The following is a 60,948-nucleotide window of genomic DNA, read 5'->3' on the forward strand; positions in this document are numbered from 1 at the left end:
AGAGGCTGTACTTCAGCTGAATGGGGTTCATGTTTGTCCTCTCCCTACCTCCCTCTCTGCCTGCATTCAGCTTCTGATGGCGTTGTCTCTTCCTCTCACACCTCTAAGACTTAAAGCCTCTTCTTCTTGGAGGTTTCAGGGTCTGGCAGGACTTACAACATTGCCAAGAAAATTACACTGGGGCACATCACTTTCCCAGTTCTTTCTATAGCTCCAGGTTATGCTGTGACAGGCAATACAGGCTGATCTTGTTGGCTGTGCTAGCCTCTTGAGCAATCATTTTCAGATGTAACGGGTCCCTGATTGAGAAAATACTAAAACTGAGAGGTCTGGAAAAAATGACATACTCTAATGCTTAAAGAGAGTATAAAATCATGCTTACAGCTGGATTATGTTGTTTGGTATCACCAAGACCAAATCAACTCCACAGTTTAAATCATCACATCTTCTCGATGTTAGCCAAATGCTGTTTCTCAGTCAGATATTTTCAAAGCCAGGTTAACCCAAGTGCACAGACACAACATACTGATGCTCATGGGCTGAAGTTAAAAAAAAAAACGTATAGAAGGTTGTTAGAGGTTAAGAGTTTGGAGTACAAAGCCCCGAGGAGGAGAAACTATCTGTCTTCCCCAGCTTGCTTCACCTACTGAGCCCCCAGGATCCCGGCACACGCCTGCACAAGGCCCAGCCCTCAGATAACCCCACATTAAAGAGAAGAAATGAAACAACCAGCACCCCCCAGGTGATTCAGACTGAAGTGCAGAGAAACATCTCTGGTTCCAAGGGAAAATGGAGCAGATAAACCAGGGAGCAGCAGCCGAAGCACCAGCAGCCAGCCACCAAGGTAGCTTTCTGGAACATATCTCTGTGTCTAGGGTCCCAAGAAACCACCTCACTTCCACAATTCTAGCAGCCATGAGAGACCAGAAGACAGCAGAGAGGTTGATGCAGCCTCTGTCCCAGAAATTGGCCTGGGAGAATTGAGTGAAGGAGACAGTGTTGAAAGGCACTGCTAGTACTGAGAAACTGCAATGCAACCAGGCATTTTAGAAAACAGAGGAGACAATAGTGGCCCCAGGAGGTCTCCTAAAAATGCTCAGAAATGAAGCTCAACATGGTATGAAAAATATTTCACTTCCAGGGCAGTTTAAGCGGAGCAGCTCCTTTGGAAGGGAGGAAAGCTGCTCTGGGTGTTCCACATAACAAAACATGGGGCTGAGCTATGCAAGATCCTTACTATCAAAATACTTAATTCAGAACAATAAGAAAAAGCCAAGCAGAGCCAGCGTGTATTTATGTTAAGACCTTTTCCCTCTAATCTAAAAGAAAAAAATCAAAAAAGAAGTCAGGAAGAATCACAAGTTCAGTCCAAAGCCATCCCGGAGCCATGGAACCTGGAGAGTTGCCAGGCAAGCTGGCAGGAAGTCAGGCGGGCTTGTGATGGAAACTTGCCCTGTGTTTCATCGGAAGTTCATTCAAACAGAGATGCTTCTGCGAAACGTTTTGCTTATGACAAATCGGCATTCTCTGACAAAAACCTGTGCTGTTGGAACCCTCCAAGCCAATGTTCCTTATGGCATAATCATTCCTTACGTAATAATAACAAAAAAAACCCCACACCAACCAACCAACAAATCAAAAAAAAAGCCAAACAACGACCCCCCCAAAAACAAGACAAAAAAATCCCTGGCTATGTCATTGCTAATAATAATGGGCTACATTATATAGAGTTTTGTAAGTTACTCCTTAAAGGAGCAAATCTTAGAAATGAGACCTCAGGCATTTCCGTCTGATTTTTCACAAGTGCTGAAGGCTCAGATTTGTTACCCTACAATGTACACGAACATAAAAGTAATAGTGAGATTTTGGGCGAAGACAGAGCAATTTTATTGTATCCATCATCTCTTCATTCTGGATAGCATTTTTCAGATATTACAGGCTGTTAGTTTTGAATCCCTCCTTGTTCCTACTGAATCCATTAGACAGAAAAATATGGATAATTTCTCTGCAGTACTCAGCTTACATAACAAGGGTATAACTCTCTCACTTTGAAATTACTAAGTTAAGCATTTAGAGAAAGAGAAATGTAGAAAACATATACACAACTTGGAATACTTGAACAGTTGAGAGCATTTTACTTTATAAAATGAAAAAAAAAGACAACATGAGGGATATTTCTTCTTTTATGGGTTTGAATAACACTGAAAACCTCTTTTGTTCTAGCATCTCTTCCAAAGGAGTACCCGAAAGGCTGTAGGATAAGTCTGCATACAAACTGGGGACCTAGTCCTGCATACTCCTCATTTATCTGAGCACCAGAGCCAGACATGGGAGGCTCTGATTCAGATAGCTGTGAAATAAATTGCAAAGTACCCATTTAAATTAACCAGAAGCTTATAATGGCTGTATTTGTTTTTCATGTACCTTTGAAAGAAAACAGATATCAGCTGCTATTCAAATTTTCTTTCTTTGCCCCCGAGTTATGTGAACACAGAGCATAAGATTAAGACATTTCCAGCATGTAAAGTCAATCATGTGAGAAGTCCCACTGATTTCAGCCAGTGGCTTCCTATTGAGTCAGCAAAATACTTATGCCTTTGTGTGGTTTTAAGATGACTACTCTCCCTGGCTGTGCCCGCACTGGCAGGTAGGTACATCAGGCAGGATGTCCTGTGGCCCTGGCCCCCAGCATACACCCTGGCTACGTCCGGGCTCTGGTATGGGACAAGACTGGTGTGACCACGAGTTCCCACATGCTGTGCTTTCATTCCTGTGCCCAGAGCCAGTAAGAAGTGCAGTGTACTTTGTGACAGACTGCAGCCGGGCCGATTGAGGGGATGACTGGGGGGGGTATCGATGGTGCTGCATGGCCAAAAGCCCAGCTTCATGCCCAGTGTTACCCACATGCTGAAACTCTTTGGTAACTTGGAGTGGTACTGTATCAGCCTGGCTTGAATGAGACTTTCACAACTTCTCTAATGAACCTCTCAGTCTTTCAATAATGCAGCTATTTATAGACTAGGTCTATACTGAATAGATTGCAGAAGCTGCACAAAAGCTCACAGTGTTTCAGCAATGAAGCTGTAGAGAGACATCACAGCAGACCAAAACTACTTAGTATGGTTACACACAATCAATTATAATCTGCTATGTTTTGCATGATTAGACTCCCTGCTTAACTGAAAAGTTAATGACATCTTATTACATTTACAAAATTTTCTTAGAAGTGAAAGCTGTTTTTGTGAAGTACATGAATTTTCAAGTCTTACTAAAGGTTAAGCCCTGCTCTTGCTCACAACCTCAAATTCTATGTGTAGCATCACTGAAGTTTAACAGAATACCCCCAGTAATCAGTACAGAACTTGGACATAGAAACCATCACTAATCATCTAATCTTTCTTTTTTAAATTACTCTTTTTAGGCTTTAGCAAACATTTTGGGTCTTGTGGTCCCAGCATGTATCATAGGGCAAAAATATTAATTAAAGGATGATTAAAAAAATGTTTGATGAGTGCACTCATGTTCTTTTTAGCATCCAAGTCCATTGCATCTTAAATTTTTCTATTTGAGATGTGCGAGATGCAGGTAGCACAAAGCAGCAGGACCCTTTGCATATGGCTCACCTGAATCTTTCTTAGAAGAAATCAGAGAAAAGATTTTACTGCTTTGACCTTCCCAGACTTCTGTCTCTCTGACACTTGTTCATGAAGTCCCAATAAACAGCAGACTTACACAAATATGCTTTGCTTGTGAATGTTATGAATCTTTTTCTGAATCTTCTGAGAGAATCAACACTTGATACAGGTGTTGGAATAAACACTGTAAGCCTTTGGCTTCCACCACTGTGGCCAGAAGAGAGTTCAGCGACACCCTTTAGCACAGAGACTCCCAGCTCTTGCTACTTTCTCTGGGTCCTAAGGTTTTATCTGTCTCAAAGGAGCAGGGATTTCCTCTGTGAATTAGGAGGAAGAAAAAACTCAAGACAGAGATACTATTTCATTACAGTAAAAAGCACAAATGGATGAAAAAGATAACCAAGGGTTGTCTTCTCTTCTGGCAACTGCTTCCTCTTCAGCAGCCCTGAAGAAAAGCTGTCCCTCTGTTTTAGCCGCGTCTGTAAGGCCACAGGCCACAAAGGGACTTACAAACCTACTACTTGGAGCTGCAGAATTCTGTATTTAGATGGCATTGAGACTCTCAGTATTTCTCCTCAGTCCACTCCTGCTTCTGCAAGTGCACTGAGCGCTCTGATGCTCAGGTCTTTACTACAGGCATGGGAAAATCATATGACCCCAGTCACCAGCAGTCTTGGTACCCCCACTAATGCCAATGCTCCCAGGGGATTCTTGAACAGGGGATTCCTGCACTGGGGTAGATCATTGCTGCATCCTAAAGAGAGGAATTTTACATTCAGCCCTCCTCAGGTGAGTGACTTTTGAAGGACGAAGTTAGGCTAGGCACATGGATCCACACCAAAGTTCCTATTGCAGTGGACCTGTATGAGTAGCCTAGAAATTCCCAGGGATTCTTGAATAAAACTATTAAACTATCAAACAGCAGCTCTTCTGACCCTGACATACCCACATGGGTTTTTTCCACCTGTCTCATTAATTTTCGTTTCTGAATAGAGAGAGAAAATGAAGCGAGGCAAAGCAAAGACCTTAGCCAGATTGTGTAGCTTCATGGCAGAAAATGTGTTAGTGAAAAGACAGTTTTTCTGCTTTAAGTTGTGTTTACAAATACACTGGTGGTACCTTGTCTAGCACTGTTGACTGTCTTAAAAGGAAATAATTTGGAATGGATAACACATTTTGTCTAATATAAGGTTTCTCAGTGCTCATCAGTAAAATTTGACAACACCAATAAACAATCAAAGACCTTAGTATCATATTATTAAGATGTTTAACTATAGGTACAATATTAAGTTATAAATATGCTCTGTAACAGATAATAAGTGCAGCTTGTCACTCGTTGATTAGTTTAGAAACTCTTTTTTTTCTGCAAGATTTCAAATTTTTGGTGAAATTGGTGAGGAGTGTACTCAGCACATTCTGCTAGCTGAGTCAACTGAAATTGCACCTGTTCTTGGATGCAAGTCATAACAAATGCAACCCATATACATTGTAAAGGAAAGGACTTGTATGCACTTTTTCCAATTAACATCTGCCTTTTGGCAAGTCATTAACCTATTTTCTCACAAAGAAACAGCTTCAATTGTATTATCCACCCGAAGCTGCAAAAGTCCCTGAGGGGGTACTCTGACAAAAACACTCTGTTCCTGGATCCAATGCGAACATACATATTCATTAACTGTTTGGGGCAATCAGTATAGAATTTCTGATTCTTATAAGTCTTACAAGGTAAACAGGTTACATAAAGCTATGTCCCAGGAAATAGTCACATCCTAGCTGCGTATTCAATAGAAAAATCAAGAGTGATTATATGCTATGAAATGGCAATGAAAATAATTCAGCAACACTGTAATAAGACTTCTAGAAAGAAAAGAGAACATTGTTTACCCTAAAAATATGACCGCATATTTATTTATTTAAATAAATATAAATAAAGATGGGAAGTGGTATGTTTCAAATTCCTCATGCTACACAGATCTGCTCAGGACATCCAAAAATGGCAGTGAGAACCTATTCTACCACAATTTTTCCTCCCTGAAATTAATTTAATCAAAATTCAAAACTACAGGCTAAGTTTCTCATCATAAAGGTGATAATTAAACAATGAAATATTATATTACACCTGTAAAAGCAAGAAACAACAATCCCCCAAAGACAAGGGAGTTGTTCAGATACATTCACGTCTAGGAACTGGTTTTCCAAAACCCTAAGTTTATAAAAAATATGTCAATAATAGTAAAAAGTAAATACTGAATAGTGAAGATTTGTGGAGAATGTAGTGGTGTGTTTTAAAAAAAAAAAAGTCAATTAAGAAATTAAACAACCTCCAAAAAAATAATAATAAAGAAAATCCAGAATACAGTTTGAGTTGTCAGGTTGGCCCATAAAGCACAATGGATTATTGGCATAACTGATGTCTCTGTCTGATTTTCCCCTGGTATTTGAGAAACTATATTCAGATCAAAAGAAAAAGTGAAATGCCTTAAGGTATAGCATTGCAACATTTTGCCATTTGGTGTTCACCCCCACAGTTATACTTAGGAACCTCTAAATGTGCTCACAGAGGAAATACCTACTGCCATCCAAAATGAAAAACTGAGAAAAATACCTTTATTGCCTCAACATCATAATTTATGCACTAGCCAAGAAAAAATTCCATTAAACTCCAATAAATTTTGATGGGAATTACAAATAAAATTTAAGACACCGTAATAACTGGCGTAATTTCTTTCAATTTGGAAGAGCATTTTTGGTTCAAAATGTCTGCAGAAGTGCATTGCAAAGAGTTGCTGAGTTACTGCATAGTGCTTTGACACTTAAGGAATTTGAAGTTGGGTTCCTTCAGAGACAGTCTCCCAGCAACGACGGCAGGAGAGGTTATTCCTGCTGCCACCTTCTCTCTCTCACCACACAAACCTTGGGGATCATTCACACACGGGTGGTTATTCTTTTTAATAAGTAATTGAGCCATTTCTGCAGTAGCTGGCCTGAATGCTGGAAGCAGTCTTTCTCCAACAGTGTGGCCTATTTACATTTACTATCAGAGGCATAATTTAAGTTTCAGGAAAACTGTACTACATCAGGTACATGGTTCAGCTTGTTTAGAATACACATGGGTTCTCAGTACTTCACTGCAGACATAGATACAATACAGCGTATTGTATCTATACAATATGCATATATAATTTTCATGATTTATAGACCCATGAAATTATTTTTCCCCATGGGGCAAAAGAACAACCAAGGCTAAATAGCAGTCATTTTCTTCTAGTTTTATAATTCAAATTAGTCAAGTCACCAGTTATTTGACAGAGTACAAACCCCAGAGTAAGTGTTTCTGAGAGTTCAACCAGCCTCTTCAGGTGCTTTTAAAGGAAGCTCTTCTATTCTGTAACTTTATTTGAAATTATATGGATCAAGAGAACAAGATAACTAGCCCACATCAGTGTTTCTTTAAAAGAAACGTCATGTTTGCTGTGTTTTAGGAGAGCCATCATAGCTTGAGGAAAATATATCTGTCCTGTTCTCAACCAACCACGACTAGTTATACACAAATCACAAGTGTCTTGCATGTTGAGTTCCAATATCAACAGACTGTCTCACAGAACGACAAGAATATGTCTTAATTTCGAACTGTTATGTTAGTTCACCAGATTCACAAACAGCAGAGAAATAAACTGGATTAAGTAGTGAATGCTCCAGAGAACAGGTACTGAAAAGGAAGAAAGAACAGTGATAGGAGCTAAGGCAGAAAAGAAAATTTCAGCAGAGATTTTATTAAAAAATACAGAAGTAAAACAAATATCCAAATCTGGTTGATAAATAATCCTGAAAAACCTTAAAAAAAACCCTCTACAGATTTAAAACATATATATAGTCCACTAAGAAAGAAAAAGAAACAAGCAAAAAAATTTAATAGCTACATGGTTTTGTGTCTTCTAATGGAGACAAGAACAGGAAAAGACTACAAGAGTATTTGCAAATGCAAAATGCAAAGTACATTTGATCTAAAAGACAGCATTTACATAACTGTGTGTTATATAGTATTATAAACAATTGCATAATCAAAGGTCAGGCTGAAATATATAAGATCATTCTTTCACAAAAAATCTGTGGCTAGAATGCTGCATAAAAATAATTGTACCCAAAATTTTTATAAGAAATTGCTTGTTTGCCATAAACAGTAGTACTTATGACTAAGCTGAAAATATGTAGCACCTGTTGGCAAAATTCAGAGTTTACCAAGAAAGTGAGGTGATGTCCAGCTATCTGAAGGTGGCTACTAAGAAAAAAAAGTTATACAAGAAAAATTGACTGCACATTTCTGTGGTGTGAACTGCAACAGTATTTTCACAGGGAGCTTCTGTACCTAAGCTGAACTCCATTGAAGTTAATGAGGTTCAGACTGGGAAATGAGCTTTATCTGTATACAGTCAGTTGCAGAATTGGATTAAAATATTCCCCCCTTTTAAACTGTCCCATTTTTCAACATACATGTGAAGGTGCAGAAATTGGATGACTACCTAGTTTTGACTATGGATTTACAACAGGTGTTCTGCAATTGCCATTTAAAAAAATAATACATAGACATAAGGAAATTAGATGTTTTCCATTAAAAAATAAACCTAGAATCATCTAAGATTTGCATTTTTATTAAAAATAAAACCCAAATCAACATACACTGAGAAGTCTTTTCTGACTTATATCTGTGTTCATAACGCATTACCTGATGGGGGACACTCATAGCATGCAAAGCTTGAGCATATGTGGACTTGCTTGTAGGGCAAGAATCTATTGTAGTTATGACCTAGATTTTTTAGGATTTTGTGTATGATTCAAATATATTCTTCAGAAGTATGAAGTTGATTTTAATTTTCCAAATATGAAAAATTACTTTTGATGGGAATGAGATAAGCAGAATGCATCAGTTTTGCAGCTGAATTCACACAGATGCTTCAAAGTTTAAGTGACTGAATTTTCATATTTGTGACTAAAAGTTTTCATGCTACCTCTTCTTACAATCATTACTAAAATGTTTAGAAGATATAGAATAACTTGCTATTTTTTGGTAAAATACTTGAGAGCATGTAACGGGATAAAGAAAACTTCTGGCATTTTTTGAGTTAGGTCTTATTTAATTTAGGTGTTTGAGTAATGTTGCCTTAGCACAAAGAATATTATTTTCACAACCCTTGCCCAAGTTTAAAACCTGCATAGTGGACTTCCATAACAACTGCTATTCATCTAAAAATATGTAGTTAGTGGCTTAGTTATATTCAAAGATCTTGTTAGGTTGAAATAAGAGTCCTGTAACAGTCAATGGAAATGATTTTAGAAAATATTACGTTTTGATTGTGCTACACTTCATTAAATATATAAGCAGAATATCTACTTGCCACAACTGTTTAAAATTTTCTTTTTTTAATTTCTTCAGTTTTTATTACATTGATTTGATGTTTTTGCTTATAGCAAAATCCAGTGCAGAAACATATTCACCAATATAGTTAATGTTCAGCTTTTATTTGTCCTGTCTTCCCTGAAGTAATACTTGCTGATCTTCTAAGCATTCTTTCAATTTATCTTCAGCTGAAGTCAGACGGTGTTCCAAGACTGAAACTGTCTGCATGAAGAGGACACAGTAATTTCAACTGGTTTTCTATTACTCACACAGTATTATAAAAGTGTGCAACATAATAACATAAGAAAAGTAATTTTAACTCAGTAGGGGAAAAAAAAATCATAAAATGGCTTTTCCTTAGCTATTCCACTATTTATAACTGTATTTAAAAATTATGGCTTGGTATCCACGGAGATTGTCTAAAGGTTTCTAATTGTTTTCACAAAATATTTTCACAAATTTCTCTGAGAGAGAGAAATACACACGTGTAATATAAATTACTCTGAAATACTATGTAAAAGTTGCATCCATATTTCAGTAGAAAAACAGTCATCACTGATGACCTCAAATGATTTTTTCCAAAAACCTAAAAGAAACTTTTAAGGCATCCCAAAAAAAGGAAGTGAGAAAAAAAATATACTATTAAAAGGTATTCTCTAAGAGACTATCTTCAGCAGAAAAGGTAGTTTTTTGGACGCAGGTTGACAGTTTCTTTTTAATCCAATTTAGTACACAAATAATTTTCAACTGATGACTTGACTCCATACTTCCAAAAACCTATTTTTTCAATTAACATATGTATTGCAAAAGAACACAAAACAAAAAAAAACCCTCTTAGCTGCTCCCTTTTTAGTTGGCTTAATGTTAATATATTACAGACTACAGAGTAGTATCTTAAAACATGGGTTGACTAAATCTGTCATTGCTAAAAAGTATTGAGCATTTGCAAACAAGTGACTCAGAGTCACTGAGACTAGTATTTGTGCAGTTTCACTGACACTAGGAATTATTCCACTGCTTAGATTCCTACCTAAGCCAACACCTTGAGCACTACGTTTGAAAAGGGATTTAATGGTACATTGGTAATTTATTTTGTTCATCCCCTGCTAGTACATGATTGTTCAGGTTGGAATTCGACAATGTCTGCTAAACAACTGGCTTCTGACAAATCTATGCTAGATTTCACTACTGAAAAATAGTGATTCTGTCCCTTCAGAGTTAAAAGTGCAACAATCTTTATGATTATGTATCAGGAAGCTTTCACTTTAGCAAACACAATACATGCGATCAATATTTACTGAAAGGAAAACACCAAAACAGTCAGTTGACTATAAAACTGTTCAAAATAACCTCACAGTCTTTACTGTTCTGATTTATTAACATAGTTCTTGGGGTTTTTTGCCCATTGACAGCATTGTCATTTTCCACTGCAAGTGTTATCTGTTATTGCATACTTACTAGAGTTAACACATCCAGCTGTCCCACAATGTGCTCCAAAGCACTGTCCAGGGAGGAGGAGATGCCTGTTTGCTTGTCCTCATTATGCACAGCTGATCTGCTCTCATTCTCTGATTTCCTTTTTGAACTTCTTGCCAAGACTGAAGCAGGGGGCCGGTGCAGCGCTTCAGTTTTGCCATCACCCTTTAATACAGAAACACCATTTGAAGATTCAGCTGGCTTTATCCTCATTTAAGTAGAATCATCCAATAAGATAGGTAGAAAAGTCTGGCTTTTAATTTAAAAAAAACAAACACCTATTTACACATATACGCACACACACAAGGGCCTTCAGATTTGCTTTTTGTACGAGGCCCAATTCATAACACTTCAATTTGCTCTGACCTAAGAGAGAATTCTGTGATGGATGAGGCAATAAGGGTAATTTCAGCAGTCTTTAGGTACATATTTCAGGTACATATGATTGAGGAACTACATGCTGTACCACTAGAGTTTGAATTAAAGCTCAAATTAATATAATTGCTGAGGGGTGCCTTCTTCAAAAAAGATAGCTCAGGTTGACAAAGGAATTCACTCAGAGCAGTCATATGGCTGAAAAATTCGTATGTGATTAGAAGATCATAAGGGTTCCTTCCAACTTCATAGTATGAAACCTTTGTTTAGTATGAATTAACCTCTTACTTCAGCATAAAAGGTAGTTTTTAGTTGTTTATTCAGTGACATTACTTGTTGAGAAACTGATTCCTTCAGAAAATGGGACAAGGAAACAACAAACAATGTAAAGTTGAGAGAAATAACTTTGATGTATAAACATTGCTCCAGGGTGACAGAGCATGAACTTTCCAATCACTTTGGTTTTGTCTGTGCCTTGAAGTTCTTAATGGCATTTTTGAGTCATAAAAGATTAAATCATCACTAATTCATTAGAAGCTCCCTCACAACAACTTTACTTGATTTATTAATGACTTTCTGAGACTTCTTCGAAAACTTCTTCTACCTTCAGATAATTTTAGTTTATTTTTACACTGAAGTAAATTGAGGTAGTTAATATTTATTTCTAATTATATTACAAATATCCACATTTACAAAATAAACCTTTTAAATGCTTCTTCCCTCATCACTTTGGGCTTCCCTCAACAGATCCAGACTGCAACCGTCACTTTGACAAGACTGGGACTCTCACCACCAGAGAGATCACAGGAAGAGGATCAACAGGACGATCAGAATCCATGGAGTGGTGATATTTTTTCTACTTAATCTGTCTCTCTGTCACTTTTTTTCTCTCCCTCAAATCTCTGTTTTCATCTCTTTCCATCTCTCTTTACCTCACATTTACTGCACTAAATAAAATCTGTACTATTGACTCCGGCATATGGTCTTGTTTGCACCTTAATTTGGGCAGAGACACCTCTCTAATAAGAACCTGATCATACCAATGTCAATGAGAAAAAGCAAAGCAAGAGACAAGTTGTACCCACCATCTACCTGGAATGGCTTTTTGTTTTACTTGCAGAGCACTGGAGCAAACTAAAAATGCCACAAACAAGAGTTAGTAGAAGACCATGGGTCTAGGGTGGGGAACAGCTGAAAACAGAGATCGTCGTAAGAGGTAAAGAAAGTCTTATCACCCTCTCTGGGTTAAAAGTTCCACTGTGCAGTTAAGTTCTGCAAGGAGACATCTCAAGCCCCCAAGCAAGAACCCATGAAGTGCAGAGTGTAGGGTTGATAGGGACAGGAGTAGATACACCTACAAATACTTCAGACCTTAACTTACAATGCTACAAAACCACATGGAACCCTTCTCAAGGTTTGATAGCACCACGGTATTTTCTGGTATCACTTCCATTGATTTCAATATGAAGAAATAAACAGATAAAATAACAAGAAGATACCTCCAGTTTCCTTTCAGCTCTCCTTTCTGTGCTTAATAACTGATTTAGGCAAATGAACTAGGCATGTCAAATAATAAATGGCTGATGCAACTAATACTGAAATACATCAGTGATGTGCATTGACACCGGGTTGCATTAAAAAATAAAAAAGCGTGCTAGACATAAAACTACAGATTTCAAACATTAATCATCCAAGGCTGTTCTATAAAATGCTGGAATGGTTATAACATTTGCACTGGACTACAGAGAACTGGCCTTGTTAGTCCAAGTCTACTTAAACTCATGACTTATAGAGCAATGACTTGTCAGACAGGTTGTTGCCTTTTAAAAGCATGAAACTGTGGAAAAAAGGGTACTCCCTCCAGCCATGTTGTTCAAGTTTTGTCACTGGTCAACAGAAAGCTTTAGTTCAATGGTTAGGATGCTCAGTCAGGAGCAAGTAAGTCCTGCTCTTGTGAGAGGCTTTATATTTTATATACATAAGGGGATAAAATAAATAAAAACTCCATAGGAGAAAGGATGTGAAACCAGAAGTTTCCCACTCCTAACTAGATGGTTTAATTACATCTTTCTCTCCAATACCATGAATTTAATTTTCTTCTCAATATGAAAAATTTTGTTATGTCAACTTCAAATTACTCCAAAGAGTTGTATACTGTGGAGTCACTTGTTAGCACAGAATGAAATAGAATACAATTGGCTTGATTTTTGGACAAGGTAGGCAGAGAATGAATTTCCGATTTAATTTTATTTTGCTTTAGCCCCTGTGTTGTGTGGGTAAGATCCAGGTTGGAAAACAGGTCTTCCCAGACACCAATGTAAATAAGCTCATTGTAAATAAACCTAGTATCATTTGTCTAACGTTAACAAAGCTACTTATAGGAATGTTTTGGGAAGTACTTTCTTGCCTTTGAATGATACAAGTAACTAATTATCACAGTCAAAACAGATGTAACTTGAAGTAAACTTCAACTGATACTCTGTGACTTTGCTTAAAGGCATTGTGCTTTGCAAATTCAGTGTACAAAGGATAATCTATTAATCTTCAAGTACTCAAAATTAATAAAAACAGCTTTAACATTCAATGGTACTTAAATTTAAAAATTGTTGATATTTCAAGTATTATGATTTAAAATTAATTTAAATGAATGGAGCAGGAGAGGAAAACAATTTAAAACAATTTGAGGTTATTAGACATTGCCAAGTTCTAAAAACAGTTCTACTCTGAGGCTGGTCTGTCTCAGTTTCTTTTCAAACAACATTGCTCCACTTCATAATGAAAATAGAGATTTCAGCTTAAGCTCCCACAGAGTGATTACAAATTTTGCTCTTAAACCCAACCTAAATAGATTCTTCCAGCTCAAGGAGGAAAAGCTGTCAATTCAGTAAACAGAGTAAATGCTAAGCTAGTAAAAATCTCACCAAACACTTTTTTCTTACAGTAAAATTGATCCAAAATTCAATGCATTGGACAAATAGGCTGTGAAAGAATGCTTTGTGTCTTGGTAAACTGCCACTAACATTGCAAGTCAGAGTAGTAGAAAAGTCTTCTTGTAAAAGTCTTCTTGAGATTCTTCTGTTACATTCTCAAAGACTTATGAGCAGTATGCAACATGAAAATACTTATAGAAGCAAGGCAAAGACCTCGATGTTTGTCAAAACTCAAAGTATCAAACACAGACAAGCAAATAATGAACTGAATTCTAAACTTTCAAAATTTGTAAGAGGGAAATGAAATGAGACCACTTCAAATTTTCAACTTATCTAACTTGTGTCCAGAGTTCCTTTACATTTGGATACCAATCAGTTCACGTCCAACACTTTCATTCAGCATAATATTTTATTTTTAAAAAGTTCTTTTTATAGAAAGTTTTTTCTATCCACAGCCTATTCACATGAAGTGTTTCAAGAACTAGATATTGCCTTTCCTTCAAATACCCCCTTTCTAAAGTACTTTAAATACTTTGAATACAATTAATAAACAACAATTCTATATGTTGCCAGCAATGTAGTAAAAAGTCTCATAATTGAAAAAAATAAACTATTCTGAGAGACATCAGAGCTATAGCTTATTTTGAGAGAATAAATTTTTATAAGGCAATCAATTTTAAATTGTTACTTCTGAGCAAAGCTAAGAAGAAAATTAAAATGTGCACAGTCTTTCCATTCACAGCCCGTTAGTAATAACATGAAATCACATTTGAGCAACTTCATGCAAGTTACAAATAAGGAGAAGGAACAGATTTAATAAATCAATAGGAAGTCATTACCATGACATTACCAGCGGATGTTCAGCAGAAAATTAAATTTAGCTTATAAATGATGTCACAAACAGCAAGTCATAATTGCTCATATTTGTTTTCTGTCAAGCAAAATAGCCAAAACTCTGTGGGTGGTACTTGATCAATTTGTGAAAAATCCTTACACATAACCTTATCACCTCTGCCTGTTCCCAAATGTTTTCCCATGAAATGTTCACAGAGCAGATAGAAATAAACACTGCATCCCAGTCTCCCTTTGCTTCATGATGGTTAAGAATAGAATCTGAGTAAATTGCATCCATTTACATAAAGATGCCTGAGCAGTTTTATTTATAGAGATAAAAAATTCCCGCAAGTGAAAAAAAAATAAAAATACAAGCCTCTGTCACTCAATTGGATATCAACAGTCTTCAATCTTGTAAGAGCTACAAATTTGGAAAATACAGACAACAGCTTCCAAATGCATATCTAAATGATCTCATAATTAAGATAGGTTTATATGAAAAAGTGACATTGGTAAGCTTCCAAATGAATCACAAAAACTGGTGTGGTCTACTTTTAAAAAATAATCTTTTAAATTGTGAACACATGGTACATTTGTCTACCAATACTGAAACATTTCTGATACTGTGATTAAAACAACTACAAACAATTAGTCATAAGTAGGGCATGAAGCTCAAACAGACCAAAGAGCAAAGGCATAACAGAGTAGTCTCCCACCTTATCAGACCTTGCTTTCCTGTGTCTTTTGGTTATCAGAAATCATGGGAAGTTTCTCAGAAGTAATAGTACTATCATTATCACTGCTTTTTTCCTCCTCTTGTGAACCTCCCCTCGAGCAAAAATGGTTCACTGTGGATATGCTAAATTTAACTGTCCGGGATTTGGTTTTTTCTCTGTTTTTGCTTGTTTGTTTGTTTTATTGTTGTTTTTGTAGGCCATAATTATTCACAGATCACGTCTATGGCTTTGAATTTATTTTTTTCAGTCAATGAGTGGCTCACATAAAACAGAGTCTCCGGTCTATTAGGTTAACAGTAAATACATTAAACCACTATTTGTTTCATCGGTTCCCTACTGAAGAAAACTTCCCTGTAGTTTCAGCTAATGACAGCACTCTTCATTTCTTCTCCTCTTGCATGCATATTAATCAGCACAGCAACAACCTGACATGTGCCAACTGTGGTTTTCTGCTCCTGCTATCTGATGAGGTAGTTCTGGTATCATTTATTTGCAAACTTTAATTGAAGTTTTGCATTCAAGCAGTAAAATACAGATAAACAACTTGGTGCATCTAAAACAAAGTTCTACTAAGCATTTCTAGCTTGAGCAGTCCTCTTTCAGAACTTGTAATATGGAATTTTGCACCTAATTAAAAGTCTTTCGTGTCATCTTATGCACCTGAGTCTTCTCCAGCTCTTAAAAGAATGCCTAAGCTAAACCCAAAAATTTAAAGCACTTACTGTAAGTGCATCACATCCAATCTGACTCGGAAATACCATGAGGCACCACTGAAGGTAGCACACCCTTCAGTTTAGAACCTGATCAGCAGGAGTGGTATCAGGATACAAACTCACAGCCAACAAACCAAGCCACACTATCAGATTGTAATCTTTAGCAAAACAGGCATTTTCACCTAAAAGGGAATAGCACTTCAAGTCTTGAAAACAACAAATTCAGCCTGACGCTAACTGAATTTATAGAGGCCACAAGGCCAGTACAGTACAATGAAAACTAGTTGCTAACTTTGGTGGGGTTTTTTATATTATTATCTGTACAAAATTGACTGAAATCCCGATACACTTACAGTTATGGTCTGATTAATCAGATTTATTTATTTATTTCTATCAGGATTTAGCATTGCTGTGATGGCATGAAATAATAAACTCTTCTGTCCACAGGTATATCTCAAGATATCCTGAACAGATAGTTTTATGCAAAGAAATTATATCATACTTTACAACAGCTCTTTCACACGTATAATGAGAAACTGCATGGTTTTCATATGTCAGTTTTTTCCCAGAGTGCTGCTCATGGTCTGAGAAAACACTGTAAAACAGAGTACATTCAATGCACTTATTATTTTGCAATTCCACATATAAAGAATTGAGTACAGAACAAAAATATTTTCTCCATATTCCATTCATTTCAAGAAAACACAGAAAAAGAACCAAAAATAACCCTTGTTTGCTCCAAGTAATATGGAAAATATATCTACTTCCCTAATGAAAACTCATAGAAGTGCACAAATATTTGAGTGCATCCAGTTAGAAATAAATAATATTTCTGAAATTTTTTCTAAACTCTCAGATCATCAGTAATAAGCTTTACTTAAAACTAGATAATTTTCTCTTTTTAGTTTGCTCATTGATGTTAATTTCTACCAATAATACTTCCTTGCCTCAGTTTAAGCTTTTTGAAAAAACTAAAGATTTCCCCCCACAAAACAAGCAATACTACCAAAAAATTAATAATTGATAATTCAAAACAAAACTCAAACAAACAAAAGACCCAACTCAAAGCATGTCATGAACATACAACACAAACTAGACAGAAATCATTGGAGGTTCAATTGCCAAAGGTAAGAATCCCCTGCCAGGAAGTCAATTCTAAATTAACAGTTCAGGAAGACCATATTCAAACACCTTCGTAAATTATAAAATTTCTTGCACCACAGGCACTAAAAAATAGCAATACAGCCTATGGAAAAAAAGCAAAGTAAGGTAATAAATTACTTTCAGTATATCTTCAGCCTCAGCAAGAAGCTTTGCAAAGCAAAGGACAAATAACATGAAACTGTAGAAGCATTTCCACTACTTACAATTACAAAATAAAGTAGCCAGTTTTAATTTAGGCAAATTACTTTGGACTGCATGTGTACATACCCAAGGGAACATCTTATAGCTGAAATCAATGCGAAAGTTTCAAGTGATGGCTTCTTTTTACCCATACAGAGTCCTAATAAAAAATTATATTACACACTCTTCTTGAACTTCTTACCCTTTCTAGGACAGGGAAAAGCTAAGGGAGGGCAGGAGGAATACTTGTAACAGAAGCTGGAAACATAATGAAACACTTACTAGAAATGAAGTAACGATAGAAAATTAAAAACTCCATTCAGACAAGGCCTCCTTTCTACTACTATAAATAGAATATTTTGCTATATTTTATATTACAAATGTTAATAAATAAAAACAGAAGTAAAAACAAACAAAAAACCCAACAACAACAACAAAGAAACCCCACCACCTTAGGACTTTTCTAGCATGTTGGTAAACTCCCTATACTTCAAGTAGCAGATTGTGGAGGTTCACAGAGGGCATCGGCTACATGGGAGGAAGGAGGCAGGGTTAACTTGAGAGTGTGAAGGAGGGTACAGCATCCTCACCAGGAACATATCTACTCAGAGAAATGACAGCCATTCTTCTGGATTGCTTGCTCATAACTCTTTTCCGTCCTCTTCCCCCACTTAAGAAACTGACTTAAAGTCTTTAGACCAATTACTAGCTAAATAAATCTAACTGAACTTTGCAAAGAAACAATACCTGGTAACAACACAATTTATTGTACAGAGTCTTCAATTATATATAAGGGACAGCTCTTCATCTATCTCATTCAAATGCCTGGCAAAGTCACCTAGTATATCCATACTCCAAGTGAATTTACAATGAAGTTCAACAAACCCGGAGGAAATTCTCATTCTTGAAGGTATGTTTACTCCTAAGAAAAAAACAGAACAAAATCACATACTTTATAATATGCAATTGATTTCTCCTAGATAAGTGTCTCATAGTTAATCTGTTGGGGCAAAACTAACCTTGAAAAACTCATGCTGTATGTAAATTATAAGAGTTAAAGGAACATACTTGTCTTAAACCCCACCTCTCAATAAAGATGAACAAAAAATTACTGAGGACAAAATCCTGAAGAGACAAGACGCCAGGACAAGAAGAACTGAACAATGTGAGTAATGTTCTCCCAAGCTGTGCAGAAAGCTAAGAAGGGCTGCAGTCCCTGCACTCCAGTCTGCACAGACCAGGGGTCTGGTGCTTCACAAAGGTGGGAGGCTGATGCTGGGTAGGCCCAGCCCAGAGCTGCCTGTGCTGCAGAGCCTCCCTCCATGCACTGACAGGTCCTACATCAGCAGAGCTCTCTGCTGTAGAAGGAGCACACAGGAGCTATTCGCCAAACCATCCATAACTATATACTCATATACATACCTACACACAATTTACTTTCAAAGTTCTAGGCAAAGCTAACAGAAAGTCCCTTCTGCCAGCACAACTGCGCCTGTACCAATGGTTTCTGTCAGGATAACAACGTCAGTGCTATAGTATGAATTTTCTTTTTTTTGGACTTCATAACAACATAACAAAAGTTTATTGCATAGACAAACCTAGATTGCCTCCTGTTAGGGGATGCTGTGAGCTGTGATCTGGCAGCTTTGACTTCCCTTCAGAGCTGGGCTAACAACAGGCAAGTATACCACTTGACCAGGTGGCTATCCTGGTAACAATACCATTGGCTTTTTACTCCTTTTGCTTCTATGGAGCAAACAATCTCCTCCAATTCAAATTATTTACAAGAAAATGCCAAAGAATAAAAAGTATAAGAACTTAAGTTAGCAATCCAGCATATTGGAGTCCAAAGTTAAATCCAACACCAGCACAACTGCTTGAAGACTTTGCCAAAGAGACAGATGCTACTATTAGGGAAAGAAAAAAAGAAAGCCCAATATTTCATAGCTTGGAACTGAAATCCTGTGACTATAGCCATGAATAAAATATTTTACTACATAATAGTATGTAATAGAGTACTCTATGTAATACAGGAAACACTCAGCATTTGAGCAAGGCTTTTGCTAAAGTGTTACACCTATAAGGGATGATGAAGGTTTCAAGAGGACATCAAATACTGTAATAATAGTGTCACAAAAAACTCCCATAAGGATAAAATGAAGCTTCAAAATTTTCACTGAAAAGTCAAATTTATGCGCTTTTATCAGGCTTCATATAATACTTGGATAAAGTAGCAAAAGTCTAAGCTATTTCAGTGCTCAGCATTAGTAATATGCTGAAGGTTTGGACAAGCTGTCCAATCTGTCCAGGTGAAAACAATACTCAGTGCTGCTGATCTTAGTTCAGAGCTGGGATTTTTAAAAATTGCTTTAATAGCATCAGCATAACTTTGTACTTAAGTCAGTTGAGTTCTACAATTTACTGTGATAGGAATCAAACTAGGGAACTGTAGAAACTGAGAAATTTGAGAATTGCATACAAATAGCCAAGAAATGTTAACTTCAGAGTGGTCTGATATGCCTGTTACACTCTTGAAAAATAATTTATTTTAATTAGCATTCTATTACAAACTTCAGTCAAAATACACACATTATTCAGCACCAATTAAAATGCTAAACGTGTTGGCACATAAGACTGGTAGATAGGTTCTGCCTGGCTGTATTAAATAAGGAATTCAACAACGACAAAAATTACAGTTAAAGCATTAAGGTTGCAAATAATAGCTTTATTTTGAAATGGTTCATAATTTTCTCCCCCTGTTGCGCTGTGACAGTTGGAACTTTGAGGAAACCAAAATAAACGTCTTACTGATTTAGAAATATGATCTGTAGTTCTGCCAGTCCATTAAAATCAGAATTATATATAAAAAAATAAAAAACTAAAAATCTCTCTGTGATTAGCTGAGAGAAAGTTTCATTGCTCAAGCTACCAGGATCTAAAGATTTATATTCTCTCTGTTTGACACCTGATATTTGTATTTTAGCCAATTTCTTCTTACCTCAAGTGACAAATATTAACAAACCACTGGAGGTGACTAACTGTCAGCATGGGATAAATGGCAACGCTGCTCTGATGGAATTAGGGTGGTCAGGGCAGGAAGAAAGACAGGGATGGTGGTTGACTCAGAGTTGCAATTTCAAGAACATTTGGTATCCTTAAATTTCACAGGAACACACTAGTAGAAGAGGTCTTGATCACTGAATCTGATCCTCAGGGACAAAGAGGAATTTGCATCTATACCATTCTCACTGAACAAGCTCTTATTTTGGAACTGACAACACCTCCCATGGTGAATTTCTTCTATTATTATTTAAATTTTATGACAAATGTCCACAAATACAGACAAAACCTAGTTTATACAGATTATGTTCTAGTCAAATGAAAGGATAAAACCTTCCCATTTATGCATCAACAGATGCTCTTAATATCACAGTGATCGCATCTACAATCCTGTTGACTTTTGTTAAAATAATTATGGATGGATAGATAGATAAATAACAGAAGTAGTCAGCTAAAATGCTAGTCTTTGTTCTTCATTTCTGCAAATTATGCTGGGAGAAAATCCCTTTTTTCCTTAGTTTTTTAAGTGAGAACATCTTCATATTGTTAGTGATGTGATACAACTGGCTATTTTGCAGTCAGCTTTCATTCCTGTCAACCCAAAAGAAGGTGGTGAGGGGGAAATCTAGTACAAAATCCTGCCTCTCTCAGCAGCAAAGTGTTACAAGGCCAACAACCTGAGGAAGCCCTGCCTCGTGATTCTTATAGAATTCCTTTGCCACTGAGCTGCAGAGCAGCAGTTGGCGAACACAGCTGAAGGAGAACAACCTGGTCTAGTGTCCATAACAATTCAAAACTTCATGTTCCAGATCCAATTGCTGTCACACCTTTTTACTCTTTCTTGAAACAAGAGAAAACTCCACTTACATGTTCCATTCTCTTTACTGATACTTATGTGACCAGAGAAGCTGAGGTACAAGCAGACTCAAAATATAACAAGACTCAAAATATAACTCAAAATATACAAGAGCGATGCTTGCTCCTTCATTCAGCAAGGTGCAGCACCTCTTGCACAGAAGAGGTTCTGCAGAAAAGGTTCACTGTGGACTGCCACATCTCTCCATTTAATGTAGAAAAGTAGAAAATAATAATGTAATTTATGACTTTTAAAAAATAGAGCGTAACGTCTCATAGGGCAGTAAAAAGAGGATATATACATAAAGAAATATCTCCTTAGAATATAAGGCTATACATAAAAGGTTATATATTAATTTTATATGTATTTTATATATATATAAATTTTTTCTATGTGTGTAATAAATTACAGCTCTGTCCCCTATAATATGAAAAGTTCACAAACTGTGCGTGTGTGTATATATATATATATATATATAAGGAAAATGGAAAACACTAAATAAAGGGTTTATCACTTGAAGATAAATACTAAATTTCACTGGTCACAGTGCATTACTTTAGTAATATATCCATCCAGATGTAACTCTTCTGCATACATTCCATATTTAATTATGTTTGCTGCTACATTATTAGTACTTGTGGTCTGTTTGGCATTTTTTTGTTTGTTTTTAACAGCCACACAAAACATTGATTAACATTAGTATCCTCCATGTATTCAAAATGGGAAACATATGACAACACACACACACACACATATATAAATATCTATATATATATCTCTATACTAAGTCATTGTTTAACTTATCTTCCTATTGGTCTAGCATACAAAACATGTCTTGGAATTCTATTTGTATTAGTGACATCCAAATCAAAACCATCAAAATCTAAAACAACATTCATTATCAATCGTCTTTATATAGGTCTATTAATTCAGTATATTCATGTAGGAATGCTGTATGAAAGTCCTGACCAAAAAAACAAACGAATCTGCATTGCCAACTATTTCTTTTTGATGTCAAGGAACATCGGTTAACGTGACTAATCACACTGGCAGACCAAACCAGGAGCATCAGTGTGTTACACAGACAGGACTGAAAGCCACAGCACATATACAACTTGGAGCTGAAGCACAAGGGTAGAACTTGCTCATGTCATTGTATCTCAATAAACTACCACATATGCACCTTGTGGAAAGTCCTCTGGTTAGACTGGGACAAAGAGAAACAAGAAACTTTTATTCTATTCCTGCTTGCCATTGAGGTCTCAGCAACAGAACAGAAATTTTAAGATTCTTAAAATTCACCATGAATTTCAAACTAAAGTTCTCCTGCTTTGTAATGATGATTAAAGTTGCAGTCTCTCTACATCTTTTATGTTCTTAGAAAAAACTCCCTTATTCCTGTTAATATTATGATCTTTTTAAACTTCTGAAAGGAAGATTACTTTGGTATTTTATTGCAGAAGCCTGGTGATAGCAAGAATCCATGGAACTGTGTGTCCATGCAAGGTACAAGAGGATGTATTATTTCCCATACTCTAGTGAAAACTCTCTAGAGAAAGTTCTCCCAGTCTTCTATGTCCCTGTATCTTAGGGAAAATAATTGATAATAATAATGGACAACACTAATGTAAGTATTTTCTAGAGATCAATCAAGCTAAGTGTGTAACGCTTACAGATAAGATACTCCTGCTAAGAACGGCAGCTCAGATTTCAAAATATGCTTGTGCTCCCCTGTGCTCATGCCCACAGGGCACTTTGTTGGAAAGAAAAGCATGTTTCTCTAAAGAGCTTGGTTGCATGGGTTAGGGTTGGGATAAGGGATATAACCAAATTGAAAGAAAGATATGTACGGATATAAATAATAAATACTTCACTAAAGTTTAATGAAGTCATTAACAAAACTGCATTAAGTACTATCCGCTAGGGTACAGGTAAGAAATATAAACCCAACCATGCTAAAAGACCTATAAAACAGAATATCATACTGTTACGTCCCCTTTGTCAATTCATTTGACTAAGGCTGACTGTGCTTGCAACAGCACAGAAGAGCTAAATGACAAATGATCAACTGTACAGTATCAGTCGTGAGAGACAGTGGTCTAGTCAAGATGTGGAGATGCCACACTCCGTGGGATACGGAAGAATATACAACCTGACGCTGTGCTGCACTCCATACTTGATGTGAAAATGACAGTAAAATAGAAGCAGTTGGCACTATAATCCCAGATCAACAGCTGGCATTCCAGTCCTAAATGTCAAATTCCTGTTGGGGATTTAGAGACTTCACAGATAAAATATACTGTTGCTTTTTCAACTGTAAAAGGTAGAATAATACAAATGACCATAAATTAGAAGTGATGAAACACAGCTGGTTTGGATAACTGAAGGTCTTAGCAAAACCTCTATAGTCCTTAGAATTAGGAGCAATAAAAAGGACATTTTAGCTCACTTTCCTAAGGAAACAATGCTGAGGCTATAATTTCTGTCTGTTTGTCGCCAGACCTCACTTACAGGTTTTGAACTTGTTGCAGATGTAAGAGGGTCTGGTGGAGGAAGAGAAATCCTAGAGGGAGCTGATTTCACATAAGGTCCCCGAGAACAGACTGCTAGCTAAAGGAGAGAAATCAGTAAGTAATGCCACGGGGAGAAAGGCTCTGGCATAAGTTTGCATGCTATTGGAGACCAGAGATTGCATGAGAGAAATAGAATTTATAATTACTTCAAAGTCAGAGAAAAGTTTCAAATAAAACCTTACAGTCAGCTATGAAACAGATTTATAGGAAGCAAGGTAAACACAATTTCTATAACTCAAGGATTTTTTGTACTTTACAAATATCAGAAACAAAAGAAGCCCCAACAATGGCATACTTATTAGCTAGAGGCATTAAAGAAATATGCATAATTTTTTTACAGTGGTTAATGAAGTATTTTTATCTTCCATTTCAGAAGATAATAAATGCTGTAATTGTATTTCTGGCAAAGTACTTTCTATTCCAACTGTAGAAAAAATACTGTTAAACAATTTACACTGTACGTAAATACTTTTATATCCTGGATTACGCAGTTTGAACTCAATGGCTTTGAAATAACAAGTCAGGTAATGATACTGATTTTTAATACATCCTGTAAAAATGGAGAAAATACCAGGGGAGTGGGGAAGCTGAAATTCCATCAGTAATCAGAAAGGATAAACAGGATAATTGTATGGTCACAGGTCACAGTCACCTTGAGAACTGTGTCAGGGAAAAAAACCTGAAAAGTTGATTTGGGACACATATAGCAAGTATTTAAGGCCTAATGTCAAACAAGTCAGTATGGTTCGAGGAAAAAAAAATAAAAAGAAACTGTCTGTCAAACTGAAGACCTCTCTAGTGAAATATTTAGTCAAACTGTTCCTGAAAAAAGTACCTTTTTTTTTTTAAATCCATAACATGCACGTTATAATTTTGTTAACACGTTTTAGGTTTCAATGTAGTATGAAGTCAATTATCTAGCTAGTGTTTCTTTAAAAATAGTTAAATCAGAAACTAACTGCAGAATTATGCTGGCTTTAGTGATTCCACTGATATCTGGTCTTGTTTTAGTGCCATAGAAAACATATCAGCAATCTGGAAAATCAAGTTTACAGGCAACACAAAAAGGCATCCTGGAAACCACTGACACAGTCAGGGTTACTTGGCAATCTGACTTCATTCAGCTGTCAAAATGCAACCTGATGTACTCATACAAGACATCAGAGAAGAAGACACTACAGAGTAACACGCTATAAAAAGCAGAGGTGTTGAAAATATTTGCAATTACATAATACATAACTGAGCAAAATGATAAAACTTTGATGTGATTAGGTTATTGAGTGAAGAATTATAGTATCTTCTTACATGCAACTAGCTGAAACTACTAAGCAAATAGTACTGAACTGTTCCACTACACTAGTAAAAATTGCAAGTATGGACACCGAATTCCTGTCCTGTGAGTTATGTAAGAAATGAGGAAACACCTATAAGAATGAAACATGTCTTGGAAGAGTAATCTTTTCAGTGAGGAACATTTGATATTGGTTTATCTTAGAATTGGTTAAGAATAAAATAATTCTTTTAAATCTCCATGGCAAGATTTGTATTTCTTTACAAACAATACGCAATAGATAACTTGGAGTTGTGCTGCTATGCCTTTGGGTGAAGTATCTGATATGCAGCGTGGAACTTGCATCTTGGCACTCAGGAAGTACAATCTCCATGCAGCTAGAACATGCCAGAAGATAGCATTTCTCTATCCCTACCGCCCTTCTCCACACCAACCCAAACTGCTACAACCAGAGTACCATACTGTGAGGGTACACAGAGAAAAAAAGAACAAAATCCAAATCAACCAACCAGCTTTTCAGAACAGTAATGCCATGTATCTTCACTGGTGGTGTCAGAGAGCTCCTCTTCTTTCTTTTTCCCCAAATGCTATTTATTGCAAAATGCATAAGGGCAATAGAATTCAGTGTCTCTTCCAGAAGACCCTAATCACTAACCATAGACTGTTTCTCATTTGCTTTCCTCTGATGTCATATACTTTCAATTTTTACTTTACAATGCTTCTAATTCAAGCAAAAGAATGGAGCTGCCTTCATTCAGCCTCTGCCTCTGATACCTGCTGTTAAGGTTACAGCCATGCAGACAGAAGAAAGCAAGCTGAATCTTCTTAGGCTGAAAAAACTCAAAACTGAATACAACACACCTACTGCCTGAACAAAAGGAAGTCATTACTACCACCTCATTTGTTCGTATTTTTTCCATTGCATCTTAAGGAAGATGAAGTTCAGCTGTGTCAAGCCTGTAACGCACCTGTATGTGTTACTGCACAATCACGCTGGATACGTGGCCCCACGGACATCATCCAATTCAGTCGGGTTACAGCCAGCGCTAATCTTCTCCTTAATCTCTAAATAATTTTTTCTCATTATTTCCTTTGTGTGCATATTCATGTTCAGATAGCTGAGCAGACCAGGGAATTGACTTGGATGGAATTAACCAAATAAAACCAGTTGTTAAAATGACTTTAGCATTGTCCTACTTAATTTCTGACCCCAAAAGTGTTTTGATGGAAGATGCAAGCCAAGATACTTCTAGAGTTTTTCTATATCAAACACCTATCTGATGAAAGAACATTTTTGCCCTTGTTGCTGAATTTTATTTGAAAAGTCTCAGTCTCTCAGTCCTATGTAATTTTTGAATCTGACTCAGTGTTTCCATTATCTCACATCAAGCAAGTAACTACCTTTCTTACTGCAAACTAGATTGTAATGCAGCATGGCTTCAAAGAGAGATGTGTTGTATTGGAACAACTGATATATTTGGAAAACACTCAAACAAGCTTTTAGGCAGAAAGCACCCTCTGGGTTTAGATATTACTGTACTCTAAGTGATAAACAGAATCTGCTACCACTTGTTCAAGCATTGTCATTTAGGAAAAAAATAAGAAAATATTTAACCAGTATTAAAGTGCTTGCTTTTGTAAAAAACTTGCATTAATAATTTTGAATAACACATGGGTTTTATATATATATATATATATATATAATTTTATAGTCAAGTTTCTATCACACAGTTGCAAGCATGCTGTGCTCAACTTAGACTCCAGCAGCATTTAAGAACAAAGGATAATTCAAGACCAGTAGTTTAGCTTTAATATCTTGTTTTCTGACATACTTCATCTGTAGCTCTGCTTTATTATGCTTTATTTCTTTATTATAAAGAAAAATAAAACCTGGAACCTTCTCTAAAAAAGTCATGCATTATGAAGTAAACTAAGCATTACCTTGTTTCTTAGTAACACGAAATGTGTAATCTTGGAATTATTAAAGTCCTATGAACACTAAGAAGTTCAAAACTTAACTTGTGTTACTGCAGGAAAAAAAATTAAAACAGGTGCTTACAGGGTAACAGAGCTACTGAATGATTTCATTAACTTCCATTATGCTAAATGACTCAAAAATGGCATTTAGATCAGTACTAAATCATCATCTTGGTCAGCAGGAAACTCATTACAGACTGACAATCCAAGTGACAGAAACACTTTTTTACAAGTGCTAGAGTAGTAATTTCCTGTGTGAAAGGCTTGTTGCTGTTCCTGCATTCCTCAGGGGACACTTCTTCTCAGAGGATGTTACTCTTCCCCAGGAAGAGGAAGGAACCAGTTGTTATTGGATGTGTGGGCTGATAGCTGTCGGGCATTTTCTGCATGCCGCACAATCAGCTGTGAGAACCACGAATACAGCTTAGATTTCCAGTCGGAGCGGAGGAGAACACTGCTTGAGCAGACAAGGTCAGAATGTACACATAAAGTATCTCAGGAAACTGAAAGAGAAATAATACCTGAAACTTCCATCTCTTTAGTTGCCAGAAATGTGCTAATTTACTAAAGGAAAAATATACAGACATGGATCAATCTGAAAAGCATTCCTGAAGCACTGCACTGTTGCCATGAGTGAGATCCTATACGAAGTAAAATTTTGCAAGCTCTGAAAAGGTAGTTACCTCAAAAAACTGTGTGTGTGTGTGTAATTTTTTCCTGTTAGGTCCCTCTCCTCAACTTCCTCTTCTATAGCAACTTAAGCTGTCTCCGTATGTGCTGTGACATTTTTACAGGGCGGGTCACCAGTAGCTAGTCCATGCCTATTCCAGTATCACCAAATTCAGGGTCACATTCCACTGGCTTTTTCTTAAGTTACAGTGATAATATATTATTCTAACTGCTTATTTCCAAAGTTCATTAAAAAACCAATCCACCAACTATTTGATTCTAAAATTATTAGAGAGACAGAACAGTGACATACAAAAAACCAGTACAATCTCATCATAAGGTACATTTCCTCAAGAAAGCAGGCTAAAAATAGTATAGGAAATATTCTTGCACTCTCTAGTGCCCAAATTCAGAATTCAGTCTCCAACGAAAACTTGACTTTCTCTCAAGCTCCAGTTCACTCAGAGAATATAATGAAGCCTATTAAGGAACATCAGGATATGTATTATTAGTTAATTATGTAGAGGCACAACATATTTCCTGCTCTCTCCTTGTAAACCAGCAACTACATGCTGTGTTGGAATAGCATCACTGCAAAATGCAAGGACCATTTGGATCATGCTCCTCTTTTATTACGTATGTTGAGTTCACCTTCAAGTATTTGATCTTTAAGCTTTATTTGATGTTAGTGGTATCAAAGATTGCTTTTAAGATTAAGTAAACAAATCTTTTTAAAAATGCCTGTGCCTCTACAGTGGCTCAAAATGCAAGTTCAGAAGTTCACTGTTCGATATACAAAACACTTCGTCTTTTTGGCACTTATGACAGAAGATGAGTCATTTTGTTCACATACACCATACCTTTTTTGGAAGGCTCTTTGCTGGGCAACAGAAAAAGCTGAGCTGTCTCTACTGCCTCATGGTTGTTCCAGATGGATTAGGTGTAGCATTTGGGAGGAATGGGAGACTTCCCTGAGAGCAGCTGAACATGTTCAGCTGCACAGCTGTGGGGAGCAGGCAGCCTATCCTCCCCCACCAGTCCCACACACTGTACCTGCGTAGCACGCAAAGAGTAGAAAGGTCTGTCTAGAGTGTGCTGTAAGCCAAGATGACACTAAAAATTGCCTGTCTAAAAGCAAGATGGGACAGAGAGAAAGATTCATTTGCAAAGACACAAAAGCACAATTCTTATTTTTATTCTGCTGCACCAAACACTTCTGAGTTTCTCTATTTACAGTATTTATTCTATGTTTGTATAAGACTTCACATGAAAGAGTCAGAGCTGGTTTGAGAGTTTTCTGATATGCTCATCTACGGAGAAGGTGCAGACCACTTGAACTCAAAACTTAGGAAACAGTGTGAAAAGATCCTGTTTCTCCAAATTTCATTCTGGTTTGTGATTGGGAGTTCAGGGAGGTGACAGTTTGTTCAAATATAGATATACCGGTAACCAGAAGAATGGTAGCATATGAAAAAAATCCACAGCTATTAAGGGAGTGGCCTTTCTTATTTCTTTCTCTGGGAGCAAGGAACGTAAGGTGATGGAAGAGGCTGGGAACTGTCAACTTTTATCAAAGCCCCTTTGCCGCTGGGATCAATCCTCAATGCAGAGCTCATTCTAATTGGCAATTGAGTTCTGGATAAGGAACAAAACCAGGACATTTCTCTTTTTCTTCAATGGCAATGATTCCACTCACCCTTTCAAAGGGAATAGTGCTGGAAGTTTTCTTATGCAGAGAAAAATGTATAAATATTATGCAATGATCAGAGTTTAAGTGAAAGGCTAAATGTCTGAGGTCCCAAGAAAACTTGATATCCACAGACTACAGAAAGCTGTTGGGCTTTCAGATGAACTATAGCAAGCAGTAAAGGTATCTACTCTGCACTGTGAAGTGACATATGGGTTTTGTTCTACTGGCTGTTCCCTTCTGAACTGGATTTGGGAAGAGACGATTTATGTATAAAATTGCTATTATTTCCTTTCTTCCTTTTCTCCTCCTCTTAACCTCACTGAAGACAGTTGGTGTTTATTTCCATGTAAGTCTGAAGCCAGGAAAGGATGTAAATCAGAATAAATTTGACATTGCATAATAAGGAGAATATTCAGCATTTTTAGCTTTTAAAAAATAGCATTTAAGATATAATTTCTATTGTCATCCTCTCCTACAGGATTCTGGAGTTGTAATAAGCCATTCAAGGAAGAGACATTACTCCAAGATCTTTTCAAAGTAAGTTTCCATGAGGCAGAACAGTTAACTAAGCCTTCATGTATACAGAAATGGAAGAAGAGATGCAAATTTTGCATTGATAATTGCTGTCTTTCCAAATATAGAGGGTATCTTTTAGGTTGTGGGGTTTGGGTTTTTCTGTATTTAAAATAAACACAGAGAACAGTGTGTCAAAAAAACCCTAAACCCTGAAATACATACTGCAAAAGCAACATATACAGGACAAATGGAGAGTACAGATACTTCTACTTTTTGCATCAAGACACCTACTAGAAATACAGTACAGATAAACCTTTTATTCTGAAATTTAGTATGTTCTTTTTGATCCAAACAGAAACAATTCTTATCTTTCTTCACTCAGTAATTAATACAGTCTTAACTTTGTAGAAGTTGTACTGTAAACAAAAAATAAGCATGTCATGTTTTCGGTGTTAAATAGCACTGGAAGAGAAAGAACAGCAAACATCTCCCAGCCAGCGCAGACATTCTGACTTCCAGATTACAGTACATTGCTTTGCTTCCTCCAAATCCTGTTTACATGAGCAAGGTCAGGGGATGGAACATTAAAGAGCCTCTACAGTGATTTCCTGCTGCTGTCAGTAAAAACTACAGAGACACCATCAACTTTCCCTTGTTCCCAACAGCTTATCAGGGACTGGAGGTTACCAATGTATTGCCTTACAGAATTGAAAAAACCCAAACTCCCTCAAGACTAAAACTAAAATTGGAGGATGAAACAGGAGGAAACAGTCCCGAAGGGAAACAAAACTTCCAATTTTTCCTTTTCAATAGTTCAGAAATTGAGCTTAAGTTGCTTGAAACACAAAGAAGAAGGGGTGGGAGAGAGGCAGTAATGTTTTCAGTCTTCAGTGAAACAGAAAGGAGAAAGAAACACCACCCCCAGCCCCCAAACCTTGACTCCAATTCAGTGAACATTTTCAGAGTGCAAAAGGCTAGAATATGCATCATTTCTAGTAACTGCAACATATTAAGAGTCTTACCATAGGAGAAGTCAGGGCATTGCACAAATACTAGTTACCTAAGCATCCATGGCTCATTTTTACACTGGTTTCAGGAATACACAGGAGAAGTGAATAAATGAATAATCAAATTCAAAGCTATTTCCTAACCATAATAAAATACAGGAGGTTCTTAATGCTTTTGTAATTGTAGCCCAAAAGAAAGCAACTCCATATGAAGATCACATTGAAGTTTTTCCACTTACACAATGACCACATTCCCTTCACTAAGTTTAAAAAGGCATTTGCATCAGTGTAAATCTGAGATGAAAAAAGGTTTTTTCATCATGTTCAGAAAGACTTGGCCTTAGAACTAAGCTAGAACACAAGCTGAAAAGATAAGCTGTTTACAATTCAGGTAGTTCAATAATTTAATTGTTTTCTAGCAAGATCTCTACGAGAACATTCGTATTTGCATATCGTAGCTTAATCTTTGAAGCAAGAAAATACAACTAAATTTAAAAAAACATGTAACCAGGCATATCAAGTGGGGAAGCTGTGATGAATTGTTGGTTTTGATGAAGCAAGAAATTAAAATTCCTTAAAAAGAGGAGGAGGAGTGGGAGGAAGAGATAATACCAGTAATTTTTTCATACAGCTACAGCTCAAAAATATAAATGGACTGCTAAGAAAATATCTAAACATATATTTTAAATTCATAATAAAGAATCAAAAGTGTTAAATTTTTAAATACTTGTTTTACAAGTCTTCTCCAGGCAGACTATTGTAAAGAATAGATGACAGCGATACTTCACTGCACCTTAAATGTATGGAGTTGTGTGTCCTGTTTTGGTCTTCTTCATCCCAGATAGACATTGTCATCCTGGAGCAAGTCCAGTGGAGGGTGAACAAGATGGTGAAGGGGCTGGAACACATGATATACAAGCAGAGGCAGATAACCAGGTTTGTTCAACCTCAAGGAAGAAAGGATATATGGAGATCTTGCTGCCATCCCAAATATCTAATGGGTGGATAGAAAGAAGACAGATATAAATACTTATTAGAGGACCACTGTGAATTACAGGTAACAGACATGTTGGAAAATAGGATATTCTAGCTATATATTATGAAAAAAAAATATTGTCATCAATCAAACACTAGAGCAAGCTGCCCAGAAAGATGGTGGAATCTCCATTCTTGCACATTATTAACATATGAACTGGACAAGGCTTTTGAGAACTTGATCCAAGTTGGCCTTGCTTTAAGGGAAAGGTTAGATGAAAGGACTCCAGGCATCCCTCTCAATCTATACTACTCTATCATTTTCATTAACAAATCCTTACTGAAGGGAAGAAAAGTAATACCTTTTTGCTCTGTCACAAGTCATCTTAGGGGCAGTAATAGCGTATTTCCCATAAAGCGGTAGGACAGGACATAATTACAGCTGAAGAAGAGATTCTCAATAAGAAGAGCACTTTCTCTTATTTCCTGGATTGAGACTAGATTGAGACGTATGGATATTTGCCTGCTTACTGGCAAAAATTTTGATAGCTATTCAATGAAACATTGCAAGGTTTTGCATAGGCTTCCAATCTTCCTGAAGACATCTCAGGGAGCTCAACAAGGAACCTACAAAAGCTTCAATGTCGTTACTTGTTCCAGAGAAACTGGGAGTCTTTAAATACTTCGAGACTATGATCTAATAAAGGCTGTCTCTCTCTTCTTCGGTAGAAAAATTAAATATGTTGGTTAGCTACTTCCAGTGGTCTAGAGACTTGCCAATTTATTTTTAAGACCCTGCTGCATTACATGCATGATAAATACATTGAATAAGAACCCCTAAAGATATCTAAGTGCAGAGTGCATTTTTCTCACTGCAAATATCAGAAGGGCAAAAGAACTCCTTAAGCTAGAGCAAAACACTTCAAAAAGAATAAGTAGGTATAGACAGAACATTTATAAATTAACCTGTCAACCTGATCAAAGGCTTTTAGTCATTTGAACAGTGTTCTTTTAGTAGAAGTAGGACCAAAAAGTCATAAACAGCTTTAAAATGGGTCTTGGCATGTTTGCTGGGAAAAAAAACCCTGCAGAATGATTGCCTTTGATAATCAGTAGAAAAAGAGCAACCCACTGGGGTTGGAATCAGAGAGAGGCATGAATTAGGGAAGATGGTGAATTAGACTACCGTCTGGCAACCTCAAGTTAGAGAAGGATTAAAAAAAATACACAAATAATGCACAAAAACAATATCATTCAAGTGAGGACAAACTGAATCAAGAGGAAATCTGGCAGTGAAGGTGTGATTGGACGAAATCCAGCATCTGTCCTTCCCCCTTGTTTCTTATGAAGAACATATCAAGCCTCTATAGATGGGGCCTCCGTACATTAGGAAAATTGAACCAGCTTCAGATGAAAAGGTCCAAGTCACTGAGATCCGGAACCCTTTAGAAACAAGACACAGAGGTCTAGATGGCTGGTCTGGTTAAGAAACAGGTGATTATTCCACAAACAGCAGACACTGCTAATGCAGCAGACAGACATTGGACAGAAAGATGACACTAAAAGATGAGTTGGCATTAAAAAGCAGGGAGGACCAGGTAGGTTGGCAAAGTTGGAGAAAGTGTTAATGACTATGGGAGAGGAAGGATACTAGTGACAAGGAAAACATGCAAATGATTCCTGAATTTGTGTCAATAGTGGTGTGGAACAGGACAGTTGTCTTTAAGGCTGCAGTCCATGTAACAAAGATTCAGAAATTTTTCTAGATGGAAAAAGATGCAGAGGGTGATGTTGAAATGAAGAAAGGTGAGAATCAATGATGAACAGTAGATTAAGATATTGGGGGAAAAAAAAGGTAATGATTATTGACACAGTCAAAAGGCATGCATTTAGAAGCAACATTTTTATAATGAAGATTGTAAAGCCAGATAGATAGCAGTCAAAACAATGTATCTATTTGGTCAACGTATTCCTACAATGAGTTCTGGGCAAAGTTTTGTAAATTGCTTTCATATTAAAAGAATTAATGGAGACTAAGTAATTGACAGATTTATAGTTATGTAATAAAGAATTACAGTATAACTATACATTTGAATTCTGTGATGAGCAGTAAGTAATGAACAGAGTATTTAAAAGTGATAGGTAGTCAATAAATTATATGCACCACAATCCACTACCAGTCAAGCCTACTAGATGTCTGTAAGTCTACAAATTACTTTTGACATACGTTATCTTAAAGAACCTCATGTCCATTGTGAAAACATAACAAAACAAATGCTAATTAAAATACATTAAATTATCACTTCTCAAATATAAATTATTATATGATTATTTGTTTTGAAGTAAAGGTTTGTCATCAACCTCTGTATCATAAAGAATTTTATACAGTACCTTCACAACATACCTTTCACAAAGCATTCATGACAAAACAGAACAGCAGAAACCACACCTGCTGCCTATTCATATGTATTAACCCTTCAACCACACAAACTCTTTTTTATGGTAAGTAAAATTGCTTAAGATACAGTTTATACCTTCACAGGTCCAGATTCAGAGCTAAAAGAAAAAATCTCATTTTAACCTAATTCTAGAACAGCATGTCTTTTAGATTTCATACCAGGAGAGCATATTTCTCCTCCTACGAAACCACCACTAAAACATTGCCTTCCTTTCCTCCCACGTGCCATACCAATGTCATACATACAGCTAACATTAGAAGGCTCTAATCATATAATTCTGTCTTAAAATGTCTTACTTTTTTTTCCTCCCAGAGAACTATTAAATGCCTTAAAAGGAAAAAAATTAAAGCAGCACTTCTGGAATTGTATCAGTGAGACAGTTATTCTTTAGATTTCCCATTATTTGCAGATAAAAACAGAGTTACAAAAAGTGTTTGAGAATAAACCACAAATTCTAACAGTAATATTTAGATGTAATTAGCATGGGTTTATAAATAGAATTTCTGTCTATATGGGGTAAAATTACAGTATAACATGAAAGTTTTGCTATTACACCATCTTCTGGTTAGGCTTGGGAACTGTGACAGAAAGCTTAAGTTGAGAATTTAGGATACTGAGCTCTGAGCACTCGACAATTGTTAAAAGAAATATTTTATTCATATGGACAGAAAGAGCACATTTCTGATAACAGCTATATCATATGTTGTTTTTTTTTTTAAAGCAACTTACCAGAGTACTGAAAGATGAAGAGGTTCTAATCTCTATGACAGGTGGATCAGGTGTTTGCATATCAGTTACATCATATGTAGGGTCAACCTGTTGAAAATGAATTATGCTATTATTTCAGCATCAGCAGAAAAAGGGAAATAAGAATGAAATAAAAAGTGAGCACATAGTTAACAATCCGGGTCAGTCAGTTCTCACATTCAGGTTCCTCAAGTCATCTACAACAAACAGACTGTTGACACGCTTACTTGTTGTGTCCCCACTTTGATTGCCAAAATGACTTGAAAAACACTGTTGTGGAAACCAGGTAGGAGATCACACTGAAATCTCTAATAAGTTAACTACCCAAATACAAATCACACTCTTACTGAAAATACAGGAAAAACTGCTTTATACTGAGACAGTATATGTCTGAGGCTGATTGATCAGACATCTCATCACAACATCTGCAATTTTGCTTTTAATATCACAGTTGGACTACTTGCTTATTGTTGGTTATAGGACTTACTCTGTAGCTTTAGCAATATTTTACTAATGTCCTTTCCTGAAAGTGAAGCATTGACAAAATATCAGATAATATGAAGTTTGAGAAAGCTGCTGCTTTCATTTATCTTACAGTTTCACCTAAGGATCAGAATAACCTCCCTATAAAAATTTGTGCTATTTTCCCTACCATTATATTATCTAGGTGTATTACAGCCTAAGATGTTTGCCTTCACAGTATGACTTACAGAAGTATTATTCTCATTATTTTATAAACTGGCAAATTTCACAGAAAGACTAGATGACTTTCAAATTGTCAAGAAGCCTAATGTAATAAAGAGAAATGAACTTTTTTCTTTTCAACTTTTTATCAGCTATCCAACAGCAGCCTTATCAGAAAGAGCATTAATTCCAAACAACCTACTGAAAGTGGAAAAAAATAAACAAAACCCTCAAAACTCACACTGGCCTAGTGACAGGGTTGTATTTTAGTCACTGAAAGTTTCTTAGATACAAGGGTCATTTTATTTTGCCTTTTCAAGAGATCCTATCACTTCACCTGAAGACTGTCAAAATTCTGTCTCAGCCAGAGCTGCTCCCTCAGTAACTGCTTCAGCGCTATTTCCTCAAGTTAGAATCCCTGATGCTAGGGTCCCCACGTTGGCATACAGACCCTTAGGTCAGAGACATGTTTGTTAAGTAGCTAGAATGCAATCTTAAATCCAGAATTAGTAGCCAGGGAAGGAGGGCAATAACATCTTGTAGTGCCTGAAGACTTTTCATTCGATTCATTTGGATTTCCGTAAGTTACACGCAGAAATTTAGCTTAAAATTAATAGAAGCAAGATATTCCTCAGTAAGTGTAAGTGGAGGAAGAAGACAAAAAAAGTTTACTAGCAAGCTAGAAGGTAAAGAAATATTTAAATACAGATATTATCACATTATTCAAGGTGGGAGAGATTCTCATGCTTTGCAGCACTTACAAATCAGAGATGACAAGCCTTCCTTAAGGGGAGATCTTAATTCTGTTTTTAAGCTTGTTCACTTTTCTGTCTAGTTTTTTCTTTCATTCAGTTTCAACAAGTCATTCTTCATTCATGAACTTTTTTTTTCTGTCTTCAGATTATATTTGCATCAATCAAGAATGAGCAGGGACTCAGGGACAATCAAGAAAACCCATACTGCTACAGGGCCATCACAAGCTGCATACTTAAAATTCTCCCTCATTTGTAGATATTAGGATCTTCTCCCTCATATACAGATATTAGGATCAAGTCCTGCTTTATTCCAATTTTCTCAAATAGATTTGGAAGAAATAAAGGGATAAAGGAGAATGAAAGCATCTTCTTAACAGAAATATGATCAAACATAGTCTCCTCTGAATATGGTATTGATTACCACTTCATCAGTGCTAAAGCAAAGAAGAGAGGAACCACAAATTTTACTTTTTTCCCCTCCATACATGACATGCCTATTGAGATTAAACAGGCAACTGTCCCAAAGAGCTTACATTTATTCAGTGCCCAGGGTCATTTGCTTCTGACATTCAGCCAGTCCTGCAATAAATATAATTAATGCATTATCAGAGTATCAATCCTACTACGAGCAGCTAAGACTAAAGTAGTTTTCTGACATGAATCATTTGGGTGCTGAAGAGAGGACAATGCATCCACCAGATTCTGCAGAAGAGGGATAACAGGTGCCTACCACTTATCAATACTTTAATGTGGAGGAGCTACTGCAGTATTGTTACTAACAGATCTTGAAACATACTCTTTGAGGTATCTCCTTCTTATATACATGGAAGATATTGTAGAATGAGTTAAATGCTTTTCTTGATACAGGTTGCTAAATAAATATATGGTATTACTAAGTTAAGAAAATGTGGCCTTTATGTGGAAGTGTCATATCCTAGACATGGAATGAAAGTTCCTCTTCATATAGTTCAGCTTACTGCTTTATCAGAGATAAGGGGATGATGAGGAGCACTGTAAACACTGACTAGGGGTGCAGGAACTATCATAAACAATATTTGAAAAAATTAAATATAAAACTATTAAGCAACTAGTCAGAGCATCTAAAAAGTGTCTAAAGAAATGAGCACGAAAACATGAAGGCTGTAGATGAACCCTTCTTACAAATATTAGTGTTCAATATTGCACTAAAAATTAATGAGATAACGGAATGACTCTAAACGTGAAAGTTTCAAATGACTTGACATTTCCTAACAAGGTGATGTAGTTAGCTGTAAAATAATCCTACCAAACATATTTGGAAAGATTTAACTTTAAGAAACAAGACAGAAAAACCAGAACACTAAAAAGCAAGGTAGGGAGAACTGTCATGTATTAAAGGTTTTCAATTTAAATTTAATTTAAATTTAAATTTAAATGCCTTAATCACTTGGTAGACTGATACATAAGTATTTTCATTATCATCTTTTAATATGATAATACAATTATCACATTTTGATCCATAGCAGAAGAAAATATATTTGAAGGAAGATTTCTATAAATCCTTTGATGCATTAGAAAAATGAAGTCAATAAAATTAAAAGAGGAAGTTCTCACACAAAGTATTTCCTAGGAAAGTGATGTGAAATAGTCTCTCCAAACATACCAAGAGAAAATTAGCATTCAACTTCATTAAACACCGTTTTTGTTCTAGACTGGAGCCCTCAAGCCAAGCGAGCCATATATTCTTTTTCCTACTGCCACCTAGTGTATATTTGGATTTCTTTCATCTAGGAAAATATTTACAACTGAAATTACACTGGAGATTTTAAGATAAAACTAAATCAACAGAAGCTATTTATGCTCAAGATATAAACTCCGTGTACCTTAATATTGTTCAAATCTCAAAGCTATGTTTTGAAAGGAAACTTTTTTCTACCTTCCATATATATCTAGAGGTCTCTAGATTATAAAAGGTAAATTATGTACAAATATGACAAATTCATAAATAGAACTGTCACCTAGTGGAATGCATTTTTTAGTATTTTTCACTAAAACTGCATTACTGTTTAAACATACTGATTTCAAATAACTCCAAAAGATCCTTATGTCAAAGAGATACAATGACTGGGATTTATCTCAGTTAAATTTAGACACACTGCTGGACATCTATATTTGATCTGGTCTCCCAAGATTACCTCTATGGTCAACAGAGAAAAAGTAGGTACCTTCAGAGAACAAGTCATTTACTTACATTTCCAAATAGTCTGAATAATTGTAGTAATTATAAGGATTAAATCTCTACTTACTCAAATATTCAAGAAATCACATTGATCAGTGCAGTTGGAGAAGAGTTGTAAAGACTTATAAGTCAAGAACAGGAAATTCAACACTTCATTAAAATTCAGGCTACTGCTGGTCTGAGGAGGAGGAGTTTTTGCAAAAGTTAATTATATGTCAAAAAACAGGTATGTAGAGAGAGAGAAAAAAAACTAGGGAAGGTGACTTAAATACTAACAGTTCCATGTATAGCTTGGAAGAGTGAACAAGTAAAAGTTTTGAGAAAAGGTGAAAAGCTCCATGTTTCTGTCACTATCCTGAAGGCAAGACACCAGATGATACCTGTAATTCTTAATGCCCTTATGCAAGTTGCTTTATTCAAAACAGCATTTCCAACAGGTGATGTGGGAAAACACTGCACTATGTCTCTGATGCCAGCCAAAGAAACTATATGCAGGGCAGTGCATTATAACACATCTCAAATGTCTAGATAACATTGTAGTGTTTTGTAGCAAACCTTAAATGGTCATCTATGCTTTTGAATATCCCATATCTGAACTGCCTCTTCTGTATGCTTGTAATTCTTGCATATGTGACCAAGTCTCTTAGAAAACTGTTACTTCCGTTTAGTTAAGATCGATTATCTTACCCCATTCACAGAAATATGAAGACAAAGGAAGAAAATAAAGAGAAAGGAAACAGTTCTGCATATTATCTGAGGTGCAGATACTAGGAAAAACTGTGTTATTACAATTGCTGTACTGTAGTGGAATATATAACCCAAAAAGACTGGGGAGTCTCCATCTTTCTTCAAGGCCTTCTAACTAGACACAGCTGACTTTATGTACCATTAACAAGAAGAATAGATGACCTCAAAAAGCTCATTCTGACACATCTGTGATTCAATCCCTCCTTTTCCTTATATATGAGAAACATGATGAGCCACTGAAAGATGAGGGTGGTATTGTGGTGGAACTGCCTAATGTCAAAATTCCGTCTATTGCCTCAACCTTACAAAGAGATTGAGGTATTAAAAAAATAACAAATTTTAACCAAAGAAGGACATATATTTTTTTTTCTTATCCAGAGTACAGCATAACACAGTGGGGCTAGACATGATGCTTTCTCTCATTTACAAGAGGAAATATTTAAGACGATGGAACACCGAAAAATTTCAAGCACAGTTAGTGCCACTAAAGAATATTACTGCTGGTAGTAACCTGATGCTAGTTTTGTCCGGATAAATTATGTTTCTGTCCAGTTGGTAAGGTCTATTCTTCCTCACCATAACAAATATTCCCTTCGTAGACAGGAGAGGCAATTAAAAAAACAGGAAAAGACATACGGAGAAACAGAACTTGGTAACTTCACCTTAACTTTGTCTAAATTACTGTATTATTACATTAATTCTGAAAATTAGCTGTAAGAGAGATCCTAATCACTACTACTATAATATTTAATTTACATATATAAAAATATAGTACATTACAATAGTATGAGTTTTGTGGAACTATCAGACACTGTTTTGTCTCAAAGAATATAATATACTTCATGTTTATTTGAGAGAAAGATATTCCACTGACTGTGATGTTTTCTATTAACATCACATCTACTAACTAAACACAACAACCCTCTTCCTAAAATCAGGCCAAAAAATAAACCACAAAGAGCCCAAAACTTTGCTATGACAAATGTCAAAGCCATAGAGCCCTTTCACTACTATGGAGCACCTATGAATAAATGCAGACATTAGGTTAAGTGAATCTGTCAAAACTAACTGATAAATAATTTCTTGACATTCAACTATCAAATTTCCCTGATGTGCCCTTTCAGTATTGACAACGAGGTCCTTCCTAGCCTTAGTTTAACTTTAGCCTGAACTCATTAATGCTTTTTCAGAGCTTCTCAATTACCTGGGATCAGGAATAGGAAAAAAAACCTGAAAAATTGCTTTAGAGTACATTCACATCTTTGCCAGGCATCTGAGCAGCAGAGGTCTGGAAACATTGACCTGAACAGAAAGCAACCGAACCCTGCAGCTATAAGCTACTGTTTACTTAGCACAAGTTATAACTGGGTGCAATTTGAATGGGTCTTGAAGTAAACTGTTGATACAGCAAGAGTGGCTTAAATCTGCTGGCAAATGCTGTGATAAGAGTTTGTTCTGGCACTGACCAACTATACTGAAGGTTGGTAGCAGCAAACTTAACTTCATTCATTGACCTTTCAATGAATATCAAAGTCCAGCACGGAAGCTTGTTTATGAAGCTTGTCATACATGCAGTCATCCTGTTCTTGTTCTGACCAAAATGCTAAGCATTAGAAAGCTCCACATCCAACACGACAATAGAACCAGGCACATGAGAAATCTCAGTGATGAATTCTATCAGAGTTCCCCTCCTCCACCAAAGTGTTTGCCATCTTTATACTATTCATATTGCATATATTTATATTGCATACGTACCCACCCACCAAAAAAAAAGCTCAGTATCCCCAAATGTCAATGTTTTAAAACTCTGAGCAAGAAACAAATGCCATGGCAGCAGTATCTACATTTTAAATGAACACAACCAGGTAATGGTGAATTTCTATAGTCCTATGATAGTATATGACAGCAACCAAAAAGTTCCAAGATTTATCTGTGAGACACTTCTTCCACACTAGAGGCACCTGGACAAAATCAAAAAAGAGATAAAAGTACAGGTAATCACCATGTAGAAACTAGCCAGCTCTATCAAGGACAGTATAGCATAAACAATGGCCTCATTGAAGGCACAGTACTTTTTACCAATCTGCTTTTAGACAATGTGACAAACAGGATTTTTCCAGATAATGAAACAGAATATTTGATATTTCACTTTGGTTCCCAAATTTCCAATACTTCAAGGGATGCCAGTAGATGCTTTGACAGTAATGTAGTTCAAGAATGAAGTTATCATGAAATCAGACTACATAGTGACATAAAACACACTACTAACCTATAAAGTCTTTCTAAACTTTTAGATAGATATCAAGGTCTTCTCATGATACCTAATGGTCTTAGAAAGAGGAACAACTTGTCACAATCAAATATTTGACTTCCAGTAATAATGTCACTTTGTCCTGCTTATAATGATGTATTTTGATTAGTATTCTAAAGCTCAATGCAGATTTAGATACCTTCTGCAACACTTACCAAGTTACTTCACAAACCAGATCATCATCTATGTTTTTTCTAAATCAGATGTACAGACTTATATTAGAAGCATGAAAGGAATTTCAGCATAAATCTGACAGTATCAGCTAGTCTAGTAAACTTAATGTGGATTCATAAATTATGGTTGCTCCCAAAGTATTATACATAACAATAAAAAGCTCTCTGGTATACATAGAACACATTTAACTATAAATGCCAGACAGTCTGTACAAAAGCTTCTGGCTTCCTATATTAGATAACTTATTGCACTCACCTCAACTGACTGAAGTTTTTCATCATGAAGATGAGGTGATCTCGGGTAAATATCAAGAAGATGAGGAGGTTCATCAATATGTGTTCTTCTAAAATTGTGTTTAAGAACTTCTTTATAATCAAAAGAATCAAAATTGGTTTTCCATAGTAATACCTGTAAGAAGCCATCATATCAGTAACTGCTAGAAGCCTATTCAGTGCTCAAAACATAACTATTGAGTGAAGTCTGTTATTACTAATAGAGCACTACATCAGAATAAGCCTGCAGTGATCACTTAGTCTGATCTCTACAACACAGGCACTTCCCCAGAGTATCTTGTACTTCAAGTCTAAAAGATGTGGTTCAGTCTATTAAAAAAAACCAAACTCTAAAATCTGTCCATAATCATAAAACAAAGGAAACTTCTGTCCCACTGGACCAAGTTATTTTTCTGACAAATCAAGTGGTCATACACCGTTAAGTTTCTGCCCCACATAAAGGTTTGCAGGTCTAATAAGAAAGTTTGAGGGCATAAGAGAAATGACAGAGTTCCAGAGAACACTAAAACACCTGGTTCCAGTGTTTTAGCATCAGGAATCTGTTTTCTGAACCTTGTCCAATTATACTCTAGGTAGAAACAATATACAACAGTCACACAATGGCCGAATGCAGAAGTGAGGTCACAGAATGGAGAGGTAGTCCAAAGATGTTCTATCCATTCGGTCTTATAGATATTCCAGGAAAACAAACCCTAACACATCCTACATTTAAAGTAAACCAACAGAGCGAGTCAAGTCCCACAACCATTCTCCCGGCAGACATGGAAAAGGGTTGTGGACAGATCAGCAAAATAGGATCTTCGTGGAATACCTGTGTGTATACACCAACAGAAAATGGACACCGAAGAATAAAGTTCTTATGTTTACTATAGATAAAGATATATACATTGCTAGTTACCTAACAGTGGTTAGCAATGAACATTTTAAACTTAGAAAAGTAAAAACTACACCAAAATAAGTAGCCCTCTCTCACCAAACCTTGCATAAAACAAAGGGAAAAACTTCAGCAAATATAGGAACGCCTGTTTTTAAGGTAACTAAACCCAGGATTCATTGTCAGACTACTAGGACTACTTTTTTAATTCAACATTTAACAAAGTGCTTCCTGATGAAACTGGATCTTCCTTCTCTTACATTCAGCATGAAACCACAACATCAAACTGCTGAGAAACATGAGCCATCTTATAAATTTTTACCTACTCTCTCCCTGATTCCATGCACCATCAGCTCTACAGCATGGAATCAGGGCAGGAGAAAGGCAATGACATGACTGCACCGAACATGCCTGTTCATTCAGGGTGCCCCAAATTCAAAGGAAGTTTGAAATAAGACAGGCATTCCCAGGGCATGCTGGCATTCAACTGGGAGGCTGTGTTAGGCTTAACGCAATAGGTCCTTTCCATCATCAGAGCTTCCAGACAACTCTTCAGTTATGTGACCGAGTTTCCTCTCAAGTTAAGTATAGTATACAAATCATCATAAAACTCAAATGAAGTACTCATGAAAGGTAAGGTCAACAATTCAGAATTACTTGGGAATCTAAATTGTATTTTGTAACTTAAAAAAAAAATCTTATTAAAAACTTAAGTATAGAAAAGAAAAGATTCTATTAGTGAGTGAAGAAATAAATCTCTTTCCCCGGTTCTTGGGTTTGTTTTTTTTGGTTGTTTGGGTAGTTTTTAGCTGTTTGGTGTTTTCTGTTTTGTTTGGGTTTTTTTTCCACTTGTAAAATTACTGTTGGAAGTTTGACAACATTTTCACTTTTCCAGTAACTGCAAATCTTGGCAGTGCTTCTTAATAAACACCTTGTGACAGAAAGCAAATTTTTTTTTCTTTTTCTTTGAGTGCTTTCAAGTCATTCCAGAAAAGTGTGCTACTGGAAGCAATAAGCAAAAACAAGAAACAGACTGCATTTTTTCTAATGTTACGGAAGTTTTTAATTGAAAATATTTATTATTTCAATAGCTGAAATTTATTTCAAACTCCACGAAACAGAATATAAGCATGAATCATGGTAAATTCAAAAGTTCTTAATTTCTACATCATGGTTTTCTGTAACTACATTGAGCTTTTAGCTTTTTGTAACAGGAAACAATGGAAAAGACAACTAATATTAGGGAACATTTCAGACTGAAAATTTAAGCCTAGTGCTACAAAAGTTCTTTCATTTGGAAAACGTAAAGACCTGATAGAGATGATTCCAAGCTTGATAATATTTTTTTAATTGTGAGATTCATCACAGTAGATGAAGATTAATTATCTGACTTGCTGTTTAATTTAACTTTTTTATTTTAAATGCTCAAACAACTCTTCCCTATGTAAAATCCATTACTTCACTGTTTCACTGAAGTAAATTAGCAAAGCTAACACAGGACTATTTTTCCCCAATTCTAGCCAAAGTTTTCCCAGTAATACAACTTAATTCTTACAATTAAAGAGTACGGACTTTAAAAGAAGCCAAAACCTAATGGAGCAGCTAGGCCTTAATACTAACTGCAACACAACTACTTTGTTGACACTGAATTCCAACACTTAAAGTATTTTTATTTAAAAATCATTCCTTTATTTTAATATTCAAAATAGAAGTGGCCAATATTGTGGTCTGCTCCTCATCATAACATCCAGTGGAAAGTCTATATAACACACTAGTAGACAGAATGCACGTGAGCACACTGTAATTAGCATGTTACTGTGACATACTATATATAACTCCCATCCACTGCAACAAACATTAAGATATTCAATTTAAAGAGACGATATCACAAACCTGAGCATCTGCTCCACCTGAGGCAAATTTTTCACCACCTTTTGAAAAAGCCACAGAAAGTACAGGTCCCTGGGGAAAAAAAAAAAAACATACAGTAAAATTACATTATTACTGTAATCACGGTACTTTAATGCAAAGAGAAAAACATTGATGCCATTACCTACTATAACATACTTTTCAATTTTAATAAAATAAGGAACAATTTTACTGAAGTGAAATTTTTGCCAAACAATTTCATTGAAGAGTTAATATTGCACTTTTTAGTTAGATGCTGCATTGCGATTACTATAATCAATACTAGGAAAATAGTGGCATTTTCATTAGATTTTATACTTCAACTCTGCAACAAAAATTTACAAAATATATATTATATTACTCAAGGCTACGTGTTTGATTCATTATCAAAAATATGGTTTGTTTTGCATAAGAGGAAAAGGAGGAAATGCCTGCCATTCTTCACCAAAGTTGTCTTCTGTAAGCTTCTCCCTCCTTAGAAGCACTGTTTTTCAACAGACAAAAGACTAACTGCCAAATAACATGATTATGAAAACCAAGAGTGGATTTTCAATTAATTCAGAACACGAGCTATTACTTAACATTAAGCATGTAACACTGACAGATAAAAAGCATGGCCACAGGTAAAACCGATGCATACCCTTAACCACTTGTAATAAGGTGCATTAATACAACAGCTTGCTGTCCACTAAAGTTCATCCACAAGTTGTAAGATACCAGACACAACAGCATAAACGTTACTTTCTCTTTGAAAAGATACTGAACAATCTGTTAAGATCTCCACTTAAAGGGGATTATTGTGTATACCTTGTGTCCATGGAGAGTGTAAATAAGTCTTTCTTCTAAGAGGTCCAGAATCTTAAGGGTACCATCAGTAGAAGCAGTGATGAGGTAGTTACCAGAAGGATGGAATGATACACAATTAACCCCTGCTCTGTGAACTAATTTACAGAAGACAATATTCAAAGGCTGTAGATATCTACTAAGAAGAAACGTACACTTTATTTCTTTGCTCTTTTCTACTTCCCAAAGAACAGCCCTCTTCATTTAAGGGAAAAACAACCAAAGTGCTGGGGCATAGCAGACTCTCCAAAGTATTTGCTTAGTTCTGCTCGAAAAATTAAGAGATGCAAAGAAATAAAAAGGATTCAGATTGGATTTTTTAGGGTTGTAAGACTACAAGAAGATACTTTACAATATGCCAATATGACTTGTTTGTCCACTTTCCCCAGTAAGGAATGAAATAATACACTCTTAATAAATCACATTTCATTGCAAAGAGCTCCGTTGTAAAGAAAATGAAACTAACTACATTGCTTTTACCTTTGAAATGCTGCAGTAGCTTGTTTATTCGAATATCCCACAGTTTCACTGTATGATTGGAACCTGCAGAAACTATACACGTTCCACTTGGGTTGAAATCCACAAAATTTACAAATCTAAATATAATTAATGAAAACAGATTGATTATGTGTTTCCATAGAAATATATAGGTGTGTATACATATATATATATATAAAACCCACTATATTAACATTAAGTCACCAAAAACTTGTGTGAAATCCACATGTATGGAAACTCAAGGCATTTCAAGTAACTGAAATAAGCATAAGAAAACAAGATGTGCATGATAAATCAGACTGTATAACCTGGCTTTTGTTGAAAATATAGTATAATTGACCCAACTCAAATCTTCAGAGTTTGTGCTGGAGTATAAAGTCCCTAGAAGACAGTGCTGCAAAGAGTTTGTAAGCAACACGTAAAATCACTATGTCTAAAAACTGAATATCTAGCTATAACAATATTTTAAATTGGTAAAAAGGATGAAGGCAGCCATGAAACCAGCAAAGGACATATACAAGATATATATTCCACTGACTTGTTAATTAAAGCTCTGTTTCCAAGATGTTTAAGAAAAGTGCATATAAGTAAAAGCAAGTATTTTTATATTTAAAGAAGGCAGATCACTGAAGCTAACAGAATATTGTTTTCATCAACAAATGGAAAATTCTCCAACTCTTCTTCTTGTTGAAGAATCCAATATCAAATAGCATTATTAAAATGGAGGGAAAATATGAAAACATTCCAAAAATCCAAGAATAACCCCAATTCTGCCCGGACTATTTCCTGATTGCTGGAAAACAGCTGGATAAGTGCAGCCAGTTAACCTCTTTAGAAGAACTCTATATGAATTATTTTACTTCACGTGGGTGGTAGAAGTTTGATCTATTTTCAGATTTAACATATACGGATGTTAATACCACAGAAGATGCATTTAATCTCATTAAAATGACACATTTACATTTCTCCTTTTTTTCTAGTAACACTTACCCTTCATAATCTGAGAAGCTATTGATACAAGTTTTATTTCTTGTATCCCAGATCTTAACAGATTTATCCTCACTGCAAGATGCTATTATTCTTCCGTCAGGTGAAAATCTGGAACATGCACGTGAATACACTATTAAACAGCTGATACTACCTAGATGAGCATTAGAGACATAAGTTGCAAAATACCAGAGCCAAGAAAGCCCATTTGAAATAAAGATGTGTAACATTTAAAGGACATTTGAATGTCTCATATTTCTCAGGGAGTAATGAAACTGAAAAGCTTCTCCCCTTACTCTTCCCCCCTTCATTTCACAATCAACTGCAATTAAAAACAGAGCCATAAACAAGAGAAAGAGAGGGGTAGGGGAGGAAGGTATCAGCAGCCTAAGGATGTCACTTTAGATGCCGAGGATATTACTATAGAAAACTATAGGCAAAAGACAAAGAGGACACAGTAGAACCTTGTGTTCCATTTTAACCTACATATATGCTCTCCTCTGAGTTCCCCCTAGACTTACAAATTGTTAGCAAAGCATTCACAATTACTCCTAGACTAGTAGACTAGGTTTTTAAATAGTAAAACTGATTTGTGTAGAATTTCCTCAGGCATTATTTTTTCACATCTTGAGCAACTGCACAAGGACATTAGAAAACTGTTCAAAAACTTCCACATGCGATTTCCTAGAGCTTTTCTTTTTCTTTTCAACAGTCGGATACTTTGAAACTTTGTAGAGCTCTGCACTTCACCAGGGTTAAGTTTTTTTCTCAAGAGCTTTAAATCAGGCATCTCTTAGCTGCAAATTGCCCATCAATATGGCAAAAAGGAAAAGGAAAACCAGTAAAGAACAAGAATAGTTGAGAAAACCCTTACCACCACGCATAATAAATCTAAAAACAAGTGAATGCTGTGAAATAAGTTAATACAGCATGAAAACAAACACGAATGGGGAAAGACGGGATACAGAAGACCGTGTTGGTCCTTTAAAGTAAAAGAATTAATATACAGCAACAGATTTAATATGTACACATATTACACAGCAAGCTTTCATACTTCAACTAGGAAATATATACAAAACTTGTGTAAATAAGATTGCTCAATTAAAATTTAATTATTACTGATAGATAATCATTTGTCTTTCACAGATTTTTCTTCCCTTAGTTCTACCTTGGGACATAAAAACACCTTGTTAGGAGTTCTTCTACTTTACCAAGAGAATAAAAATAACACTTACTTGGCACAGAGAACCCAATGAGTATGTTGGAATAGGGTAAACAAAAGGCGCTGACTGTAAACACTCCATATTTTTACTGATTTATCATTGGATGCTGAAACTAGAGAGCAGCCATCATGGGAGAAGCTCACACTACGAACAGATGCTGTATGACCTTTCAATACTGATGATTCTCCATGACTAAGGGGGTAGGGAGGAAAAGAAACAAAACCCCAAACACCAAGTCATGAACCACAATTATATTAAAGAATTTAAAACCCCGTAAAACTCAATGTTAACATATATAGAATCTCACCCAAATGAAAAAGCAGCATATAGAGGCTAAATCTTAGTGTCACCATTATTTTTTTACTTATTCCAATATTAATTATTAGAATAACATTCTTTAAATTGCATTTAATATGACACAATTTTAGAGAACTGTGCAAATAACTAGAAGTATTAACCTTTAGCACCATTAGCATTAATATTTAAAAGAGAATTTTTTATACAGTAATCTACAAAATGCTTAAAAGTTAAAGTAACATCCGTTTTTCTAAGATCATTTCGAATTGCTCATAATCACTACTACTTAAGAACAGTGTAATAAGGCAAGTAGATTAAAAACAGTTTTTTTCCAAAAAACCGTTTTGCTTCCTTCGTCACTTCTCTCCCCAAAATGAAGTGCAGCCATGCAATCCTTACTAAAATATAATCTTTAATCCAGACAAATATTACCAAGCGTAGTCCTACACACATGAAACTGTGACCTTTGAATTGCTACATTTTTCTTTTGAAACTACAGCATATTCAGTAAAGAACAAAGTAACACAGTAAAGAACTGTGCTATTTGTGCTCCCTGATCTCTGTTTCTGTCAAAGCCCAGGCATGTGGGAAGGAAAAAGAAACTTCTCTTGAGCAGACTCCAGTATTCACATTGCACTTCAATGAAACACATACCATAACATTGCCAGGTTATACTCACATGCAAGGAACCCATAGTCTGACAGTATGATCTTGAGAAGATGAAGCCAGTAGCTGCCCATCTGGTGAGAACTCTACACTGGTCACTGCTTCCACATGGCCTACAAATCTGTAAGCTTTGCATCGTGTCTTCAGCTTCCACACCATAAGAAACCTATCCAAAGAGCAGGTAGCTGGCAAGAAGTAAAAGATATTAGGAGTCTCTTCACTGTTCTTATAAAAATCAGAGCTAATGGCTATGGATTAGGATTCAACAGTGAATTTACTGAGTCTTAGGGGGAAGGAGGAGTTGTTGGGTTTTAATGGATACTTGACCTGAGCAGAAGCCTGGTAGCAAACAATGCCAAAATCAGGCTTTTCAAAGGTTATCACAAGACTGGGAGGAGTAAAGAATAATACCTAACAGGCAGCTCTCTCACATACTAAGCAAACCACCTTGCAAGTACTTGGAAGATACAGAACAAAAAATCCAAAGCCAAACACCATGCACATTATTAAGTACGAATCCAGACTGGTGTTATCAAATACTAAGACGAATAGACAAATTCTTCAGTAATGTCATTTTGATCTCTGAGATGAAATTTGTTTCAAGGATCAAGTGTTTAATTCTGAAAAAACAAGCCAACTTGAACTCAAGACATGATTTCTAACACTTCAGATATATCTACACTAAAGATATCCATATATGATAATGACACTATAATACTATTTAAGTACTGATTTTATAACACTAATATTTGTCTAGTTCAAAACACAACATAAAGTCGTCAGTCTGATAATAGAAAGAACTTCTTTTTCTTTGCAGTCACTTTACAGGTGGATCATACTATCTACATTTGAAAAGGCAAGCATAACTTCTACCAGAGTTTGATCATTTTCAGGAAACTATATGCAGCAAAGGGAATAAGCAGCTGAATTAAACTGGCATGTGTGATATTCTTACGTCCCTATTATCTTCATCTCTGCTGCTAGTATGCAGGACGTAAATAAACAAGGTATTCACACATCCATCCCTCATCTATAAATTCCTACCCCTAGTAGAGAAAAGGAGGGAGAGGAAGAACAGAGACCTCCTAGAAGTTGAAGAGGACATGAAGAGAAGAATGGCTCTTCTCTTCCTAGACTCTTTCAAGCACCAACATAGCACAAAGGAATTGAGTTTATTATCATGAGTGTCAAGGCAATCCTCAAACAAAATGCTAAAATATAAAATATTAGATATTAAATTCTCTTTATGAATTTGATACAGAAATATTATTTTCATTCCCCAAAGACTAGCCTTTGCTAAAAGACATGAGATCAGACTATCTCTATGCCCATATCAATAGGCCTATATTTGACAAATAAATACAGGATATTTTCCCCCTGCTTCAATTTTTCAGAACTCTATTTTACAGCAGACTCTTTCTAATTGAAAGAATTTCTTTTTCACTTTGATTCAGAAAAATGGAATCTAGAGTGGCATAAATCCGAAAGGGAAAAGTGAAATGTAAGCTAAAATAGAATTCAAAGGCATCAAGTTGGAAATGTGAAACAGACAAGACTGATGGTTTCTAAAACAAATAATTAAGGAACTACCAAATACCTCTGGTACCTTATGAACTGCACGAAGGCTGTGCAATACCAGCTGTTTCTGCCTTCAGTTCTAAAAACTGAAGAAAATATTCTTTGAAAGATGACAGTACAATACATTCAAAGCCTGGTTTCTTATAGCTTGCTCGCTCACAGATGGGTTATCCCAAGGTTAATGAGACACAAGCAGTGACCTGAAGCTCTTTCCACGGTACATCCACCATCATCTTCCTTGTTTTCCCTCTGGACTATGCTGCCTATGCTTGCACAGCATCCTCTCTCCATCCTTATGTATATGTCTCTCTTGAAACCACCTGCCCATTACCATGACACACAAAGACTACTACTATCTCTAATAAGCAGTTCCAGCCCAGCCAACACCACCCCAGAGGTGATGGAGGGAAGAAGGTTCAGGATTTGCACAGAAAAGGGTGAGTAACCGATAGACCCGTTACAGAAATATTTTCCTAAGGTACACGGGCTGATGTCACTCTATATCTGAACACCATGGGAGAGACAGAAACTCTAAGCCAAAACTCTACATCTATATTGAACTTTGGCCCCTATCCTGCCAGAGAAATCAGTCCCTTTAACATTAATGAGGCTCAGCCAAGCCAAACTATTCCCTGTTCAAGTGGGCTGAAAAAGATTTTGGTGCATATGGCTAACACCCAAGCATTTCACTGTAATGGTAAATGTTTTACCTTAACTAACCACAAGCAGAAAATACAAGAGTACATAGTATGTTGCCAGCAATACTAATCTTAAAACCAGTTTTATCCATGAAAATGTACTTTGATCAAGTAAACGTCATTATTTCTCTTTATTCCATTCCAAGGGCTTTTGCCTACTTTATAAGAATGCTGCTTCTCCAATTTACTCAAGCACAGTACTTTAAGGCTGCACAGATGATGCGTTCTGACAGCATTTACTGAGTATATCAGCACCCTTTATTTTGGTGACTTTCAGTCACCAAATCACCACTAAATAGTCCAGAACAGATCTCCAAGGCTAATTTAAAGTACTGGATCTGAAACAAAAAAAATACAGAAGGTCCATAAGAATTCTTCAGGATGTGCCATAGCACAAACAGGTCTATCGCTCCTCAGAGAACACATGACACAACCAGAACCATGTTTAGAGACATGTCCTTGCTATGAAAATATTTGATCAATTGCAAAATACAACTAAAAAGTAGAAAGCTGAAAATTCACACTGAGCTGAATCCAATATGCAACTTAGTCCAGTTTATAGCCCAAGTGCCTTTTTTTTTTAAACATCAGTGCTTCTGTACACATGCAAGTATAGCTGATACGTCACTGGGTAATTTGATTTTCTGCTGATGAGTCATAACAGAATTGAACACCTAAGAATAAAGACTTGGCCTTAGGCAAAGGCCAAGTTTACACACCACTTTGGTGTAGATCTCTAAACAGATATCTGAGCTTCAGGTATGCCACGAAAAAAATTGTGTGGTATTTGCAAGGAAACAAAGTTCAATTTATAAATTGTGACTGTATACTATGGTATACATTTTCATATATACCCACATATATAAGAAGACACAAGTTACTGTAATATAGAATTACCATTTTACTCACGCAGTACCACAGTGTTGACTAAGAAAGTTGTGCAGAGATCAGAAGAGACAAACTCAGCAGGTTTTAACACCTAGATGTACCTCTCTCAAAGTAAGCATCTCTAACATAATTAATTGCTCAATGCAAGAGTTACAGGGCAGATGGAATACAGGGCTGTGCACATGATGGGTGTGTGAATATTCAAATACCACCACTACCAACAAACCCCCACACTTTACAGGAGCTCTGCAACTCTCAATGTCATAATGTGCAACATCACAATACAAACATGTTTGTGAATTGCAAGATTTCCTACTTGGTAAAAAACAATCATTAATTGAACTTCTGTCAAGAAAGCCAATCTGAAATTCTAAGCACAGTGGATAAAACACAAGGAACTTCTAATAACTCACATAAGTTCGAGTTCATGACAGTTTTTATCACACACTGTATGCATTACACAAGAGAAAGAGAACTGAAGAGTCAGCACACTAGTAAACATTTAATTGTCATTCCGGATTTTATTTTTTAATAGAAACCCCAAAGCCCTCCACATTTATTCAGTGTTAAGTTTACATTCAATTTTTTTAAGTCACTTAGAATCAGTAGTTTAAAATATGTACAAGTGTTTCCCAATTTTCAAAGTCTAACAGAATAGAAAACCATTCAGAGTTTCAGATTTTCCAGAAATCTATACGTACTGAAATATAACTGGAGTATTTCTGTAGAGTTGCTGCAACTCAGTTCAAAACTAGTTGAACTTGAAATGGCAAGGTAGGTTTTCTTTCTCTTCTTTCTTTTTCTCTCCTTCTCTAGTCCCTCCTCCTTTTACTCCCATATTTTTTACTCCTATCAGGAAGTTTTTTTCAGGGCTTTCGCTTTTTTTTCCAATTAGTTTATAAATAACTCCAAAAATAGAATGGGAGGTCATGGGGAGGAAGGAGGGTTTAGATATATACAGAGAGAAAAACTTCCAAACTAAGAGGCAGATTCACTTAAAATTATTGCTTAAATAGATAAGGAACACTTTGAATGTCAGTTTTAACATGAAGGTAGTTGTTTATAGGAAATGCAGTTTTTGCCAAGTGCTAAAAAAGTTAACTGTATAAAAGTTGCATAGTCTACATTCACACCATTTAATTGCTTTCATCTGAGGAAACATGCATTGCATATACAACTCATGACCTGCCATACAGGAGAACCTAGGCCTTTTTCCTGTCATTTCTATTGAATATAACAATCTACAGTAAGCTTTTCACAAAAGCACATATTTTATTTAATTAACTGCTCCAGTACATAATGACTGGCTGCCTTTTCAACTTTGATAAATGATTCATAACTTGCAGGTTCACAAAAGAATTCCTTACTGCAGAGTGGAATGGAATTTTTCAGGAACGTTTCCCTTATGTAGCAAAAAGTTCCTTTTAAAAAAAAAACAAAAACAGAAAAAAAGTTTAGTGAAAAAAAAATATTAAACTGTAAGTAACTGCCTAAAAATAAGTTAAGGACTTAAAAGAACCCATGCCACACAGTGGCAAGCATTTTTAGCATGATTCAATTCTACATCCCAAGCTCCACATTTTCTTCTTCCGTTCTGCCTGCTTCCACCCAAACCTCTCAATGCTTTCAAACCACTAAGATTTAAAAATACATCTTAATTTACTCTTGCTTTATTCTTGAAAAAACTTCAACTACATCAGGTCTCACCCTTTTTAACCTTTCTACCTACTAACACCTGCAGCAAATGCACACCTACTTTCTCACTAGCTTGAGTTCCTACCTACCAGCCCCATGTCAAGAATTACTACACTGTGGCTACTGAAGAATATTTATCACTTCAGTGAAAGCAACTGAAAAAGTTGGAATGCCCAAAATATTAAGAAAAGTGTTCAACTTAAATCATATAAATCACATAAACCTAAAAAACAGATACTAACACAAGATTTTTCTTCAAACACACAATATATCTATCACATCTACCATCTATAATCATGATTAAAACAAATTAATGACATGATTCAAGAATCAATATTCTTCAGAACTCAGCATAACAGGATAGACAAAACCTTCTGAATAAGCCATTCTGTGGCTTAAACAGCTTCCCCACAAATCTTGTTTTCCTCCAAGCTGTCCTTTGCCTTTTCAACTCCCCTCATGTCAGCAATGCCAGCTTCTTAACCTCATCCAAGGTCTCCTGTGCTACTGTTGTAACTAGAAAGAGGCAGCTTATGCTGCATTATTTCAAAACTCTGTCTAGGACTGATCCATGCCAGCTGTTGCCATAACAGAAAACAGCCCGAGTTTTCCTCTGTTACCTTCCTCTCCTCCACAGACAGATCAAATGAAAAAAAAAAGGGATACGTGGTCTAGAACACAAGTTTTGTGTCCCTAGGATGTGAGGCTGAACACGGAAAAGCTTACACAGAGGCAATGTAAATATTAAATATACAGCTAAGAAAACATAGTACCTAATACAATTTTGTGCTTTCTTTCCTTCTCCACTACCTTTAAACAGAATTCTTAGTTGTTGCCATCCCTATTTTTTCCCATTTGTGGTACCATTAGCATGTCCTTGGTTCCTCTGCCACCACACTCTTTTCTAAATGCATGAGGGCTCCTGACTAACACCCATGAGGTAAGATTTTTACAACAGGTACAACATCACAAAGCAGTGCCAAAGCCCATCTACTAAATAAACTTCCTGTTCTTCTATGTAATAAGCTAGTTGTTACCCTTAACAGCATGTACATTCCTAGAAAAATGCAGAATATTACAAGGCTTAGATTCAATTTTCCACATCAATGTCCATTCAATCACATGCCTTACTTATGGTGTTAGACACATGTTATAACGTATCTGCAACACAGGTCAGCTGATACCACTGCAAGAACCTTAACTTTTACTTCTGTAAGTAAAGATTCGTTACTTTCATGTAACATGATCTTGCAGGATTATTGCATAATTGTTTTTTTTTATTAAGCTAAAAAAACCCCATCTTAGTCCACTCAAAAGCCTTTGTTTTGCCATAGGCAAGACAGGCCAAAGTAAGAAAATAATGAATCAAAATTTTACAAAAATAAAAGGCGTTAGATCTGTATTCCATGTTTTAGAAACCAAACCCCAGGATTTACTTTTGCTTTCTACATAACTGATCACAAGAGATAGTTTCTACACCACTACAGATACACCTGAAAATATTCCAAAGTATTCAATCAAATGCTGCTATCTGTTCATGCACGTAAAAACTTTGGAGATTACTCCAAAAACCTTGGAGAGTCCATTCAATTCACACCACGAGCAGTGATTATTTCTCAAATTTCCACATCTGGTTTTTATCTGCAGCATTACAAGTTCTCATCTGCACATCTGCACGCCCCCCAGTTGTACGATAAGCAGTAAGGCACTTTCCTGAATGAGGATGATAAATAGTCCCATCTTCTTTGAAATGCCAGATAATAATTTCTGGCACAGGAGAACCATCTTTTGGGCAGCTCCTCATACCAATGAAGTCTTCATGTTCAGGAACTTCAGCACATAGCTCAGTTACAGAGTTAAATCTAATCTCCTGATTTGATGTATATTCAAAAAACTGGTTGCCTCCCTGACCATGACAGCCAAAGAGAGAAAGGTGAGACCCAGTAGGATTATGTTCTTGTAAGACATAGTCAAGGCACTCTGAAGATATTCCTGTGCTGCGGATAGCACCATGCCAGCCAGGACGATCTTCTGGTACATGCAACTCAGCAAACACATTTTTTAAATACCAGTTAAAACTCTTGCATTTCAAACGCTCTCTAAGTATCTTTCTCTCAGAAATATCTCCATAGTTTTCTTTTCTTGCTGATGGATTTCTGTTGTAAAAGTGATCTTTGAACTCATCCATCCACACCTCAGCAGCACGTGCTGTGTTCTGAAGGAAATTTGGTCTAGCATAGGGTGCACGCTTTGGAAACACATGACCCACATGGGAGCATGGATGAATTTCCAACATGCCTCCACACTGCCAAACCCTAAATGATAATTCTAAGTTCTCCCCTCCCCAAACATCCATTCCTGTATCATAGGTACCTAGGTACTCAAAATATTTCTTGCTGACAGCAAACAAGCCACCAGCCATAGTTGGGGATCTGATTGGGTCGGTTTCATATTTGCGCCTGAGACGTTCATGTTTCGGCACCGAGTGCCACTGGAATGTCAGACGCCAGTCAAAGCCCCCAATCATGGGCTCTGCTGTTTGCATGTAGTATTCAAATGTTTTCCAGTCAATGGTGTCAATGACAGGACAAACAATAACAGTCTCATTCTCAGCAATCCTCTCGAGCAATGGTTCCAGCCAGCCAGAGACACATTCACAGTGACAATCTAGGAATGTGAGGACATCACCAGTAGCAAAGGTAGCACCAATTAAACGTGCACGAACCAATCCTTCTCGTTTGTTGGTTCTTATCAAGCGAACTCTTTTCAGACTGCTTATGTATTTTTCAAGTTCAGCCTTCAAATATATTTTATCACTCAGGTCATCCACCAGTATGATTTCTTTCAGAAGCACTGAAGGTGATGTTTCAAGAACACTATATATCGTCCGCAGCAATGTTGACCAGGCTTCATTGTAAAAAGCGATTATAACAGATGTAGTGGGCAGTCTTCTGTAGTCATAAGACTTAGTCTTACAACCACTCAGTCGATTATCTTCAATGTGCCGGTGGAGAGAGATTTTATCACTCAAATAAATATTAATTGCATACTTCTCGATCAGCTCTTCTTCCTGTTTCTTTTCCTCAGGACTCAGCTGCGGGCGAGAGGGTTTACCCCATTCTCCTGGGGCATGAGGATCAGGTGGGGGTTTGTCATAAACTGGACGAGCCAAATCTACAGCTTCTTCTGCTCTGTCAGAAAAGCGCCTCTCCCATTTCCCTTTAGTGATGCTCTCTCCGGCGAGGGAGGCACCGAAGGAAGAAACCGACAGCTCGACCACAAAGTAAGCGATCATTAAGAAGCCGAAGAACATGCAGCTTTTACGGACCCACGTCCATCTTCTCGCCAGACGGATCCTCATCGTAAGTGGTTAAAAGCAGCTCGTAGCAGAGAGGGGCTCCGTGAAGTCCTGTCGGCTCCCTCCGCGCCCCCGGGGCGGAGAGGACCGCAGGCACTCCCAGCTGTGGGCTCAGGCCGCCGGCAGTTTGCAGCAGCCCGGCCGCGGTGGGCCCAGCAGATTCCACAGGGACCGCGGGGGGAGCGGGGCAGCAGCGGAGGCACGGAGCAGCCCCCTGCCCCTCCGGCCTCGGCGCTCCCCTTACTTACTTCCTCCTCCTCCTCCTCTCTCTCCGCGGGACAAACCCCTCCTCCTGCCCCGTGGTTTGCTCAAAAAGTTGTCGCTTAAGGAAGGGGCAGAGACTCTTCGGCCCGCCTGGCCGGCGCGGGAACCCGCCCCGCCTCCGCGGCCGGACCTGCGCCCGGAACCGCCGGGCGGCTCCGCCAGCTGCCAGGGAGGGAGGGAGGAAGGAAGGAAGGAAGGAGCGGGCTGCCCCGCCCGGAAAGCAAACGGCGCCCGGCCCCGCACTCACCCAGCCCTGCTGCGTCCGCGTTGAAGGCGACGCCTGTCACCGCCGCCGTGTGGCCTCGGAAAGGCCGTATCAGGACGGGGTCCTCCTGGGGAGAGGGTGCGCACCGTCAGGCTGCGGGCGGGGGCGGCCCCCGAAGGGGCCGCTAACGCCCCGCGCGCGGCGGGAGCCCGGCGGTCCCGGCGCCTTGAGCGCTCCCAGCGGCGGGGGCGGCGGTCGCGGCCGTGCAGCCCTCGGCGCCGGGCGACACCCGCCGGGCGCGGTTCGGCTGCCCTCGCCGGCGATCGGAGCCCGGGGCCGAGCCCTTACCAGCAGGGAGGCCATGGGCGGAGCGGAGCCCTGCGGCCCGTCAGAGCGCCCGCGCTCCGGGCGCGGCCGGGCCCCCGGTTCATCCGCCGCGCCACCAGCGCGGCTCCCGACCCGCCCCTGCGCGGCCGCCCCGCGCTGCGGTGCGCGGGCGGGGCGGGGCCGCAGCGCGGTGCCGGTGCGCGGGTCCCTCGTAAAGCCGCAGCGCCCCCGCGCGCCCGGCCGGGCCGTGGGGCCCGGGGCCACGGGCGGGGAGCGGAGCGGCTGCGCTGGTCAGGCCGGGCGAGTTAGAGACTCCGAGTGTGTCCGGTGGTCTGGACAGAAAGGCTTGTGGTTGCGGGAGGCTGAGCTTCCACCCAAGGGCGCGGTTCGGCGGGTGTTGGAGCCGGCGGGGCGCCGCAGCCATAGGGTGGGGCACTCTACCTGGGGGGTGTTATTTAAGAAAACAACCAAAACAAAACCAACCAACCAACCAAACAAAAACAATAAAAGAAAAATCTGCCTAAACCACGTTTTTTCCTCCCAGCCTGTGAGGGAGCCCCCAGTGCTGGTGGTTCCCCAGCCAGGGGGTGGCCGTCGGTGTTGAGCCCGGGGCCCGAGGCGCTGTCCCGGCCGGGTGCCGGGCGGAACCGCTTCCACCTGCCGCTCCCTGGGGACCGTCAGGGCAGCTGCCAGCAAACCTGAAGAAGCAAAATCTTCAAGAGTAGCGAAAGGTCTGGTTGGTGTTAGTAGTGCTGTGAATTTTTATGCAGCCTCATGGTAAGCTAGATAAGGGAACTAACCTCACTGGAAAAGTACTGCTCCAATAGCTATGCTAGTAAAAAGAGGGATGATGTAAATTAGCAAAACGGAGGACTGTGATAGCAAAGTTGTCATTGGATACACAAGTATTCCTGAAGAAGTAACTCATACTGCAATTACTCTGTTTTCTTTTTTTAAATCCAGTCTGCATTTTATAGTTTCTTCTGACATTAAACTCTTACATCTACAGAATCAGGTCAGTAATTAGGCCAACGTATAAGAATTGTCACTTATAGGACAGTTCCAAATCAATTGTGTTTAACCATGAAATGGACATTTAAAATAATAATTTTAAAAGTGGTGAAAAGAGCAGGATTATCACTACCAGTATAGAAGGAGGTTTCTGTGAAAATCTACTAGCCGCTCCTTACATTGACGTTATACAGGCTGATAATTTGCCATTATAGCTTCTCAACATGAAAGTTTTTTAAAAACATAAGTGTGGGACAGGACACATTGACTTTAACTTGGAACAAGCAAAAGCTACAGTTTTATGCCATTACTTGTTCTTGGTTTGGCTTGTTGGTAGAGGTTTGGTTGGGGTTTTTTGTTTTTTTTTTCCTACATAGCTCATCCTCCCATCCTTTTGTTTTAGTTATCACGAAGTAAGAGATAGCATTTTAAAAGTTGGTAATGATAAGACTTAAATGTTTCACTTTCTACCCCATTGCAGGAACAGTAGGTTAACTAGATAGATTCACTTGACCTCTTCACCACTATTGAAGTCTTCCAGCCTTTCTCAACACTTTTCCAACTATCCTCTTTCTCCCAGGTTTTATCAGCTGTGAATGATGTATCTTGTCAGGGAGAGAGCCAAGCTACATTTACATCTTATCACCCAGGGAAACAGGTTTAATACCAAACTTCATGTGCTCTGAAGTTATTCCGTGTCTTCTTGTCTCTTTGTCGTCTCCTGAATGAGAGAAACTACTTTCTGTGCTGCTTTAGTTGTGTGTTGTGGTATTTCAGTATTTCTGGTACCTTATGTTTTCAGGTTCAGATCTGTTCTGGAAGCTGCTTAAAACCCAGTCGACATGTTATTTTATTTAGACATTAAACTAAATGACCATTCACAGCCATACTGAATCCTTTTCCTTTTGCCTTCTTCGCATTTGCTATGCTTGCAGCAGCTCAGTATATTTTAATAATTTTGAGGTACTAGTAATAAACTGGAGTTTCTACTTGCCCATGATATTGTTATTTTAAGGTTGAGAATAACTGTTCTGTGATATGCAAGTGCAATTTATTGTAATAAGTTTTTGGGCACTGTGATGACAATGATAAATGGTGCCCCAGAAAATATGTTCCAAGTGTTGTGTCTCAGTAGGCTGCTGTTTCAGCAGCTATGGAGTTTTTTCTCTCAGGCTCTGTGTTAAGGT

The 60,948-nt window shown here is 37.1% G+C and overlaps 2 protein-coding genes across 3 annotated transcripts; both read right to left on the reverse strand.

The window, feature by feature from the left end:
* Positions 1–9,036: 9,036 nt before the first annotated feature.
* POC1B (POC1 centriolar protein B) lies at positions 9,037–58,875 on the reverse strand. Of its 2 annotated transcripts, none has more exons than XM_032688262.1 (12): positions 58,772–58,875; positions 58,466–58,550; positions 49,751–49,922; positions 48,787–48,966; positions 47,555–47,662; positions 46,547–46,662; positions 46,031–46,164; positions 45,209–45,277; positions 42,404–42,556; positions 35,242–35,328; positions 10,489–10,671; positions 9,037–9,252 (listed from the first exon to the last, which is right to left on the reverse strand). In XM_032688262.1, the coding sequence occupies exons 1-12, from the start codon at positions 58,784–58,786 to the stop codon at positions 9,151–9,153; spliced, it is 1,404 nt and encodes a 467-aa protein (XP_032544153.1). In that variant the 5' UTR covers positions 58,787–58,875; the 3' UTR covers positions 9,037–9,150. The 2 variants fall into 2 exon arrangements, with proteins under 2 accessions (XP_032544153.1, XP_032544154.1); XM_032688263.1 differs by lacking the exon at positions 9,037–9,252 and adding an exon at positions 31,872–32,072 and having other exon boundaries at positions 10,568–10,671.
* GALNT4 (polypeptide N-acetylgalactosaminyltransferase 4) lies at positions 55,035–58,350 on the reverse strand. Its single transcript, XM_032688261.1, has one exon. The coding sequence runs from the start codon at positions 57,955–57,957 to the stop codon at positions 56,206–56,208; it is 1,752 nt and encodes a 583-aa protein (XP_032544152.1). The 5' UTR covers positions 57,958–58,350; the 3' UTR covers positions 55,035–56,205.
* Positions 58,876–60,948: the final 2,073 nt, after the last annotated feature.

Source organism: Chiroxiphia lanceolata, chromosome 5 (genome assembly GCF_009829145.1).
Source record: "Chiroxiphia lanceolata isolate bChiLan1 chromosome 5, bChiLan1.pri, whole genome shotgun sequence".
Lineage (NCBI taxonomy): Eukaryota > Metazoa > Chordata > Aves > Passeriformes > Pipridae > Chiroxiphia > Chiroxiphia lanceolata.

Bases quoted from the DNA above. Each gene is read 5' to 3' on its own strand.
- GALNT4 (XM_032688261.1), bottom strand. From the start codon at position 57,957: ATGAGGATCCGTCTGGCGAGAAGATGGACGTGGGTCCGTAAAAGCTGC.
- POC1B (XM_032688262.1), bottom strand. The intron at 48,967-49,750 runs GTGAGTATAACC...CTACCCCCTTAG, and splicing joins AGACTATGGGTTCCTTGCAT to TCATGGAGAATCATCAGTAT. The intron at 10,672-35,241 runs GTAAGTTGCTTT...TCTGTATTAAAG, and splicing joins CTTCATCTTTCAGTACTCTG to GGTGATGGCAAAACTGAAGC.